Raw genomic sequence first — 72,089 nt, 5'->3', positions numbered from 1 at the left:
TGTACCATTAAGGCGCCACCAATGAGCTCTTTATTTTTGCTTGGCACAGCACTGAAAGATCATTTTTTTGTTGAAAGGCCAAACTAGTCAATAAGAAGAAGCAGGGAAAGCTCAAGATTAAATAAGCCATATGTGGTACACCATCATAATTTGGTTTGTGACACATGGCTTGATGTAAAGATGATTGTCAAGTCTTTGATTCACTATGTACAGTAAGATATCTTTACAAAGCGAGAATATACATCCCACAATATTAATACCTGTTGTGTCACTTCAGTTAACATAACCATGGGACAGTGACAACAAAATGCTATTTTTGTATTATTCCCAGACAACTGAGATAAGCTAAAGTACGTGACCATTTTAATATTCAGATATTGATGTGTGATACAGGCCTTAACTTTTTGAATAATCCCACTTTGGCAGTAGTTTTATCACTAATCCCTCATTCCTCCTGCAATCTATGGTCAGATTCCAGCCTCCTCACTATGTCTGTGTCAATGTGTGCCATCTCTGGGCGCTTTGGTTTTTGTCACATACAGTATGCTCTCATTAATTGGTGACTGTAAATTGGCCTGTAGCATGTTCATCAGTGTACAGTAATGAACTGGCAGAGTCCTTTTCCTCACAATCCTATACTGGGTTAAGTTGTAAAATGTGCAAAATAATAATTTAATTTTACTGTTCCACACCCAGGGTTGCTTTAAAATAAGCGAATTTCATGTCAGTAACATGTACAGTACTATGTCTTAATAAAATTAGATTATCTAACTCCTGCCCATTTGGAGAGCAGAGAAAGAAAAGGTTTAGTTTGATGTTATCACTCAAAAGTATTGGAGTGGCCAATATGTTAGCAATAATTCATCATTAGCAATGAATGAAATGATTAACACCAAATTAAATTTGCATAAAAACTCACTGTTTTACTTGGCACACAAATTCATGAATCAAATTGCATTTTCTTTCTAGCGAAATTTATGCTAAGGACACAAGAAGAAATGTGTTTAGTCGTGTCTAGATGTCTGTCATTTAGTATTTTAAGATTTCTAATGAAAAAAAAAAATCACTGGATTCATTTCCTGTCGTTTGTAGACATTTTGTTGAGCCGCCAGGCATTTTCTGGTAGTTCGCTTCCCAATTTTTTTTTTCCAATGATTTTGGTGATGACAATTGTAAAGAGACAAAGCACAAAAAAAGTGTTTTGGGGCACCCTGAAGGCTAACGCCATATATTATAGGATGCAAAAGTCGTCGAAAAAAAAATGCATGTAAAGCACAAGTTGCTGAGCCATCTTAATTTCCTAATTAGGCTGTCCATGATCCTGTCTTGAGGCATTCTGGGAGGAAGAGGTAGGTCCAGGTAGCCTGACCCTGGAACTGACATCACTGGTGGAATTGTGTCAATCTTCCTTTCTGCAGAGGGGAAAGGAGAAGAGAGGACGTTATTGCATAGCGCCACCTTATGTCTCAAAGGGGAATTACAATCACATAAGCCCTTAAGCTGTTCCCCGTGCTCACGTGTGTGACACAACCCTAAACACGATAAGAGACAAAAAAAAAAACCTTTAAGCTGTACAGCATTTGGAGAACACATACCCTCAACCCACTGTGCAGGAATCTAGACACAGGAACATTTTAAGGTGCTTTAATGAAGTTTTACATTTTGCAGTTGAAAAATCACCTGCAAAACTAATTTTAGTGTCAGTTTTGTTAAACTATACACATATTGAAACTTGTACATTTCACTCATCACTGTTCACCATACTAAAAGCTTTAATAAATGACTGCCTGATTCTAAAGAACTTACTAAGTGAGTTGGATTAATTTTTGCATGGAGTTACAATTAACAGGCATTATATTTTCCAACATTGTAAGATGGTGTGCTAGCGGTGTAAAGTAAGTTATCACAATGATTTATAGAATTACTGTGCTCCCGAGACTGTCTTAAAAATTGATAAAACAAAATATTTCATTCCAAAAAGGTGACACAGCAAAACAGGATCCTGACCTACTTACATTTTGTTTAGTCTGAGCTGAGAAAAGATATGTGCAATGTACAATTGCAAGGTGATTTTATTTGCACAGTATGGTGAAGAGCGTATTTTATCAACCACTGACCTGCACTCAATGACTGAAGATCTCCTTAAAATTCTTTTACCAGCTGTGTCTCAAAATATCAAGGGCTGCTCTGTTTTTAAAGTTCTAGTATTGTTTGGAGACACTGTCTATATCTACAGTAGATATTTTGGGAAGATCAGAAAGGTTTTCCAGGATTCTTAAACAAAATCTTCGACTTGCTTGTAGTAAATAAAGTGTTGATTAAAAGTTGTATTTCAAGCACATTTTAGTAAAGGAAGCAAACATGTTAACTAACTCTACATATCTATAAATTTCCCCAATGCCAATTGTCTTTCATATGCGAAATATCATCCACTGAAGGAATGGAGGATTGCCTTGTAAGGATGCAATGGAGAATAACATCTGAGCCGTTAAGTGTCCTGCATTTTCACCTTATTCTTAGTGAGTGTTACAGTGTGAAACACATAAAGGGTAGAATTCTAAGACAGAAGTTTATTTCTTTCTGATTCCTGCCATTATCTCATAATACATATATTCACTACTCAGCAGTACAACCGATACTTATATAGCTGTCAGATTTATTTCTACTTCATGCCTGATATTGACCATATAAGCTTCGGTCACTCTCAACAATAAACTGGAATAAGCAGGTCAATGAATGATTGGATAGTGTGGGGTACAGCCCAGACAAGACAGGTAGACATGATGTTTTTACACCACACACGTTTATTTACACTATATTTACAAAAGTGAGCACAACCCAGTGCCACAGCACCAATCACCCCTTTAAGTCCAGGCCTTCACACTATGCCTTTCACTGTCTCTGGTCCACCTCCACTCCTCTCGTCCAAGCTCTGTCCTCTTCCACCCGACTCCAGCCATCAAATGGAGGGAGGCAACCCCTTTTAACCACACCCGGACAAGCTCCAGGTGATTCCTGATAAGCCTCCGCCAACACTCCCGTGTGGCGGAAGCACCAGCTGTGTATCCGGAAGCAATCTGGGTGTTCCCGATCCTCTTCCCCCCACCACTTCCGGTTGTGGCGGAAGTGCTGAGGTCCAGGGCTCTCTAGGCATTGGGGCGCCCCTTAGCAGCAACCACGGGCCCCTACAGGGTTGTGCTTCCAAGCTCTGTACCCTCTGGTCCCCAAAACAACCAGGGTGGTCGCCCCCACATGGTCTGGGGAAGGCGCAAGTCCTCTTCCGGTCCTCCTGGGCGTCCGGGCTTGGTCGTCACCCCAGCCATCTCTGACAATAGCAATGTTTAAGTTTAAGAAAACAAAACCTTATTTGGCTGCAAATTCTGAAGCCTGAAACCCATTGTCATTACAAAACTCCTGATTTATTTTCCTGAGATGATTTCCCAAGATTTTGCTGCAACCATTTTCATTTGATAATTCTGACTTCCATCCCCATTTTTGGCTCATAATATTTAAGCTCACTTGGATTCAAACCAGGGGACAGGCTTGACCAATCAAGCTTTTCCCTTTTTTGTTTCTCCACAATGCCCATCATTGTCAAGTTTTTTTGGATTAGTATCTTACTCTATGATGAAACACTCACCATTGAGTTTGGATAGATTTTCTTGTTCTCCTTTCAAGCCATTTTGCTCGTGCAGTATTTTATACCAGTATATCAGCAATTAAGATGAATAAGCCCATTCCTGTGGTGTCCATGCATGCCTAAACAATGACATAGATGGAGTTCTATGTTGTACAATGTCTGCAATTCATTCTTTTCTCTACAGGTTCACTTTGAATTTAGTTAAGTAGAAATTAATATTTATCTCATTGGTTTATGACACTTTGTTCCAGGACTATACAGATTCATCATCTTACTTTTTAGCTTTGTATATTTGGCATTAATGAGAGGTATAAATCCTGTGGTGCGGTCTTCTTCATACTGTTTTCTTCTGCAAACTTTCTGGTTCATTTTGGTATGTCTAGCTTCCGAATGTGAACAGGACAGTTTTGTCTAGAACTACCTAACCAGCCCACCAGAGCTCATTTTTCTCCTGTCTGCAAAATATTGCTGAGTTGATGGCAACAAGTTGGGACAATAATTAGCACTGGTGTTGTACATTATGATGGACAGCCAGCAGCTCAACCCGGCCGGGACATCCCGAGAAGGAAAAGATGGGGGAAGGCAGTAACTTTTGGACACTGCCTCCCCCAGGATGCTAGATGGCAGCTTCCCAGCAGTATAGCAGTGCCCCAGATTTCTGCAGGGCATCCTGGGACTTGGAGTTCGGTTTCACAGCCCTGTTGGGTGCCGTGGGTGCCGCCAGGGGGAGCTGTAAAAGGACCGGGGGGGTCATACTTTCCCAATAACCCGGAAGTACTAATGGATCACGTGGACAGTAGTCCTGAAGTACTTCCGGGCTGACTAAAGAACTTGAGTTTTCCATCTGACCCGGATTGGGCACTATATAAAGGACTGCTGAAGACCCAGCAGGCGAGCCAGAGTCGGTAGGAGTAGAACAGAGCTTGCTGGGAGGTGTGGAGGAGAATATTGTATTGATTTTTTGTTGGTTTGTGTATCATGGCTGTAGTGTTTAAAAGGCACTTTGAAGAAGAAAAAATAATTAAAAGTTCTTCTTCTTGCTTTTACCCTGAGTCTCCGAATCTGTCTGTTGGGTTTAAGGGGCAATGTCGACCCCTAATGTTTTTACAGCATGTTCAGTAAAGCAGATTTAAATCCCAACCAATACCTGTATTAATTATAACAATCTGACTTTGTGTTTATGGTTTGCAGCTCCATATTCCAAAGATCAGCTTGCTGTGTTAGTTGTTGACTCTAGATTGGCCCAGTGAATTTGATTGTGCCCTACAATTGACCGGCTCCCTGTTCTCTGTTGGTTCATTCTCCAGAGGCCAGATATTTTAAGTATACAGGGTCATTATCGTCACATTTACAGAGCAGAATGAAATTCTTACTTGCATATCCTAATCAACACACAACTAGTCGCCATTGCATGGATCCATAATTATTAAGTATAACCTCCTTACTTCAAAACGTCTATATTCCTTACCTGAAAAATCTCAGAACACTTTTGTCATATAAATATATACAAGATTTTAAGAAAGTATTAAAAGTGTTTTGGTGATCCTAGGGGTTTACAGTAGTTTGGGGCCCCCAGAAGGCAACATGTTATTCTAGACTTATTCTGCCTTAATTAACCTGAGGAAGGGGAGCTATTATATTTAACAAAATTATTAAAAAGGTAGTAATAAAAGCTAAGGGTAACTTTAATAACCTCTGTGTTTCTGCGGCGAGAGTGTCGACCAAGTCAAGAGGTTTATTTACCTCGGTAGCGATGTTCATGTCTGCGGTGACTCTTCCTATGAAGTCAGTGGACTTATTGAGAGAGCATGGGGGATCATGAGGTCACTGGAAAGGTTTGTGTGGTGCACCGTTATCTTTAAAAATGTGGACCTTTCTTCTTTTATAGAGTCCTGTTGATTCATGTTTTATTATATGGTTGTGATACATGGATGCTATCCAGTGACCTGTGATGAAGACTGGACACCATCATTACTGTACCACTTTGGAGAATTCTTGGGTATCGCTGGTTTGACTTTGTGTCGAATGAGCGGTTGCTAACTGAGTACCGAATGAGGCACATTACCTGCATTGTGAGGTTGTGTCAGTTACAGTACTATGGCCATGTGGTGTGAATCTCTGAGAGTGATTCAGATTACAGAATCTTCATTGTTGAGGACTCAAGTGGCTTGACCAGGCCCAGGGGATACTGACATAACAGCTGGCTGCGGCAGATAGATGGTCAATTCCAGAGGGTGGGACTGGAGCGCATGTCTGCCTAGGGGATTGCCAACTGGGATCCCGAGCCGTTTCATCTTGTGGTGGGTGTGGTAATGAGCTGTACCAGTGCATGCTCCCCTACATTACCTGAACTGACCTGGTAAATAACCTGGTTATTCGGTAGCCCCTTGCTAGGAAATTTTGATTTGGAGACAGACTCTCAAAAGAGTGAAAATCATTTGCCATTGTGTTTAATTCAGTTCTCCATTTTGATTCCCTTGAAGGGTGAGGTTTTGAGGATACCATTGGTTGCCAGAGGCATAGTGGTTAATGCTTTAGCCTCAAAGATTGCAGAGCGTAAGTGACAATCTTAACCAGATGGCTGTCAGTGTGGAGTTTGTAAATTTACCCTATGTATACGTTGTTTTTTTTCAGGTAAATTATAAAGGGTGCATGTTACGACACCAACTGTACTATCACTAAATTGTTAGTTTGTGAGTATGTGGGTGTGTTGATACCCTTTAAGGATTTGCTCCTGCATTGCAGCTGATGCCCTAAACTAGATTAAGCAAGTACTCTAAGAAAACCCTAATAACAAACAAAGACCTTTTTATAATAAACATATTTACTGTTTAGTTTTACAACAAAACCCATTTCTTTTTAGTAGGATATAAAAATTGGTTTTAGATGAGCATCTTAATTAAATCCAAAACGGCTGCCTTCCCTGTCTCCTAATTGTAGGCGCCTGTCTTGTAGGGAGCTTGAACTTTGAATTAATTGCCTTCTGTGTCAATTATTCCACACTTCTAGACGATCAATTAGAAGAGTGGTGCAAAGCATGTTGTGAAGACAGAAAACAAAAACTTGACGCTCAAAGAGCAATTAAAAAATAAGCCAAGCTCAATATGAAAGATTAGGGAATAAAAATAAAAATAATGAATAGATGGCAAGGCTGACCTAAAAGGGCAAAGAAGAGACAAAGGTGTGCTGATGCAAACTATTAAAGCAAAGCACCTAGACTCTGTAATCAACAAATCTGAATTACTTAGAAATGACTTGTCCATCATGGGGAAAACTGAACAAATTCATGCTGATTGGCTTTGTAATAACAGTGGAGAGCCTCTGGACTTTGGTCTTGTGAATCAGTTATAGACAGTGTGCAAATTGAATGATACTGTATATTTATAAGAGGCCTAGACAAATAAAAAAAAATATAAAGAACATGTATTTTAAAGATGTTTTAAGGCTAGAGGCAGTTTGTTTCAATAAACAAAATATGTCAACAGTGGAAGATCTATTTGTTAGGGTTGTTTTAGGACAGGCCCTTCATGATGGACATTCTTCTTTGTTTTCCCTTGTTATCTTTAGTTTTGTCAGAATAAACTCTTTTTTTGCTGAAGAAGTATTAATAGCATTGCCTGTTTGGCTTCTCATGCTTATTGGCAACACCTTCAAACCTGCCTTTGTAAATCCTTTTGTTTTAAATGGAATTTCCAGCTCAGCTCCCCAAGCTTGACGGCATTTCACTGAATTCCAGAACTAGCAATATTACCATATTATGTTTTGACACTTCTCGTTCTCAGTAATATCTTATCGCTATCAAAGTAAATTTTTATCACCTATGAAACATAAAAGACTCTGAAGGATGGATGGAAAAAACCCAATAAAATTTATAAAACAACTAATTACTGAGCTTAATGTAGAAAACAGCTCTGGGTGGACCACTGCAGGGCTAATTGACACAGTCACACAGGGGCCAGTTTGGAATTGCCAATGAAGATAACCTGCTCTATCCTTTATGGACAGTGAACAAAAAAAAAGTCCCTGGAGTAAAATCCTCACAGACACAGGGAGAGCATACAAACTACACACAAACCACCATGCGACATAGCTCACAAACCAAGGAAATGGGATTGACAAGATGGCAGCACTATTGTAACACTACAGTGCCGCTTCATGGATATTGATAAAAAAAACAAACTTAAAAACAATTTCTTCTCTTGCCAGGATTAAATATCAGACATAGTAGATGAACACCATGAAGCATGTTAATTATGAGTAGTACAATTCAGATGTCTTCAGTGGTATTCAAATGCTTATTTAAATTAAAACTTTTAATGTTACTAGGGGGCTCGCTAACCCCCCAGCCACTTTGCGTTGCTGCCCCTCGCATATGTGGATTTCACTTTCACCAAACAACAAATCTTTTAATTCTTGCAGATATGCCTCTTCATTGGAAAGAAACACTACTTTTCCCCGATGGCAACACGAATTAGATGATCTACAAGTCTCCGACTTAAAGTTTAAATCGAACAATATATTCAATCTCTTTTAGCTTTTCCGTTATTTCACCGATTAATAATTTCCGTTTGCACTAATGCAATAATTTTTTTGAGACTTTCGAATTTTAGTACTTTCATTATCTCTAACCTGCTCTGTATGTGTATCGCTGCAACGTTTTTGAATTTTTTACGACATTTTACTTTATAATCTACTCTTTGTCTTTTATTTATGGCCCCAGGCGTTGTTAAATGTCTTGGCACAAAGTCTCCTCTTGTGGGACTTGAAAGTATCTTCCTGAAAAAGTCATGTCTTGTCCCAGGCTAAAAAGTCTCGTCTTGTCCCAGGATTTTTTTTTATATAATAGAGAGACATATACAAATACTGTAAAAGCCTACAATGAGAAGGCATTGCAGATTAGAATATATCACACTCATGTAGGCAGAGACAAGGACATCCTATAAACTACTGACATTCCTTTTCTCTTTACGGAATTACTGCACCATTCTTTGTAAATATTGCAGCCTGAAGCTTACTCTGAGGCAGCAGACCTTGTGTAATTATGATCAAGAAATATTGAATATTTGTTAGAAACCAACATTGACCAAAAACAGACTTTTGAAGCTTCATAAGCTCATAATCTCACATAACTCAGTCAAATGCTTTTTCATCTTCCAGTTAAAACAATGCCTTGGGGAGAAGCAAGTGAGTTATATACACAATTGAAGGGAGATTTGAGGCAGAAGGTCCATTCTTTGTGAAAACTTTTTGGTCATAACCTAAAATAAAAGAAAGTAAACCTTCAAGCCTTTAAAAACTGATATAGAAGAAACCTCATTATCCAATAATAGAAATGAATTTTGGTAATACATCTTAAAAGTGGGACCTTTTACAATGAAATAACATAAAAGATCAGATAATAATATACAAGATAATATCAGAATCCATAATTGTTCTTGAAAATATTCAATGTATTTTTATAGCATACTTTCATTCACAAACCTCGAGTACGGTAAACATCATATAGTAAAATTAAATCCAAAATGTAACACAATAAAACACCAAAATACTAATGACATATACAGTGTCAAGCCATCCCAGGACCAGAATAAATGCCCAGAAGGCCCAAGGCTCACACACCAATCACAAAGTTTAAGCTCTAGCCAGGGAAGACATCTGAATAAAACCCTCCAACTACTTCCAGATTCAGGAATGCTGTCTGGAACCCTGGGAACTTTCTCATGTTCCCTTTGCTGGTCTCAGGTGTTCACAATAGCCTACAGCTCCACCACTGTTAGGATCACATTTCTGTTTTCTTTGTTTTTTCTTTTTATCATTTTTATAATTTTCTCCCTTAATGTCAGTTTGGTTTACATTCTAACTCTTTGACTTGTTTTATTAAACCCAGTCCTAGTCAATTAGGGATCTCAGATATTTCCTTAATAAAATTAGCAGTTGCCCGAGAGCCCTATTTAAGAGAGCCATTGCCACAGCTAGTTTGCTTTAGAAGCTTTTGCTCTTCTGTTCTCCTTTTATCCTTCCCCTTTTGTGTGGTTTGTAGCTTTTTGATTATTTTTTGTTAAGATTAACCTAAGATTTGGTCATTTTGCATTTTATAACTTGGTTCTCTGGTTAATTATTGGTTATAACTAAGTATTTTATAGCTTTCTCTGTTTTTTATCTGTTTCTTCCAGCCTTTTCAATTCTGAAATTTTGGATTTAAACTTTTTGTAAATTTGACTTTTAATTGTTTTCTTATTAAAAGTTATAATTCAAATTCTGTTTTGGGAAAAGGTGTTTCCACAGTTTTGGCCATTCCTGTCTTGGACTGTACTCATAACATCCTTCAAAGGCCAGGACATTCCCAGGTTGCATGACTACTGTAACAGGCAGCAGGTGTTTTTCTGAGTTTCCCTTGGACTTTTATCAAAAGCTACTAATGCAGAATATGATTCTGACTATAATAAAATCTATTTCCGATGTTTGATTTTTGTTTTAGATTGTTAGAGACATGTACCAGACCAAGGATTATTGTGAGTACAATAAAACAGTGGATGATTAAGGTAGCAATAGCAAAGGTCAGGACAAGCAAGGGGCAGAATACAGTGGAAGCCAAACAATACTGAGAAACCAGTAAAAAGAGGGCAAAACGATCAAAATTCCAATTTCAATTAAATTGTAATTTATTGCCATTATTACTCTTTGGCATCCCTAGACTAATTACTTCCTGAACATTTTCTAATCTAATATGTTTTAACACTTCCTACCTGCACACTTCAAGACCAGAACATCAACAAGATGTAAGGTCCTGTTCCTATCCCTTAATGACCATTTCAGCATATATCAGTAGTATTTATTGTTAACTACCTGCTTAAAACTCATAAATATTGATTGTATAAGGAAAATCCTGAAGAAAAAAAATGGTAGGCTATGCGGAATTCTGAGAAAGTAAGTTGTTGAGCTACCAACCAAGCCTTCCCAGGTACTCCACAACACATTATGATACATACAAAGGTTAGTAATTTCAGCAGTGCAAAACACCACTTTGGAAATCTAAAAATGATATAAAAAGGAGAATAGATTCAGTAATAGCCAATCAGAATAATTTCCACAGGTAATAAAAAAGCACTATGAGCAGCCTCATAAGCAGCACTAACAAAAGCACACTATGTCAGGGGACTGTGTTTTCAGGCTAAATTCAAAAATTAATCTTGACGAGCATCTTAAACATTGGTTGATAGGTATGTACATCATTGCAGAGTCTGAGAGTCCTCAATATTTTTTATAAGCTTACATGCAAAAAACATTTTTCCTCAATGTTTAAAACTGCCCGTCTGCAAAGTTTTAATTGTTGTCATACATTTTACAGATAAACCCTAGATTAAAGGCTGACAATGATAAATGTAAGAAATGCTATATTAACTATATTTATAAAGTGAGGAATCGAAAAGATGACTAAGTCTGGAGAATCTGGACACTGGTCTTGGAAATCACGCTGTGCAGCTGCTCAGTTTGGTAGGTTAAAGATGATTCAGAGTTGTCTTAAGAAATAATCACTGCTGAAAAGGTCAGGAGATGATGAATTTGTAGTCCAGAATCAGGCTGTACATTTCCAAAAGTCTGCTTGTTCATTATTTATTATGTATTGTTATGTTTAAAAAATTCAACTTCTGAATACTTTCAGTACTTTACAAGCAGTAAAACAAACAAGTACAGTGTGTATACTAAGTCACCAGGAGGTTATTGATATTACCTGGAAAAGTGTAAAATCCAATATATTATTGATATAATAATGAAGATGATCATAATACAAATCAGATCTGTGCATGAACCCGGGCAAGTTGATAACATAGATAGATAGATAGATAGATAGATAGATAGATACTTTATTCATCCCAAGGGAAAATTCACATATATGACTGACAAAATGTATGACTAAACAAAAATCAAAGACATGAGTAAATGCCAGTAACTCAATAGATTCATATCCATTGAGGAAGGCTGACAGATATCAAATTGTTATGAACATTAATTTGTATTTTGTCCAATGTGTAATTATTTCATTGTTTTTACATGGATTGATTTAAAGGGGACACTGGGGGTACTGTTTGCAGTTACACATAAAGTCACATACTCATTCCCTTTCCACTTTCACGAAGTAGTACTAGGGTGTTGTACCGTGTTAGCCATGAATGTAGTGAGAAGTCAATAAAAGGTGTTATTTTACTTGACTTCTCACCACTTTCAGGAAGTAACTGATCCATAAGACAACCGGTGACCTCAGGAAAGCTGTACATGAACACTTATTCTGTAATCTGGTGACCCAGTAATCAGAAGACCAGTGCTGTTTTGAAGATGTTATTCACTCAATAATAATTTCTTTTAATGAATCCCTTTCTTTTAATTTAATCCCTCGCTATATAGCGCTTCAACTTTCGCGGCTTCACTCTATCGCGGATTTTAAATGTAAGCATATCTAAATATATATCACGGATTTTTCGCTGGTTCGTGGCTTTCTGCGGACAATGGGTCTTTTAATTCATGGTACATGCTTCCTCAGTTTGTTTGCCCAGTTGATTTCATACAAGGGACGCTATTGGCGGATGGCTTAGAAGCTACCCAATCAGAGCATGTATTACATATTAACTAAAACTCCTCAATGATATATGATGTGCTTCCCGCGCGGTGCTTGATTGTTTGCTTTTTCTGTCTCTCTCACTCTCTCTGCCTGATGGAGGGGCTGTTTGCAGAGAGGCTGTTTGCCTAGAGGATACGGACGCTCCTCTACAAAATGCCCCTTTATCGTGGTGCTTCGGCATACTTAAAAGCACATATTGATTTTTGATTGTTTGCTTTTATCTCGCGCTTTCTCTCTCTGACGGCGCTCCTTTGAAGAGAAGATATGTTTGCATTCTTTTAATTGTGAGAAAGAACTGTCATCTCTGTCTTGTAATGGAGCACAGTTTAAACGTTTGACTAAAGGGTGTTATTTCATGTCTAGAGGGCTCTAATAATGTTAACAGTGTGGGAGAGTTTATAAGGGCTTAAAATATATAAAAATAACCATACAAACATATGGTTTCTACTTCGCGGATTTGCATCTATCGCAGGGGGTTCTGGAACGCAACCCCCGCGATCGAGGAGGGATTACTGTACTGGCTATTAAACATTGTTTTCACCTGGGAAACAACTCTTCATTAGCTTACTTGTGTTTTCTTTTACAACTCGTTTGACAAACCATTGTGTTATGAATTTAGAACAAGGCAAAAGAAACAAGGTCAACATCTAACAGCATAGCTACTTCTCTTTATGGAAGGTTATTTACTTCAACCAGAACAATTACATAATGTATAAAAATCGAATTTGGTGTGTATCGTTTCATTTCTAATTTTTAGAGCTTTTTCCAATATACATTTCTATTAGAGGTAGTTTTGGACTATGAAGGTTCCAGATATCTTATTTATTTTTGCACTTTATTAAGAATGTTTTGCATTTATGACACCATTTTGCAAATCCCATTCCTAGCGCATGGCTCCTGGTTGCTAGGGGTGTGGTCACTGAGGCCACAACATCTGACATTATTAAAGCAAGGTCTGTAAGGTCAGTACCGGTGGCCATGTTTTCATACAGATTTTCCCCTAAAAAAAAGTAGTGCTATTCTTCCTTTATCAAACTCTTAGGCTTACAGCTTTGTATATTGTGGGACTTGCAATGCTTTGAATAAGTATTTGACTGTTTCCTGATGTATTCTGTTATTGTAAATTTTTGATCAAGCTTAAATATTTAATAAAGGACACCTGGATGAACAACTAATACCTTTTTAATTTGTTTCATATATTTAACATCAAGCAGAGGTGTAGCTAGGATTTTCAGCGCCAAGGGACAACTGAAGATTTCACACCCCCTCCTGTTTGAGAAAATGCAATGGGGAAGGGAAAGAAATTTTTTTAAAAAGTATTTAAAATAAAAGTATTTTAAGAAAAAAATGTCATATTTTTTATTTTAAATAGTTTTAAATTTTTAAATATTTAAATTTTTTAAAGCACTTTTATGCGTATATTTTCAAGGTTTCACTAAATTTATAAAGATAGAATGAAGTAAAATAACTAAGACAACAATGGTAGTTCGAAAATATAATTATTCTAAAATACTATTCAAATATAACATTGCAAAAACTTAAACATTACATTGGATATAATAACCTGAAAATGAAGTTAGTATAAAGTAAAAAAAATAGTTTGATGTACTGTATAATGCTTTAAATGTAACTTCAAAGAGAAATTTTCCTAGCCTTTGCTACTGCAAATTTATTGATTAGTTCATCAAAATGTAAGCTGTCGGTAAACTCCCGCTCCACACTCAGCAAAGCCAAGGCTGACAAGGTAGGACAAGATAAGTTTTAATTTACTGAAAGATCTTTCACAACTGGCGATGGAGGTTCCAACAGTCAGTAAAATCTGAAGACCAACTCTCAGATTTGGAAATACATCTACCTGTATATAGCAAATGATAAAGCAAAATAATTATATATTTATAAAAACTGCATCACTTACAATTTATTTGTAAGAAAATATGATAGAAAAATGTCTAGACTTTTGCAGCCATCTCCTAGAATACTTCACCACAGCCCAATCAATTTTCTATCAAACACAAATCACTTGGCACACAGAAATGGTGTTTGCAACAACTTAGACAATGATACACTAATGCCTCATGTCAGTCGCGCAACTTGTTTAATAACGTCAAAAGTGTTTCTGGGTGGGAGTCAAACATGTTAAGAGTAGTGGAGGGAATAAATTATTGTCTGTTGGGTATATAGAACTAATACATGCTTCGAAATCAGAAAGAAACAAAAAAACAAAGGAAAAAGATATCCTCATACTGATGGAGTGATGGACTGAGTATGCAAATGTTTTTTATGTACTTTTTAGTGCATTTAAGAATGTAAAACATTTCATTCTAAAATTCTGTAACATCAATTTGGCGCCCCTGGATGTCCCCTTGCCCCCAAATAAATCAGCTCAGTCTAATGATAATTAAGACAAACTGATTGATTGATGTTTTATCATGTAGGGTCTTATGGTGACCTTATTTTCTCAGTTTATACTCTTTATAACTCTTTTTAACTCTTAATAAAAAGTCAAAAATCCCATACACTTACCACTCTGTGATCAGGTACTTAAGCACTTCCTCCCCGCGTCCTTTATACATCTGTAATCTCAGGCAATTAGACACAGTAAAGACACAGACAAGAATTAAATTACATGTTTAATTAGGTATTATTGATAATATGCCCAAAAATATGACGGAAGCAATTAATACTATGTGACTATTAGCAAACCATACCCTTAAAGCCTAAGTAGCAGTGCAGCTTGCCTCCACAGGCGGCTCTTGGTGAGAGAGAGAGGTAAAGACAAGGTGACCAGCTGTATAATATTCTTACCACAAAACACAAACTGAAGGGGCATTGTAGTACAGAATGGCCTCCGATTCAAAACCAATTATAAACACCCATACTTCAGACCTATAGAATTAGTCGATCTGTCCCTTCCTGAGGAGTTACCAATGAAAGCACTCAAGTACACTGCAACATCATTTACTAGTAAAAAATGATTAATTCACAGAATTGCTTATATTTTTGCTGCGCGTTTGACTTTAAGGAGTTATCAAAAGCCTAATGTTTTGTCATGCTTGTGCAACCACTCTTATGTAGTCTACTTGACATTTTCATTGTTGGTATAGTCCCTGGAGGTATGTACTATGGCTGTCCAGTATGGAGAACATCTGGTAGTCACACAAGGCCAGATCTGGAGAATAGGAAGGGTGTACCATCTTTTCAAATACATAGAGTAGCAATGCAGCTATAAGTTAGGCCATGTAGTTTGAGGGAAAACATTGTTGTGATAAAGAAGGGGGATAGTCAACAGCTTTCATTTTAATTTTCCTAACCCACTGCTAGTAAATGCCAAAGCAAACCATCATAATAGTTATCAATTATGCAAGCCTTTTGAGGCATGTATTTAATATGGATTATGCCCTCAACATCAGAAAAACTGTTTACTTTATCTTACCTGCACTGGCTTAGACACATTTTTTTGATGTTGGAGAATGCCCATGCCTCCATTGTTTTGACTGTTGTTTGAACTCTGGGACAAAGTGATATGTCCAAGTTTCATTCTCAATTTTTGAACTGCTTATTAAATTTATTAGCGTGAATTTCCCCCTAGACTATTGGATTCAATGATCCTTCATTCTGGACAGCCAACATGAACACGGTCTAGTTCATGTTAACTCGTTCATGAAGAATGTATTCAACTGATTAATTGTTAATCCCTATGGTGTCAGGTATGTCACGCACCATCACTGTTCGATTATCCATTACGATTGTAACGTTTTCAACATTTTCTTCTGTTCTCAATGTCAAAGGCTATCTTTGGTGTTTAATGGGTCCACTGCTGGGCAAAAATCAATTTCAGAAGGTGTTTTGCTCTCTAGCTTTGGAAATTCAGAAATAGTATACTTGTTTTTCCAGTATTCATCATCCACAATGAGTTGATTCTGAAAAAAGAAATATATTTTTGCATTGTTAATGGATTGTGGATTTGTGTGTGCTATGAACATGAACTCAGTAAAAAGTAGTCTCTCTATTATAAAAAGAAATCTTGGAAAGCAAAAGCAAGGCGACGATACATGATCTTCTCGGAAGTTCTCGGTAGACATTTAAAAGACCCGTGAGACAAAAGAGACTTTCCATGGAGCGTCTCGCCGGGACCGTAAACATGAGACTTGGTGCCAAGAGATTGTCCCATGGCTGTCTTGCAAAGACATGGAACATGAGATTCTTGAAAGACACATCCTACTTACAAAAGATATCATGTAAGAGCACACCCATCAAAAAACAGTCAGCCGCAGTAAAAGCATGTAATGCACACAAATCCTGTGCTCTTAACACATATAAAGCGTATCAGGACAATACGGAGAATAGAGACCCAAAGGCATTGGAGAGAAAAAAAAGGCAGGTAAGAGATTATGAAAGTAATGTAATTCGAAAGGCTCATACAAACGATGGCGCGATACACATGCAGAGAAAGGTACACAATATGAAAGCAGTAAAATTCGAAAGTATTGTAGCGTCCCAGGCAGGTTGAGGCCTTTTTTGTTTTAACTGACTGGTCCGATTGAGGGAGGGTGGAGTACAGCACAGAAGACTGATAGCAGGGCATTGATTGATGTGGTGGGGGGGGCGAGAAACAGGGGATGAGGGATTGGAGAGGGTGCTAGAAAGTTGTGTTTGGGGTTACGAAGTCAGCGATTGTTCAAGTAAAACTTTTTGTGACACTTTATCATGTCAGTCGCTAGAGTATCAAAGAAAAGATAGAAAAGATCACATTACTGCAAAACAAAAGGTGATTAACCATCAGAACGAGGTGTAATTGAAAAAAGAGCAGGACAAATCAAGGTCAGAAATAAAAGGCAAAGAGTAGACAACAAAGTCTTTTCGCATTCGCATCATTCAATGCACAAAACGTGGATTTACACAATAATGGACCAAAATGTTTACAGTTTGTCGTAAGAATAGCTTTTGCTATGACAATCAATAAATCACAGGGACAAACATTAGAAAAAGTCGGATTATTTATTAGAGAAACAGAAACAATATTCACTCACGGGCAGTTATGTGTTGCGTTGTCACAATGTGTCTCCAAAAAATATTGCTTTTAATGAAGCTTTTAAGTAAAAGTGCAAATAATGAAATTGAAACAATTCCAAAGAAAAAAAAATTAAAATTTTATATCCGATTAACCAAACACAGGGGTTGGCGAGTGAAGCGAGCAGGGGGCGAAGCCCCCTAGTATACATAGATAAACTTAAATTAAAATTTAATGTGCATGTGGCTACTACAGAAGTAGCATTGGTTAATTTTATGTAAGAACAATGAAAGAGAGGTTTTCTTGTTTACCTGTTCATGAAGAATGATTTGTTCTAGATTTGTTCATTTCCTTCCAATAGACCAGCATGGTTGGGAAGCTCCAACAATGTTCCTCTTTCAAGACAAAAGAGCAAAAGGGGAAAGTCTAAAGCCTTTCTGTCAAGAGGTTCTAGGCTTGAATGGCCAGCATTCCTTATTTCTTATTGAGTAGCAATGCAAGCTGTTTTGTTGTCATGGAAACTGTGAATAGTATGTGAGATGGAAAAGTTTATATTACATACAATGAAACAAATGTTGCAGTCTATTCAAATGCATGATAGGGAGATCCTGAAGGTATTTCAGACTCCATGCCACCAAAGACTTAACTTATATAACAAAAAGGTTTAAATTAGCAGAGTGCTGTAAAAATGGAGCTGTGTTGAATCACTTTTGTATCTTAAGAAAACTAAACTTTCAAGAAGCATGTTTGTTTTATAAATATTCCAACAAGTACACTAAACAATTAGAAGTCAAGTGTTCTGCCTACTATACTATTCACTGAGCATTTGACCACTGGCAATGCACTGATGCTGCGATCTTAAGTTCCTACTAGTTAAACATAGATGGGAAATCAATTCAGCAATGGATATAGGCCCACAAAAATTGTAGCTAATTCAACTAGTCTTTAGGGAAAATCTTACATGTCTACCTGATTCTTGTTAATTTATGACAAATTGATTTTTGTTTACTTTGAAATATCTCTATTCTTTAATAAGGATGGGCTCAAATCCTACTGTGAGTTTGTCTCTCTGTTTAGTGATGCTGCCAAGACACGCTGAAGATTTTTACAATCATAAAAATACATGAAGTGAGACGTGAAAATGGAAGGATGGAATTTTTTGTATATATGCAGAACCACAGAAGTAAAGCATATGATATTTCTGGATATATGCTGACATGCTCCTGTCGGCAGACGGTTATGAAGGAAAATCCTTAAATACTGTACCTTAGAACCACACAGTGGGAGAATTATGAATTATATTCTAAGTGTTTGTCTTTTTTTTTTAATGAAAATATTTTTCCATAATCCAGCCACGCTTAAGACATACTGTTGCTGAGGTAAACCTTAGTCAAAACATTATTTTTAATCAAGTTTTATTTTTGAACATGTTGGTAAAAATTAATTAATAAATATGACTGGGTAAGCTATAGCTGATAACAACAGGACTACTAAATATCTATGAATCAACAAAACTTGCTTTTAATTAGGCTTTTCATAATTTTTGCCTTTCCATTAGAAAAGTCACATAGAAATGTCAGAGTAATTGTATCATTTACAGTAGTTTTTAGGAAAAAAAATCTGCAGAATTGCAAAGCTGTTTTTTTTTAAGAGTTGGTTATATGTGCAGTTCTCACCAGGCATTATATTTTTTAATAGCATAGTATGCACAAATAACAATTTTTAAAATCCATAATTTTATTTAGCCAACTTTTTATTGCTGCATACTAAAGATGGCAAGCTCCTAAATAAATTGTTAACGAGATATACAGTATATGTATCTATTAGGTGTTACACTGTATAGTACTTGAATTAAACAATGATGTTATTTCATTGTGACCCCTGGCATTATTCAACACAAGTCAAAGTGTATAAATACATTTAATTTTCTAAAATCATTGAAAATGAAAAATATTTATGAGTCACCATTTAATATATAATAGGTTTAGCTGCATTTGCTGAGTTGTAAAAGTATTTCTTGTTAAATATGATCTATAGTAAAAAAAAAAGCATGATAAATTAAGTAGAAATTTCCATTAGATTGTTATAAAAACAAAAATATATACAGTATAACAAATGTATAAACAAAGCATTTTCAGGTACAAGAAACAAACCAAAATACAAAGAGAATGTAAATTTCTTTTGCTGTACACAACTTCACTGAATAATGGAAGCCAAACCTATCTGACGATTGTGTGATAAAATACAGTACTGCATCTGCATTTCAGAATTTTAGGCACAGAGGTTCAAAATATAATAATAAATTGTGGTAGAATAAATTAAAACTACTATATTATATTAAAATAGCTAATATGCTGGAATTTAAGAACTTCATTTCCCCAACTTGTCCAACCAGGCTGAAGGTTGCGTGCAAACAGCTCCAAGCACCTTGCATCTGGACTGATGTACTCTTTCAGGACCTCTGCACAGAGAATAATTAAAAAATAAATATAAGCACAAAGAAGTGACATCAGTTCGTAACTATTTAAAAAGAACTATTTAAGTAGAAGTTTTTTCAAAGATTTTTTCTGAAGATTCTTATATTTATATTTAGAAATAAAAACAGAAAAACATTGCCCTTGAGAAATATGAACAATGATTACACATCCATGCACAGTATTCTTATTTATAAATGAAGGAACATGGTCCTTACCTCCTATACATTATATTTTTGTCTTTTCTAGATATCATTTATATTTATTGAGTTTTCACATAACTTTAAAAATATTCAATTTATTTATATGTACAGATGAATGCCGACTAACAAAAAGTCAAAAAGGTGGAAAAAATAAAATGAACCTTTACCATTTCTGTCATGTATTTGTATATATCCAATTACAATTTTGCTTATTAATGACATACTCTAAACTCAACTGCAACTATAAATGTAGACAGTTGACAGGGGCCAGGCAGTATGAAACTAACATAAATCAGAGAATTTTTAGTTATGCAAGTAAATGGCTTGATAAAAAATAATCATTATACTCTTGCAAAACCAGGATGGAACACCTTGCATTTAACTCTATATATAACAATTCACACTGATTACAATATTCAACAATTTAAGAGACATTTGATTAAGAAAGAAATTCAGAAATTAAGTATTTTATTTTTCACATTATTGTGAATAAAAATTGGCTAAAGTGTAATTACATTTTTATGTTTTTGTCTACAGGATTAACCCCCACCCAAATTATTTACAAAACATGGATAAGCAATACATAATGATTAACACTGAAAGTGAAAATACTTATATTCAATACTGTGCTGCAGAGTAACAAATTGGTTAGTTCTGCTGCTTCATAGCTACTGTTTATATGGACTTTACACAATATCCCAATTTTTCCATGTTTCCTACAGTTTGCTCCCACATCTGACCTGACCCTGAAATTAACTAAGCAAGACTGAAAATTGAAGAATATTTAACCCAGAATCAATACATAAAAAGTAAACTGCTTGCAATATTTATCTTTCCATTTTGATTTGATTGCTTCGAACAATACAGTAATAGGGAGATACTGGGTTAAGGTAGAATGCCCTGGTGAATCTAACTGGGTGTAATTTTAAGTTTTTTTCTATCTCATACTAGTGTCTCCATAAGTGTACCTTATGCCATATTGTTTCAATTGCCATACACTGTGATTGTATTTGGTTTGGGAAGCAAGCTGCCAATGTTGATTATTTTCTAGAATAGCATTTCCATATTTGTGGGGTTATATACTTTGCCAGTTCCTATACTATCTATTGCTTGATATTATTAATTGTTCATATAACACCTCCAAGTACATACCTGAATCACAACTGATAGATGTGTTTCCAGAATGAAGAGCATTAGACATGTGTTGATTTTGGAAATAAGTTCTACATTGGTAATTATTTTTTATTTATTGATATATTGAACTATTTTGGCATAATGTTCCAATTTTTTAAAAATGTACAACACTACAGAGTATTGTAATTAGGAATATGAGTAAAAAAAATGTTCAAACGTTTAACCAATTACAGGAAACTAGACAGGAAAATAAAAAAAACAAAAGCTCTATATAAGCCCCACCCCTCCTACTGTTATCCCAAATCACAGTCTGCTTTATAAAGATAACAACGTCTCAACATAGCCTCCTTGTAAAACTGTAGATCAAATCACATGTAACAACAAAGTGAGCTCTTACAGACATTGGTAAGATGCATTTTGAAACCCCTCCTTACTGATCCTCCCCATTTTGTGCACTCCAAAGACACATACGATCAGATTAAAAGTTATTAATCCAGCAAGTGCTCCCTCACTGGCAGTTGCACCTTTTTTTAACACAGGCGATGAAGTAGCAGTGAGATTACATAGTCAAGCAGCAAGCAAAGGAAGTAGAGAGAAATAATGAGACTGAGACACTGGTGTGTGTAGTATGGATGTTCAAACTAAGAAAAAAAAAGAACTTTCTCAGATTCAGAATACAGTATGGCAAGTACAATAAGCAATGTTTGTCATCAATTATAACAGCTGTTGATGTAAGTGAGCACATGCTGCTTTAACCATTTTAAGCCCTGATGGTGTTACTTGCAGCTGGACTGCATATTTAACATCCAGCCACATCCATACGCTGGTGATGTGCAGGGCGGTTCAACATTTTAATTTTCGTATAAGTAAACGATGTGAGGTTTTTAAAATGTTATGCTTAACACTAAAGGGTGTTTTTTTTTTCTCTGAGTTCCTACTGGAACATTAAATCTATTTTCAGTTGCTGTAATTTGACATTAATTAGTTCAGATTTCCATGTAAACGTGTAAATGCTTCAGATTCTGTATATATAAAACGATTACCAAGTTTTCTGGATTTTAACATCCCCTAAATCATATTGCAGGTTATATATGTATATAGTACCCCATTTCATTTGTGCATGATTTAATAACTCTTAGAAAGCTGAAGGTGTGTAAGGCAAGGTGGTGTGGTCGATAGGGCTATTGCTTCAAAGTGTTAGGAGATTGTGTTTGAATTTTGGGCTGGTCACTGCAGTATGGAGTATGCATCAGTGCCTATAATTTCCTTGACAAATTGTTTGGGTAAATATAATTTATATAATTGTGTCCTCTCAACAGGAAAGGGACAGAAACCAGGTCATCTTAGATTTGTGCTTTGTGTTGTCTGTTTATTGTGCTATGTCTGCATATTCATACATATATCCATGTTGTATAATTTTTGCGTTACAAATAAATTATTTTGTTTGTCATTGCGACCCATTCAACCAAACAAAAAATTAACCATTTATTCGTTCAATTTACCTCTTACCATACAAATTGAAAACACAAGTTATGATTTAATTTTCAACATCTAAGCACAGTACTTCCAATGTGTGAGTAGCGCCATACTACTTAACTACTAGTTAAATATTCATCCATATGAACTGTACTTTGTTTAGAACCAGAACTTCTAACAAATGATATTTATGGAATTTAAGAAGTTTTATAATTACTGAATAGCACCATTCTTCAGCGTGATTGCGGATAAAAACAGCAATTGATGCATCAAAAATCAATTCTATGAAAGTGCTACACAAAATAAATGAATGATTGCAGAAAATCGACCATTTAATGTTTAATGATATGCTGAAAGATAATGGAATCCTATATTCTAATTCTGTACTAGGCAAACTGGAATACTCACTAACTGACCAAAAAAAGTTTTTTTAAAACATTTGAAAAAGATACAGAACCCAAAGTAAAGCTGATGTATAAACTGCCAGCTCTGCCATAACCATCTTTGATTTCTGCAATGAAAAGAGTTTTTCAATCGGCAACATTGATTAATTTCATCATTTCAAACTTTAGGCATCAATTTAGAGTAGCCTGTATGATGAGAAAATCAACAGTCTACCTTCTAGAAATAAATAAACAAATGTGAACTGTGTCATGTGTGGCATAACTGCCACATTTGATTCATGCAGCTCTATAGGTGTCAATAATATCTGGCAAAAAATTTAAGTGATGGAATGTTAAAAAAAAATTTCAACTTTCAAAAAACTATGACCTTGCACTATTCACTGTTTTGTAGACAAAACATTAACACTTCACTGTATAAATACTTTTATGTATAAATATAAATATATAAAATTAACAGTGCACTTGTATTATGATTTTTTTACATTTTCAATACCTGAATAAAGTATATGCAGCAGAGTAGCAGTTTGGATAGCTGCCTCAAAAATCTAGCAGCCTGGGTTAAGATCTCGCACCCAGTTGCTGTCAATGACAGAAATAAAAATAAAATGCAATAACAAAGGGGCTGCAACATTGTCTACATGAACTTCCAATAAAAGACAAATATGGTCTAAATTTAAAAATAGGACAGTGGTATATAAGACATGTTTAATGATTTAAAATCTATAAAAATGTGTGGAAAAATAATTATACCTGTAAATATTTAATTCATTGCCCTACCATACATCTCTTTCTCCGGGAAAAGGTCAAGACAGAAATGTTGCTTGAGAGAATTCCTTTTATATATCAATACAGTGCCGGATACCGTGCAGTAAGGAGCACAACTGTCAGCCCTCTGTGAAGAGCATTATGTTAACTCATTAACATTTAAAGGTATGTAGTCTGCCATGACCTTATTAACATTTCATGACAGCATGTTGCTTTCACCATATTAACATTTCAGGAGCAATAAATTATTATTCACTGACCAAATCAAGAATAACTATCAGAAAATTGTGAAAAAGTTATTAATGTTTTTTAACGTGATCTGAAGTGGAGACATAGTGCTTGCAAAAATTACCATGTCACTTTAATATGGTCAGAACTGTACAAAAGGCCTATAGATACATAAGATGTACATGCTTGTAGCATTTTTAAACAGGAAATTGTATAAAACACTTTTGATATGTGTAATTTACATATTTTGATAATATAAGATGCAATTAAAAAAAACGTTTTATATAGTTGGCTTGCAGGCTTGTTGAGGAAATTTCAAGTTCAGGTTGGTATTTTTTCAAATAAAACAGAATAAGAGCTATTTTAAACAAATAAATAGTAATAGGCAGAGTACAAACAACAGAAAGTCAACACATACTGATAACGAATATGAAACAACATTTTAGACTGAATGGGCTTTAACCTGCAGTTTTATTTTTTCACCTCTCTGTGCCCTTTACTTCTGCTCATGTGCCTGTCATTATTTCATTTGCTATACACTTTGGATTTTTCAAAAGGTCTAAAGCTAGGTTTACAAGTAAACAGACTGTATTGCAGAAAAGAAATCCACCATCCTCCAATGTAATAAAATAATTATTACAAACATCAACAACCAAATATTTCTTCTATATTCATATTTAAACAAATATATCCATGTTAAAATTCTGCATTATAACCTCATAGCACCTCTAAAAATTGGATTAAAAGGATTCAGTAAGTGGAACATAATGCCAGAGTTCTTTATATTATATCATCTCACTATAGCAAAGGCATGGACAGCTCTTTGGACCTCATATTAAGAGTTCACAGTGACAGCTTCCAAATGCAAATTCCACATTTGGAATCAAATACAGACCTTTTACTAGCTTAATAGTTAATGAAATAATGTGGGAACTGTTCCCATCTGACTAAGGAACAGCTTGTCAGACAAATGTCCAAATACATTTGAGCCCCAGAAAATAGGGGGACCATGTATAAAATGTCTGTCATTCCTAAATGGCTCATAATGTACTTTGGTAAACCCCTGAAATTAAAGCTGAAACTCTACACTTCAATCACATGATGATTGCTTAATTTCAAATCCATTTTGGCGGCGTACAAAGCCAAGATTATGAAAATTGTGTCACTGTCCAAATATTTATGGAACTGACTGTATCGGAGTCAGGTGGAGAACTTTGTTTCTTGGTGTAAAGAGAATTGTCTCCATCTTAATATCAGCAAAATCAACGAACTGTTTATTGACTTTGCACCAAAGATGTCCAGTCAAGGAGTGGAGGTAGAGGTGGTCCACTCCTATAAGTACCTGAGGGTATACATTAATGACAGGTTAATTTGGTCTCAGAACACTGAGGGACTATATAAGAAAGGGCAGAGCAGGCCCTTTTTCTATAGGATACTGTGTTCCTTTAATGTGGGATTGATTTCCTCCACATCTTCTATAACTCTGTGATGACCAGTGTGACTTTCTAAGCTGTGGTGTGCTGGGCTGGTAACATCACTTAAAGTGAGGTCCACTGAATCAACAGACTAATTAAAAGGGCAAGCTCAGTTATAGGATAGACTCTGGACTCCCTGGAGGCAAATAGCAAAGGTGAGAATTAAAACAAAACTGAGTGCCATAATGAACCATACCACACATCCTATATCTATCTGTCTATCTAATTAAACTATTTGGACTTTGGAGAAATTCTAGCTATTCACTTTACATTTTTTTTTTGCTGTTCACTATCTTAAAGCTGGAAAAGCATATTAGCCCCAGTAGTGATCATTTATATGTAATATGAAAAGAACATAGAAAAATACATGACCTGGACTTAATGGCTTAATTACTATATATTTTCAAGAGTCTAGAGTTGGGTAAGTGAGAAAAGCACCATTTCACATTCTCACAATATTTGCCAAGCAACACATTTTCATTGTAGCATTGACAGTAGTCCTTAATCGTCTTCCTGTATGTTTCTGCTTTTCTACAACAAAGCAGTTAATGAAACCTCTGTGTCTAATTAGGTGTGTTTAATAGTCACTGAATTGTGTCAGCAAGATCAGTTAGTAATTTAAATGCCACAAATATTCATGTACAGTATTTAAATACCAGAAAGAGAGCAGCATTGAGAGTAATATGCTTAGAGACCAAGAAGAGTACTCATTTCCCTTTATGAAAACAAAAAATATACAAATGCATATACAGTACACTGGGTGTCCCTTATAATACATCAATTTCAAATAATTATACCCAGTAATTAAGCAATGAAGAACATTAGTTTTAATTTGAGACCTATTCTCTTTTCAATAGATAACATAGCAATGCTCTGTTTCTTTCCATATTCTCTCTATTATATATTTAGTCATGATACTAACAGTTCTCTTATGGTTAGGTAGACTATACATTTCAATGTACAGTATAACAGTCCATGCTTTACATGAGAAATACAAATGTGCTATTTTGGTTTACTAGCTTGAATGACTACACAAGGGTCTAATATCTATTAACCTCCTTAGCATTATGTTTACCCCCGGAAAAATGAACCAATAATTTTACATTTTTTGACAAGAAAAAATGTTACTATGTGTAATAAAAACATGTAAGTATTAAAACATCAACATAAATACAGCAGGAGAGGTATGTGTAGTGTTCACTGCGGTACTGATGCAGATTTAGTACATGTACTTCATGTGACATGTTTTGAAACAGTCTCCAACGTACAGCCCGACATCAGAGTCAGGAGAGCAGAAGTGTGTTTCTTTGCACTCTTTTCTTCTAATATTTTTTCTGTTGCTTGTAAATGAGAGGATAGAATATCAGTGCCTGATCTGTATGATAGATGTGCCCATTGTGTTATTGTTGGCTATTTCAGCACAAGGCTTAGACACTTCCACATTTCCCATGAAGCAAACACTGACAGTTGCTACATTATAAACAGTGCTTAGGGGGCTAAAGCCTTTCTTGTTCTTCTAATTGATTGCAATAAGTTTGCCTTTTTCATAAGGTTCTCAATATTATATGCAAAGCTGAAAGCATTGTGTTGCTTATTTATTGCTTTTAAATTGTTGATGACAGACAGATAGATGAAAAGACTTCATAGGTCAATTATTATTAATTAAACCCCACAATAAAATATACCTAAGGATAATTTTCTGAAAAAGTAATACTGGTTATGACTACAGAACCTCTTTAATGAAGTGTCATATACAGTACTCATAGTTCGAATAAATATATTTACTGTAATAACTATAGAGCACTCAAAATAAAAAAAAAAGTTCTATGTATAGTTAAAGTATTGTAACTTTTGCAAAGATATCTGCAAGAATACTGGAACAATGCCCAAATTACTCAGGATTAAACAAGCTTCAATGAAAAAAAATCAATACTAACTCTATTATGGATGATGGAAACCTTTAATCTGATCTGCAGAAAAGCAAAGTGTATATTTGAAATTTATTTACTGGAGAGCCTAACATAAATTATATTGTCAATCTAGAATAAAGATAATATTTACATGACATTTATATAGTAGAGGCATATTGTTAATACTTAAGATTCCTAATAACATTTCAATCAGCAAATCAGGATGTAAATACTCTTTCCAAATCTATTTAAAGTAACTGCAACACTACATTATTGTGTCATTCCTAACATCCTTGGAGCAGCCACACATAAGCTATCTTATAATTCATTGTAAATGCCTTGTACATAAAAGATCATCTGAGATTCACTTTTCAATATGATTTTTGAGATGAACACTTAAGCAAACATTTCTTTTTAAAATTCTGTTTATTTTAATCAATTTTAATTCTTTATTGTCATGTGTACAAGTACAAGTACCATGTACAATGAAATGCTTGCTTGCATGTGCCCCTACAGACAGTGAACATAGACCAAAAAAAAAAAAAAACCCCACACACAATAAATAATTAAATATAATAAGTAAATAAATAAAACCAGAATCCTAGGAATAAATAGAGACAGTGGCAGAAGTAAATGTGCAGGTAGCAGTGGAGGTGACACAAGGTTTCTGATTGCAGTTGAGTAGAAACTGTTCCTGAACCTGGAGGTGCACGTCCGAATGGGCTTTAGTTGCTTCCCAGATGGGAGAAGAGTGAAAAGTGACCGTGCAGGGTGGCTGGGGTCCCACCTGATACGGTTTTCTTTCCTGAGACAGCATGTAGTGTGGATGTCATGGATCGCAGCAAGCTGTGTGCCCATGATCTGCTGTGCTGTGTTCACCACACGCTGCAGAGCTCTGCAATCCTGAACTGAGCAGTTGCTGTACCAGGATGTATTCCACAGTATACCAGTAGAATCTGCACAGGGTTGCGGGGGACATCCAGGCTTTACTCAGTCTCCTGAGGAAGTAGAGGTGTTGTTGGGCTTTCTTGACTAAGCAATCAGTCCGCTTATAGTGCCAACTATAATAACGAGGATAATGTAAATAGTAAGGTGGAAAACTTTAATTCTAAAGTAAGAGCTGCTGTTGACATAGTTGCACCTGAAAATACAGTTAAAAAATCTTCTAGCATTGTTATTCCATGGAAGACCCAAAGAGTGTCTGATTTAAAAAGAACATGTCGTAGAGTTGAGCGTAAATGGAGGAAAACTAAACTAACTATCTATTATGAGATATTGAAGGTTAACATAACAGAATACAATAACACAGCCCATCCTGAGAGACGCTGCTATTTCTCTAAGATTATAAATAACAATGCTAGTAATCCCAGAGTCTTATTTTCTAAAATTGATCGTCTGTTAAACCCAGGTAACACAACGGAATGCCCCAGAATACTTCCAGTGAAACCTGTGAGAACATTGCTGTATTTTTCAATCAAAAAATTAATGATATTAGAAATAACATAGTACATCTCCCCAACACTGCGGAACCTCCTAAGCCCCAGTACTCCGTTATAAACAAATGAAATTCTTTCACCAGGATAGATTTACCTGATTTACATAGAATAATCTCTCAACTGAAACCCTCCACCTGCGTCTTTGACCCATTACCAACAAGGTTTTTCAAGGAAGTATCAAGCGTGCTAATTGATAATATTCTTGACATAGTAAATTCGTCATTAAATACGGGGGTCTTCCCAGACTGTCTTAAGACTGCTGTAGTTAAACCCCTTGACCCCTCTGCTTTTGAAAATTTTAGACCCATCTCTAACCTGCCCTTCTTAAGTAAAATTCTAGAGAAGGCAGTCATTTTGCAATTAAATGACCACCTCAATAAACATGCTATTCTTGATAAATTTCAGTCAGGTTTCAGAACAAATCACAGCACAGAAACTGCACTCGTTAAAGTAGTAAATGACTTGCGGGTAAATGCAGACAGAGGCCATTTATCTGTTCTCATCCTCCTAGATCTGAGTGCCGTATTTGACACCATTGATCACAATATTCTTAGAAATCACCTTAGTCAATGGGTGGGCCTCTCTGGCAGTGTCTTAAATTGGTTTGAATCCTACCTGGCAGTGAGAAAATTTTTTGTTAGTTGTGGTAATTACAACTCAAAGACACATGATATTCTATATGGTGTTCCACAAGGCTCTATACTGGGTCCGCTGCTTTTCTCAATCTATATGCTTCCGTTAGGTCAGATTATCTCAGGTTACAACGTGAGCTACCACAGCTATGCTGATGACACACAGCTGTACTTATCAATAGCACCTGATGACACCGACTCTCGATTCACTAACACAATGTCTTACTGGTATTTCTGAAAGGATGAATAGTAATTTTCTCAAACTAAATAAAGAGAAAACTGAAATTTTAGTGATTGGCAATAATGGATTCAATGAGGTTATCAGAAATTAGGATTAAAAGTTAAGACGGAAGTAAAAAATTTAGGAGTAACTGTTGACTGTAACCTGAATTTTAAAATCGCATATTCATCAGACCACTAGGTCAGCATTTTTTCACTTAAGAAACATAGCAAAAGTTAGACCTCTTATATCATTGAAAGATGCTGAGAAATTAATTCACGCTTTTGTTTTCAGTCGACTAGATTACTGTAACGCACTCCTCTCTGGACTACCCAAAAAAGACATAAATCGTTTGCGACGAGTGCAGAATGCAGCTGCTAGAATTATAACTAGGAAAAAAAAATCCAAACACATTTCTCCAGTTTTGATGTCACTACACTGGTTACATGTGTCTTTCAGAATTAACTTTAAAATTCTGCTTATGGTTTATAAAGCCTTAAATAATCTCGCTCCATCTTATATATCGGAATGTCTGACACCCTATATCCCAAATCGTAACCTTAGATCCTCAAATGAGTGTCTCCTTACAATTCCAAAAGCTAAACTTAAAGAAGTGGTGAGGCGGCCTTCTGCTGTTATGCACCTAAAATCTGGAATAGCCTGCCAATAGGAATTCGCCAGGCAAATACAGTAGAGCACTTTAAAAAAAACTGCTGAAAACACATTACTTTAACATGGCCTTCTCATAACTTCACTTTAACTTAATCCGGATACTCTGCACGTTCAATTCAACATAACAACTATTCATAGTGGCTCTAAAATCCGTACTAACCTCTACTCGCTCTTCTGTTTCTTTTTCAGGTTTCTTTGTGGTGGCGGCGCCCTACTCAAAACATCATGATGCTCCAACATTGATGGACTGAAAGCCAGAAGTCTACATGACCATCATCATCAAATCCTTCCGTGAGAACCCTAACTACAAACAGGAATGTTTCATTTATGTTAGGTAGATTGCCCAGAGGGGACTGGGTGGTCTCATGGTCTGGAATCCCTGCAGATTTTATTTTTTTCCAGCCGTCTGGAGTTTCTTTTTTTTGTTTTTTCTGTCCACCCTGGCCATCGGACCTTACTTATTCTATGTTAATTAATGTTGACTTATTTTATTTGCTTACTGTGTCTTTTATTTTTCTATTCTTCATTTTGTAAAGCACTTCGAGCTACATTTTTTTGTATGAAAATGTGCTATATAAATAAATGTCATCGTCGACTACTGCCACAGTGTGACTTGACCATTTAAGGTCATCAGTGAGGGTGACTCCGAGGAACCTAAAGCTGCTGACCTGCTCCACCTCCACAGGGAGGAGCAGCACAGAGCAGTGGTCTGACTACTCGAGGTTCGGCCTTGGGAGCAAGCGATACGTGTTTTTGTATGCGGTGTAGCAGTGGTCCAGCACCCCTGGTAGGACAGGAGTCATGTTGGTAGTATTTGGGGTAAACAGAGATGAAGCTTTCTTTGTTGAAGTCCCCAGCAATGATAACCAGACCTTCGGGGCCGTACAGTTCCTTAAATGCGGTGCTGGTGTTTGCTTGTGGGGGTATGTAAACACCGCCATGTGTACAGCTGTAAACTCCCTAGGCAGGTAAAGCGGCCGGCACTTGATGATCAGACACTCCAGGTCCAGTGGACAGCTTTGTGAAATGACTTCCACATCCGTACACCATGCGTTGTTGATAAGGAAGCATACCCCACCACCTCTCTTTTTCCCGGAGGAGACCGACCGATCAGCGCGGTGGATAGAGAAGCCGTCTGCCTCAACAGCTGAATCCAGTGGGCAGGCGGCGAGCCACATTTCTGTGAGGCAGAAAACACAACAGTCACATAGATCTCGCTGAAAACGAAGTCTACCACGGAGATTGTCTAGTTTGTTGTCCAGAGATTGGGCATTGGCCAGGAAAATACTAGGCAGTGGAAGTTGTAGTCCTCAGCGTTTCATACTCGCTTGGATCCCGGCACGCCGGCCACGTTTTCTCCTCTGCATCCTCCGGGCGTGGTCGAGTAGGTCACATCCGCCACCTTGGTCTCGAGTTATTGTTGCGAGCAGCCCCTGGTCGATAACTTCAAAAGTAGCGACTTGTGCCTTTGTTGCTCCGATGTTTACCAGTGTTGTATGGTCATACTTAATAAAACAGCGAATAGGCAGTACAAACAGCGGCAATAACAAAAATACAGACACAAAACAAAAAGCCTCTCTCCGGCACCATGAGTGGTAACTACCACTCAATCAGAAATATATGGATATTTTACCTTTCCCAATTTTCTAAAATTAAATGATGGATGATTACAAATGTGCTAAAATATATGAAATTGTAAACAGCAAATAAGAATATTGATAAAAACCACACTTGAGAACAGCTGTGAAAAACCATACATCCTTAGTTTATTTGAAAGCTTCTTATTTGTGTGAGCTTGAGCAGTAAATTTGGCATGGGAACTTAGAAAACACATACAAAGGGAGGATACTAATGAAGCCCACTGAAGAAAATGAGTTGTCATTTTTATTTGAGTATGACCATGCACATTAAGGAAATTCCTTTCCAATCTGCAAGAAATTATCATTTATGCTGACAGGAAAATGTTATTAGGGAAGACTGCAATTAACAACTATCCATCCATTATCCAACCCACTATATCCTAACACAAGGTCACCGGGGCCTGCTGGAGCCAATCAGCCAGCACAGGGTGCAAGGCAGGAACAAACCCTGGGCAGGGCGCCAGCCCACTGCAGGGCACACACACACACCAAGCACACTCTAGGGACAATTTAAGATCGGCAATGCACCTAACCTGCATGTCTTTGGACTGTGGGAGGAAACCGGAGTACCCGAAGGAAACCCATGCTGAACTTGCAAACTCCATGTAGGGAGGACCCGGGAAGCGAACTCAGGTCTCCTTGCTGCACCACTGTGCCGCCCTGCAATTAACAACTACTTGACTAAAAAAGAAGACAAGGTACAGACACCTAAACTTGCATTTGGACAATTAAATGTTATAGTTTTTAACAGATTTAGTCTGCAGTGAATCAAATGATGGTATGCACATAAATTCTGGCAATACTTTTCTCTGCCATCCAAAGTTAACCAGTTATGACCCATAAGAATTTTTCATTTAAGTATATCACCTAAAACTTTCACTAAAATCTATAGCCTTAATTTTTGCATTTGTGTTATCCCTTCAGAAGCATTCACAACAGAAATAGTGTCCATTGCCTCTTAATAATGAGATTAAAATATACTAGCCAACCTGCGGCGTACCATACGCCGCATAATCAGGCTGGTTTTTTAATGATTTGTAAGCACAGGGAGAAAAGTAACATTTGAAAAATCGGTAATGTAATAAATCAGCAAGAAAAGCAACATTGTAACAATGCACCGAATGAACTAACACACAATCGTCCGTGACTGAAAACTGGCGGACCGTCCTCGTGCCTCCTCCTGCCAGACGGAGGGATGGGGGTGCACGGCAAGGAGGTTGGAACGGGAGGAGAGAAGGACGTCCATTTAGCTCCGTGCTCGTCACTTGAGTCGTTGTCTTTATACAGTCCAGATGTACGTGTGACTGACGTAGACTTTTCATTGCTCTGTGCGGATCTGGCTGCTTTTCTATATATAATCCACTAAGACACCCGGCCACGGTAGTAGCGAGGTGGGAGGGGGGTGTGTACAAAGGGTTGGGACGTAAGCAGTGGGAGCGTATGAGTCGCACTTAGTGGGAATTCCACGGTTTGCAGCCCGAATGGGGTTCAACGGCTTACCCACGCCGGGTAGACACACGCTCAATGTCATGCATAATTATTTATTAAATGTTGGAACACTTCTGGAAAGACGCGGTTGTCTAAAATGGGTTGGTGTGAGAATACAACAGTAAGCGAATGAAAAGATGAAACTCTGGAGAGAGCAAAATACAACACAATAGTGAACCCGCAGCATAACAAACGCTGCATAATTATTTATTGATGGTTGAACACTTCTGGAAAGACACAGTTGTCTAAAAAGGGAGGGTTTGAGGATATAACAGAAAGTGAATGAAAAGATGGAACTCTAGAGTTTTCATTGCTCTGTGCGGTTTTGGCTGCCTTTGTATATATAATCCACCAAGACACCCGACCACAGTAGTAGCGGGGGGTTGGGGGGTGTGAACAAAGTGCATGAGCATCTAAGAAGACGCATCTTTGTCGCGGATGCGAATTGCTGCATGTAGCGTGTAAAAAAGTTTGCTATGGTGCACGCGGTCATGCATCGTAACGAAAACTCGGTTTTTATAGACTGCTTACTTCATTGTGTTTTAACCTCAGTTGTAAAGGATTTTTTTAAGGATCCCATGGGATACCCCTCACAAACCAATTCACACACTGCATATGGCGATTCACCTCCGCAAGAGAAATGCCTCTATGAACAGTCAACGTAGCTCGGAGGTGCATGACATGCACACGACATTAACCTGACCTGCACTGTATGTGGCCTCTACGACAGACGAATATAAATGACACCATTTTTTCTGTGTCGTCGCGTCCGAGTTGGTGGGCGTGGCCCTGCGAGTCTTAGTCGTATCCAATGGACTTGGAGTTGGTGGGCGTGGCTTCTTCCTGCGTGCGCCATAGGTGTCTCACTTGTCGGCGGCTTAGTGAATCCACGCCCCTTCCGGCGTGCTTTCCATGGTTTTCTTGCCTTAGTGAATTATATATATAGATGATTTCATTTTTTGAATTAATATTCTAGCCTTTACATGCATACTCTTCTGACGATACAGCACAAACTGTTTCATTTGAAGAAATAACAAATTTCGCTATAGATATTTGGTAAATAGTTATTAATAGGGATATGAAATTGAAGAAATTTAACTAAGAAACAGAAAAAATATATATGATTTTCCTTCAATTCAACTACTAAAGAAAGTCATAGTAATTAAAGATACTATACTGCCCATGTTCAATCATCAATAAGTCCAGTGGACTGATGAAGTCAAAATAGAACGTTTTGGCCATAATGTGCAAAGGTATGTTTGGAGAAAAAACGGCGCTGAAAAAGAACACCTTTCCAACTATTAAGTATGGAGGTCGATCAATCATATTTTGGGCTTCTGTTGCAGCCAGTAGCACAGCGAACGTGGTTGGTAGAGGGAAGAATGGATTCAAATAAACACCAGCAAATTCTGGAAGCTAACATCACACCATCTGTAAAAAAGTTGAAGTTAAAAAGAGTATGGGTCCTACAAAAAGATATGGTCTGAAACAGACCTAAAAATCTACAATGCAATATGTCAAGAGGCACAGGCTGATGATTTTGCTATGGCCCTCACAGTCTCCTTATCTCAACATCATTTAAAATATGTTAATAGACTTCAAAACAGCAGTTCAGTGTAGTGCATGCAAAATAGCCCAAGAGTCTTACAGAATCAGAAGCCTTTTGCAAGGACAAATGGGCGAAAATACCCCAAGTAAAAACTGAAAGACTTTTAGCTGGCTACAAAAAGTGTTTATAAGCTGCTATACATTCCAAAGAGGGTTTTACTAAGTACTGATTATGTCGGGTAACCAAATTTCATTTCAAATTTCAAGGTCATTTTCATTTGTTTTGGTATTTTGTATCTGTGAATGATGGCAATAAAATGTACTTTGCTTAAAATATTAAAGAAATGTGTCATCTTTTACTTTATTCCTTTTGGTGATCAGTTTATCTTCTGCTCACTTAACTATTCAAAGTAACATACATTTTAAGCAAGGTGGCCAAACTTTTACATGTTGCTATATATCATGTCATAGATAAGGTAAAATGTATAGTATTAAAAACTTCATTTTACATGTTCTAACACAGTGTGGTTGCTGCCATATGAACATTTCACATTATTTTGGCATCTTTACATTGTATGTCATTTCATGGAATTTTTCTCAAAGCTACTTTCATCTTTCTAGTTATGTTTATTACTGTTGAAAATTTAAATATGTAATGTCATTCATATTAAGTGAAAATCCCCAGTACTTTCATATTTTAAGAACAAATACTAATGAGTAATTTGTTACAGTACAATATTTTAGTTTTACAATTTTGAGGGCCCCATAACAAGCATTAGTACAGATTTGGAGAAATGATAATTTGGGTTTGAATGTTGTCTCACTGATTTTACCTCAACTTCATGTTATACTAAAAAAAAAATTTAAATCACCTGTCCAATAGCCACTACTGAACTAAAAGTGGTTCACAAAATAGAGAACCATGCGTTAAGGTATCTCATAGTTAAAAGTCAGGTAAAATGTTCATAATATGAGAATCATGGGAGAGAACAAAATATTCTGAGAACAAAGAACGCTGAGATTTTGAGTATAAGGAAATGTTAAATAGACACTGTTCCAAAGTGGCCTTTTTGGAATACATACAGTAGCACAGAACCTTTTGTTACTTGTTAAATGAGCTTCACCACTTATTTGGAATTGGTGAGAACTAAGTAAAGGTTAAATGTGTCTAAAATTCTAAATCATAAAATCATTAAGATAAGTACTTTTTTAGAACTACAGATTAGCAACTGTTTTTCATGAGTGTCAAACACTTTCTTTTCTATCACCTTTAAGAAAAGTATACAGGGGTTGACCAAAATGTTCCCCAATCTTCAATGTATTATTTTTAACAGAAGAATAGATTATTTTAATAGAATTTTTTTCCAATTAAAACAATTCAATATATTTTTTATTTACATAAAGTAGATTTGCAAATGAAACCTTTTGTTAACGTTGCAGGTATCCTTCCAGAGCGTACTGGAGTTTTTGATGTTTTTGTTAATATATAAGTAATAGTAGTGTATATGTCAATTGTGTAACACAAAAATACATTAGCTGTCTATATTTCAAGATTTATATTTTTAGTACGGGGCAAGAAACCTTTCAATAATGTTAACTTTTAACTATTATATATCTCCTGTTATCATCAAACCTAAATTCCACATATCAAAATATAAGACCTTTAAACAGTGACTGACTGTATTGTCTAATCAAAACAAACGTTTTTTGGCATTGCTCACCCACCAATCAATCCATTTATTAGTTTTAGGTCTTGGTACCAATTAGAAACCAACAATGCATGAAGCACAGTTCATCAAAGGCTATACACCACACAGACTAAAATTGCACCAATTAATCTAAAACATGCACCTTTGAAATGAGAAAAAACTGGAGTACAGTAATCCCTCGCTATATCGCGCTTCGACTTTCGCGGTTTCACTCTATCGCGGATTTTAAATGTAAGCACATCTAAATATATATCACAGATTTTTCGCTGGTTTGCGGATTTCTGCAGACAGTGGGTCTTTTAATTTATGCTAAACGCTTCCTCAGTTTGTTTGCCCTGTTGATTTCATACAAGGGACGCTATTGGCGGATGGCTTAGAAGCTACCCAATCAGAGCATGTATTACATATTAACTAAAACTCCTCAATGCTATAAGATATGCATACCGCGCGGAGCTTGATTGTTTGCTTGTCTCTGCCTCTCTCTCACCCTCTCTGACATTCTCTCGCCTGATGGAGGGGCTGTTTGCACAGAGGCTGTTTGCTTAAAAGATACTGACGCTCCTCTAAAAAAATGCCGCTTTATTGCGGTGCTCGGCATATTTAAAAGCACAAAAGCACACGTATTGATTTTTGATTGTTGCTTTAATCTCGCTCTCTCTCTCTGACGTTCTCTGCGCCTGACGGAGGAGATGTGAGCAGAGGGGCTGTTTGCACAGAGGCTGTTTGCTTAGAAGATACTAACGCTCCTCTAAAAAATGGCGCGGCAAACTTAAAAGCACAAGTATTGATTTTTGATTGTTTGCTTTTCTTTGCGAGCGCTCTCTCTCTCCCTCTGAAATTCTCTGCTCCTGAAGAGAAGAAGATCTATTTGCATTCTTTTAATTGTGAGAAAGAACTGTCATCTCTGTCTTGTCATGGAGGACAGTTTAAACTTTTGACTAAAGGGTGTTATTTCATGTCTAGAGGGCTCTAATAATGTTAACAGTGTGGGAGAGTTTATAAGGGCTTAAAATATATAAAAATAACTACACAAACATATGGTTTCTACTTCGCGGATTTTCGTCTATCGCGGGGGGTTCTGGAACGCAACCCCCGCGATCGAGGAGGGATTACTGTATTCAGAAGAAATCCGGTACTGCTTATAGCTTCCCAAATGTAATACATTCATTGGTTTCAGTTAACAAATAGACTTTGTGGGTTCTGCATTGGTTAGTAAAACAACAGAATTCAGTAGCTTGTTATGGTGGCAGTTTGTCATTTATAATTTGTATTATGAAAATCAGTATTCAGTTGTGCAAAACACTGCAGTCAAATAGCTGTATTAAACTAAAAATAAACATTAACCTAGGATGACAAGGCTTGTTATTTTGAGAAGTACAGTTCCAAAACCTCTTCTTAAAATGCTGGCCTCACTCAACTTGGATTCCTTACAGGTTAATAACTTGGTCAATCTGAATAGGTCTTTAAGTACACAACAATAAAACTAAGTCCATTCTATCCTATTGAAGTACAAGTCTCAGAGCTCAAAGAATGAACACGTTGTTGTTTATTGTGGTATGTTTAATATCAAAAATGTTGCTGAATAAAATCAGTTACTCCCTGTTGCTGTAAAAGCTTTAAAAGGTTTTCCTTCACGATGTCTAAATAACTTAGGCTCAGTTGTTATAGGATATTTCACTACACTCTCACTATAACACTGAACCATGGAACACTGATGGAAAATATTCTAAATCTGTATGATTTTAAGACAAGAGTTATACAGACTGATGCACATATAGACAGAAAAGGTGCCTTTAAAAATAAAGTATGAGCAAGAGGAAGATATGCATGTACACTGACTGGAAATACAGGAAAAAGTACTCAAAAACAGGTGAAGTTTTACAGACAGTGATTTTATCTGATATTATATAAACAGACCAAATATACATTGCGCACTACAACTGAAAGATCAATATATTATCACATATCTGGTTCTACTTAAGATATATATACTAACTTCAGACTGAGGTATATACTGTATATCGCACTAAATAAATTACTATAATAAATAGGTGTCTTGCATAGTACAACCAATGAGCCTCCTAATTCACTGTGGTTTAGCATGGAGTCATTCAAAAATTTGGACACCATAATTGAATCCTGCTTTTGTGTAATGATTTCCAACAAAAGTAAAATAAAATGAAAAATACCTGTAAAATCATTAAAAATAGAATAAACATAAATGTTAACAGCTGAATAACCAGAACACTATAACAAAGGCTGACAATCATGCAATGTGAAAATAATTCAATTTTCACAATTCAAAAAAAGTTTTTTTACTGACAAACAGCTCAGGAAATTTTAAATAATGCATTATAAATTAACTTTACAAACTACTGAATTTGCATCTGTTGTTTTGAAAATCTCAACAGGACAGAAAAAAGTTATTTTTTCTTCAATTAAAATGTTTATTTCTTCTAAATATGTAAAATGTGTACCAGTGTGATGTTGGAAACTAATACAACTCTGCAATATAATACTTAGAATTTATACAAGTGTTAAACATAAATAGTGGCATGGACTTTCATGAAGCTGAAAATTATCCTTAAATTACTGGTTATTAAAGTAACTCGACCTTTAAAAATAACATTTCTTACTTTTCTTTTATGATGTTTTTTTCCAATTAAATGTGTCTATAATTAATGTATTTAATCAATGTAGTAAAACCAAAAAATATAAAATTATCCCTGCAGTGATTGTAGGCAAATCACAACTTTCTTAAATCATATACAAAGTCCTGGAAATTATAAAAGAAAGCAATGTTTAGTGTGTTCTTTACATTGCCATGCTGCACTCTACTGGCTATGAGCAATACAGCCATACTAGAATTACACACACACACATTTCATTAAAAGATTAAATAATTCATTAATTCTTTGGACAAAGGCAGGTATCCAAAGATAATTTTACTACAATGGTTTTGACAGACATCTTACGTATCTATTCCTTTCTTGTATATATTTTAAGTTTAGGATTTTTAATGCTATCATTCCACAAAAGGTAAAGTATTCTGTGAAAAGGTATTCCCTCCTTTTATCATTTTCTGCATCTTTTAAGTTTATTAGATTTTTACCATCTTGTTTACAAACCACAACTTGAAATCTGCAGTGAATTAGAAACTTTTCCAAAAAATATTTATCTATTAATTAATAATAGACACCGGGGTAAACTACTTGTATATGACAGCACATTATGGCACTTCTTTTGGATGTTTTATTTAATTACTTCAGAAATTCATCCAATGTCCAATTTCTTTGTATAGTAAAAAAAAAAGCTTTAATAATTTGGGTACCACCTTTACCTGTAACACCTAAAATTACTTTCTGAGATAGAATGTCATCCATTTTCAATATGTTGAACTGTGTCATTCATTCATTATTCAACCCGCTATATCCTAACTACAGGGTCACAAGTGTCTGCTGGAGCCAATCCCAGCCAACACAGGGCGCAAGGCAGGAAACAAACCCCGGGCAGGGCACCAGCCCACCACAGTCTTAGTAATATACTGCTCAAAAATGAAGGGAACACTTAATTGTCACAGACTAACACCAAGTCACTTAAGCTTCAGGGATACCAATCTCCATTTTGGAAGCATAATCAATTGTGACAGACAACTGCTCTCTCCTTAACCTTCCTGACATTCTTCTGTAGTTTTGCATTTTGCTAGTGTCGTTGTCGCTGCTGGTAACATGAGCTGGTACCTGCAGCAGATTCAGGTTGTACAGGAAGTCCACCTCCTCCAGGATGACACATCCATACATACCGTTGCAAGAAGGTTTGCTGGGTCTCCCAGCAAAGTCTCAAGAGCACAGAGGAGATACCAGGAGATGGGCTGTTACATGAGAAGAGCTGGAAGATATGCAGGCCAGTCAATGGCATCAATGCCTTCATCATCCAGGAAAGGCCTACACGCTCTGGCCTCATGAGGCCAGGCATTGTCCTGCACCAGGAAGAACCCAGGGACAACTGCACCAGCATAAGGTTCAACAATGGCTCTGAGGACTTCATCCCAGCACCCAACAGAAGTCAGGGTACCGTTGCTTAGCACATGGAGGTTTGTGTGACCCTCCAAAGATACCTCCCCAGACTATCACTGACTATGCACCGAACTGGTCATGCTGGATAATGTTGCAGACTGCTGAACATTCACCATGACATTTCCAGACTCTTTCACGTCTCAGTGTGAATCTGCTCTCATCTGTGAAGAGAACAGGGCACCAATGGTGGAGCTGCCAATTTTGGTATTCTCTGGTGAATGCCACTTGAGCTGCACAGTGATGAGCTGTGAGCACAGGTTCCACTAGAGGATGTTGGGCCCTCGTGCCACCCTCATGGAGTCTGTTTCTGAAAGTTTGGTCAGAAACATCCACACCAGTAGCCAGCTGGAGGTAATTTTGTAGGGCATAGGTAGTGCTCATCCTTTTCTTCCTCACACAGAGGGGCAGATATCGGTCCTGCTGCTGGGTTGATGTCCTTCTATGGCCCTGTCTCCTCATGTAATGGCCTGTCTACTAGTATTGCCTCCATGTTCTTGAGATTGTGCTGATTAGACACGGTAAACCTTCTTTTGAATATGGATACACACATATGGATGTGTCATTGTGGAGGAGCTGGAGTGTGCAACCTGAATCGATACCATTTCATGCTACCAGTACTGACAAGGACACTAGCAAACTTGAGAGCGATCAGTCAGGAAGAATAATGAAAGAGAAACTGTCTGTAGCCATCACCTCGTTCCCTTCATTTTTTTAGCAGCAAATTTAAAATATGACGGTCATGAATTTATTGTTATATCTTGACATAAAAATTCTATTCAGCTTAAATCTAGAATTTGACTTATCTCTCCAAAACAATACACCTAAATCTTTTTATATCATTATTGACTTCCTTACATGTTTTGTGATTCTTTAAGCATTAGATGATGTACAGATAGATAAATAGAAAAAATGTCATCAATATCACCCAAGTTTTGAGCACTATAAGAGCATTTAACAAACAATACACTGCCACCACAAGGTCCAACAGTCACTATGTTATGCTTAGTAGAGAATGTAGTTTTTATTTTCTTTTATTTTCTCCCAGCAATGCAAAGACACAAAAATGTTCTACTTCTGACTCATCTGTGCATAAAACCTTTCTGTAAAAAAACTGAAAAATATTCTTGAACTTTTTAAAAACTGAGGCAAGTGTTAATAAACTTCTTAGTGGGAAATTGGTTCAGAGCTACTCAGCTTTGGTTACTGACACCTTCAGAAAGCTGAAAACATAACAAGTGTTATTGTTTTAAAGACACACTAACCAAAAATAATATTTATTTTACCTTTGGTACTTGAAAAGTTTCTTATAACCACTCTGATTACTGCAAATGATCAATGATCATATATTTGGAATTTCAGAAGTTTTAACCCATCCAAAAAGCATTTGGATTGCTTCTTCACCCATCAAATCAATTCAAAAATTGTGACTAATATAACAAGTACACAGTGATCCAAAAAACATGTAAAAATTCAGAAGTACCAGTTAATTAATTAGGAATGAAAGTGAAGCAGTGTTTTTTTGGCACTTTTTATCAGATTTCACTTACGGGTTCATTTTGCTTTTCTTACTGCTACTAAAAATAACATGCCAAGGGCCCACACAAAACAAAATAAATTTCAAGTAGTATCTAGTAGGAAAAATAGCAGGAAAAATGATAACTCAAAACATATTGTCATTATAAAAACAAGACCATAAAAGCTTTCAGGACCATATGTTTACACAACAAAGAAAAGGACAGGAAGCTTCAAAGATTTGCAATGGCAAATTTATCTTTACAACTGATATCATATCCTAAATATTGAATTATAATAATGTGCAGCAGGCAAAGTTTATGACTAATTTACCATGATCCTAACAGGCATTTTGAGGGACTGCACAATCAGTTTCACTCATTTGACACAATGACTAAGAAGCCTCCTCTATTGAGCAATGAGTGTATTTTCAATTATAAACACACTTCTCTCATTATAATGACCCTGTATATCCATCACGAATGGCCTAAACTGTGCAGTGTTATTCCAAAATCAGACACGTAGGTTACTAGCATGTTATGCTTTTAATGAACAATTACTGGAATCTTACGGTGATGTATGATGATGTCTCACGCATCAATGGTTCAATAAGTGTTTGTGAAGATTATACTTTGGTTTCTATGAACAGGTGCGTTTTTTAACAGTTTTAAGCTGGCATATTATGAATAAGTATGGGGATGTGCTTCTGTGTGTGCCCTACAAAGGACATGTAGACCAATAAAGGCTTGAATTAGTCCATCTGTCGCTTCTAGTATGGTAGGCTCAGGCTTCCTGCAATCCTAAGCAGTAGCTTAAAAAAAAAGAATGGAACCTTACACTAATTTAGTTTAAAATGACCTTTTATTAAAAAAAATACAGAAAAAAATGTAAATAAAACTGGAAAATAATTGAAATAAAAAGTCCTGAATACCTGCACAATGCCTTTTTAAGAATTTACAGAGAATACCTCTACAGTCAATAATTTGCAAATATGGGAGGCAAATTGGGAGTACTGCAAACCTTGGTATTTCCTAAACTACTTACTAAAAAGACATACAAAATAGTATTATACTCTCCATCACTTGAGAGCTATAAAACCAAGGATAGTTTCATGTCACTTGAATAAAAACAGAACAAAATTTAAATCCTCTCCCAAGATCTAATTAGTAAATACATTTAGAAGGTCTTTATTGTTATGTGTACGGTAAAATTCTTACTTGCATATGCAACCCATCACCACTATCTAATATTTGGAGTCAGTTTAACTTAGCAAATTTTGAAACACAATTAGTGTATACAATAACAAATAAAGTCCCGAAGTGAACGATGGCAGTGTAAAATTTTGCATTTTTTATAGATATAGTTTAACTGTCTTGTAGGAGAAGATTTAACGATTTAACATACCCTGCATTTTGAGGTGACCTATAGATCCAGATAAGAACATTAAAAGGGTCAAAAACAAGTGGACAAAATAACCTGTGAATAATAAAAGTATATGTAACTCCTTTGCATGTTTCTTACCTCAAGAAGACTAAAGTAAAGAGGAAAGTCCCAGTGTCTTTAATGATTATTTTTAAGCTGTAACAGAGAGATTATTTTTCCTTTCTTAATATTAGGCTTCAGATTTCTTTATTCTGCATTGCAGAATATATGGTGGTTTTCCAGTACATCATCATTTTGTTTCTAAATAACAGTTCAGTTTATTATTATATGCTTTCATATGCATAGTTTAACACTTTAATTATCTGTCATTAACAACAGGTGAAACTGACTTCACACATCTCTAAAACTAGGCTCCCTCTCCAGTATACAACAGCGGGGGACATGATCCAAACTTTCTAGACAAAATGCAAAATTTGAATGTGATTAAAACAAAATGTATGCCTATATCTTTTGTACAATTCTTGACACTTGATTGCAAGCTACACAGATGCTTAATCTTACAATCAGTAGCTGTCACTAGATTGCCAGAGCATCCATGTGTACAATGACAATGGTAGCAGCTGGCAAGATGTTTATTAAATAACGCAATACTTTTGCAAAATAAGGCACAATAATTATTGCATAATAACACAATATTAATGTGAAATAAAGCAATTTTATATTTTTTTGAGCTGCATGAATAAGCTCCCAGAAAAAACACTAGCATTTGATCTATTTGATTGTATGTCATACCACTGAAATACAGCTTCAAAGTCAGTACTGGAAAAAAGCCAACATAATTAAAAACCCAGATTACAGTTTCATACTATTGTACAATATACAATAGTATATAAACAATTTTTCTTAAACGAAAGTAAAAACAAAAAAGTTATTAATTTATTATGTTTACCAGCAAAGGCAATATGTCTTATTTTCAGCATGCCACTTATGTCACTTATTACATTTTACACTAGAGTAAACTTTACTTCTCGAGTCACCTGTGTAATGCAACCTATGCACACAAAGACAGTCACATTGAGTTTTACAACACGTGTGACAATTTGAGGTTTAACTGACTGATTTACACAGTACTGCCTATTGACATTATCATTTTTATCCATATTGGACATACTAAATGTGCAACATGGATAATAAAGTGAGAACGACAAAAGCAAAAAATGCAATGACAAACTTTAATGTCTCATTGTGATCAGGCAGTAAGTTAGCAAAAGTGAACAGTGAACCACTGAGGAGTGCGTCTGTTCAGACTGTCTGTATGTAAAAATAGAAAAATGAAACATGACCTGGCTAGAACAGGTGAAACCACTGAAGACAGCTAAAACACTAATTATGTTTTCATTGAAAATGCAGTAACCATCTATCAAAAGATAAGTTACGTAAGTTGGCATATGCTATCCATCACAGGTGTGAAATGCAAATAGATTTGCCATTTTAAAGGATACATGCAGTGTATGTTAGTGCTAAGCAGAGACTAGAAGAATACAGAATTACTGTGAAGAAGCCCTGCAGTAACTTATCTTTCCTACCAACAATCTGCCACACAATCACATATTATGAATAGCATTATAATTTACATAGACAAATAAAAATGTATGAAGCGTTAGACAGCATTAGCAAATACGCTATGATTCACCGTGCATTGGGTAAATCACTGTTTTAACAAACAACATTCTTTTATTAATATTAATAGAACACACATGGTTCAAATTAAGTAAAATGCTGAAGGACATAGCTAAAACAATACTGTAAGAAGATATGTGGAGAAAGAAAAAAAATAAAGAGTTTTAATAAGATGTCAAACAAATATAGGGCATGGTTCCCTAAATATGTACATTATATACTGTACATAAATAATAAAATTAATGTTTCTCCTTTTTTGTTAACAATGTAGGTCCATAGGTCTCCCACTGGGGGCATGTCTGAGTTCTGATATCACATGAATGCTTTAGAGAATAAACTGTAATTTTGTAACTGATCTCAAAATGGCTGAGAAAAGCATAAGCAGGCGAACTTGTAGACTTTATACCTCTGTATAGTTCCACAAAAGTTCAGAAGTTTATTGATTTCAAGCCTCCTTAATACACATTATAAATAAAAAACTAAGAAACAGTTAGAATCAGGACCCTGAACTGAGTTTCAATCACACATTCGATTCTTGTTGTAGGATGGTTTATAGCTAGTAATAAAATATATCACACTTGTTAAAGTCCTTCAGGCAAGCTAATCATTAAGCTTAGATTGTTACAACATAATATGATTAAAGCATAATATTGACAGAGAATAACATAGCTAATTATTCTGTTTTATATTTGCATTGGCAGATAATGCAATCATGCAAACTTTTATTTCATTGTCTAAATTCTTTTTAAGGGTCTCCTTTCCATTTGTGTTCATTGTGTCTTAAAAACTATAGCCACAGTTTATGATTTACTGTAATTGAGTGCTTCATTGCAAATACTGTATTTTTGTTAGTAAACAAAAATTGAAAATCTACCAACATATTTACCAAGCACTCACATTTATGTAAATTCTGCCAGCATTTATCAGACCACCCTGAGTTAACTTTTTAGTTACTTTTTCTGTATCTGAATTCAGAATTTCTCTGAGAAATTAGCAAAAAAAATCATTAGTGCTGAAATAACTTCAAGGAAGGTATACAATGCTAACCATAAGGACTTATGCAGATACTATTAACAGAAATAGCAGGTCGTTGACAACTCATAAGCAGTTTGTGACCAAAGAGTTCTTTTCCATGTAAAAAAAACAGGAAAATGTATGTTTTTTGCTTTTTAAGCGGCAGAGATTTGCAAATGTATTAAAGAATTTGTGTTCATGAAACAAGAAAGAGTCAAGCTATTAAACAAACTTCTATTAACGTTGTCAAAAAAAATGTACTCTTAAAGGCTGTCAGAAATATTCAATCTTTAAACAAAAAAAGCCACCTAAAATATTTTCCAATAGCTTCTTTCTTTAATTTTTAGTTAAAGTCCAGACAAAGTCTTACTGACCCAAAGGCAGAATCTAATATGTCATCATTTGAAGCGTGCACAAACAAATGAGCCAACAGGAAAGAGTTTTTGGATGTAAAACGTTAACATCATATACAAAGAAATACCGCATGTAAATCTTAACCAAAAAGCACCATAAAATATTTAACTTGCCAAGGTTAATACAAATTAAGGTGCAAATCAGCCTTCTCATTATGTAACACAATGCCACGTAATACTCAAATGCATCAAAAACTGCTGAAATGAACAATTAAAACCACATTCTTCAGAAACAGGTTTCCTGTGACATCTTACTACAAATCACAAAGTTTTTCCAGAAATGCAGTCAGGTAAGCTGCAATATAAAACCATGCCATTGATTTCATCAGATCCCATAAAATGGTCCATTATCTTAAAGACTTAAGGCACCATTATGAGAAGATTTTGGTAGACAGAGTGTGTTACAGCTTCATTTCATCACTCTGCCTATTAACACTAACTGTCTCTACTTAGGACATAGTTTGCAGAAAGCTAGGCAGGAATACTCACACTATGCTTTTTGTGTGCTCTGAGGAGCATCAATAGGTCATTGATTTGTGAAACCTAATTGCCAGGCAGACATGAACAACAATTACTGTAGGGTAAGCATTGACAAAGATGAACAAAACATTTAAAGAAGAGAAAGGTGTTTATAAACAATGATCTGACCAATCATGTAAAGCAAACATGTTCAAAAATCATTTCTGTAAGACAAAGTAGTAACAGTCAGAACATGACTAGAGTTAAATTTGAGAAGTGCGGACTATTTGCTGAACATTCAAAACTTTATGTGAATATAACAATACAATATATGTGATGAAAAGCACCAGTATATAAATGCACTGACAGGCATGGGTAAGGCATGGTCCACCTCAGACTGTGTGGGTTTCCACTGGTGGTGCTTTATCCATGTACCAGAAGCCTTCCTTTTCTCATATGCTATACCTATAGTACCTATAGTTTCTCAATCAGCAGAGAGTTTGGAAATGTTCAAATGATATGAATGCACCAAAAGAGCACATTTCAGAACAAAACTGTGAACTACTTTTAATAGTGAAGACAATTTATTTACCTCCAGAGAATTCTGGGAGAATTACCAAATTTGCATGCTGGTATGATTTATCTGCTGAAAGTTGCAAGTATTGCAGTACACAGCAGGAATGTTGTTTGTTTTATTTGTGTTACTCTACATAAATAGTTTTTTATTTTAGAAAAAAAAATGCAACTCCCACAAAAAATCTTATTCTTGCATGAAATGACAAAAACTTGGAAGTCTGAATCACACAGATGTTATAGATTTTAACAATGTAATTATATAATCAAATACAACTCATTTAGATGCCCTGCCATAAATTTTCTATATTGTGCATGGAAGTTACATTTATTATACTAGTTTGAAGAAAATGCAGTGTGTATATCACATTTACAGAACTCTTATGGCTGGTTTATACTTATAACTGGTATAATGTGTTAAGGAAAATCACACCTAACTTCATGTGAACCACTGCACTGTCCCTTCTTCAGTAATTTTACTATAATAGGCTACACTGTACATCTGGACAAACAAGAATGAAATACTGTAAGTGATTTAATAATGTTTCTTAATATTTTAAATTACAAATGTATCTGCTTATTAAAAATAGGATTGCAGAGAGCTGGAAACTTTTACAGCTGCCACAGACACTAGGAAAGAATTAATCCTATTCAGGATGACAATACAAGTAATTACAAAACAATCATTAACTATAAATAATTATTAATTATGCATCAAAAAAAGACTTCCATATGTAAATAATAAGAAATCAAACAGACATACCATTAAAAGGACAATTAAAAAGCCTGCACACAAACCTTGCATATTGTACTTTGTACTGGTTAAGCGAGGTTACATTTTATTTATACTCTCTTACTCATACTTTGCAAGGCACAATTAATAGGCCATTTGTGTCAGTACCAGGTCTCTCTGGATCTCCTCCCTATCACAAAGACTTGCATGTTAGGTTAAATGGCGAATGTCAATTTAACCATTATACATGTACAACATCTTATATTCATTTCATTACCATATGACTATTATACCATCAAAAATAAATTACTTCAGGGCGTATATTGCAAACACAGATATTTTTTTTAGAATTGGAGCAGAGGCTGTTTAAATGAATCGCTTAAAGCTACACTGTGAAGACCAGACAGAATAGAACTGGCAACCTTATGGCTTGAAATCCGGTGCCTTAAACACTACTCCGCATTACTAAATATTGACAGCACTTTGAGGTGTCAAGTTTTCATTCTACTGTATTTATTAATTCAAATTTTTATTATTTGTGAATTAGTATTTTATCTTTTAAAATCTATCACTTGCTGTTTACATCTCCAAAACCAGGGGCAACTTTAGAGATTTATTCTCTCAGCAAGTAATTAATTAAGGTCAATCAAAAAATAGAATTTAGACATCTTGGGACCAGACTATTAAGGGTAAAAGTCATTTTTGCTTAATGACAAACTACAAGCAATAAACTGTGCAGTTAAATCAATAAAATGTCAAAACAATTTAAGAAAACAGCATTTGTAAGAATCATACAAGTTAGTTAGAACACAGACTAACCTGAAAGTGAGGGTTTATGGGAATGAAGGGTGGAAGGTATACTGCAAATTATTTTTTGATCTGGTATAGGGTAAATGGTGGTTTCTGTTTCACTGTTGGAAGAATAAGCAAAAATAATATACATTATAGATTATTTAAAATACCTACTAAGAACAATAATATGTCACCTTCTATTTTTTAATGATTTCTGCTGATAAGTTCAAACATGGTGACTACAATTATAATCTGTCTACACAAACTACACCACTTTAATGTTTAAAATAAAACTGTGATCATAATTTCTTTTCTGCAGACAGCACAATTTAGTAAGGTCAACAACAGTAGATAGCGTTTAAAAACTGTACATGAGAGTATAGACTAATTGCAAAAAATTTCATACACAGAACTTGCACATTTCTATCGACCAATGTTTGACTTCAGAAAACAATAAAAGAATGTGAATATGTGTTTCCTTTGCATACCTTGTAAAATACTCTTTGTTTTTTCTATATCTTCCCAATACCAGATTTTCATACGGCTTCTTATGTGAAGATTCAAGAGGAAATACAAACTCTCCTGCCTTGGTAATCTGAAATAAAAATTAAGTAAATAAACATAAAAAACACTGTATTCTAAACAATGAACACATATATTGTATTCATTTACAAGGCTGTCAGCTTTTAAAACGACACATGCATCATGATATTTCTGTTTATCACTGGCCAAAAAAAACACAATTATTCATATTTATACTGAGGAATCTTAATCAAACAAGGTTCCAAAATCAGAGAACCACTGCATCATCATTTTATTTGTTACAATTAGTTTAAATGCTTCTTTTGGTCTAAAGGTACACTGCAGTAGAGCGGATGAATTTATTCATCAAAAAGTTTATCATTAAATAGTATATTATTTTTATGTGTGTATATTCACAAAGAATGCACAATGAACAACTTTAAACAACTAAAAAATGTACACATGGTGTACCATTCAGGTGCATTCAAAGATGTAGTTTTGAAAACAGGAGCATTTTAAATATTCTTGTGGGTTCAGCAAAAGAGTTCATCACATTACATATCACATACTGTTTATTAAATATATTTGTAACAATAAGTCATTTAAAATAACAGTGATAATATAAACTGCTCACAAAACTTAAAGGAACACTTTGAAGACACACCAGATTTCAATGGGAAAAAATATAATGCTGGATATCTATACTGATATGTACTGGGTAATATGTTAGTTTGCAACATCGTTTGATGGAAATGAAAATTATCAACCTACAGCGGGCTGAATACAAAGACACCCCAAAAATCTAAATAAAAAAAATACTGCAGCAGGCTAGTCCATTTTGCCAAAATTTCATTGAAGCAACTCAAAATCATTTTCAGTAGTTTGTATGGCCCCCACATGCCTGTATGCATGCCTACAAGAGGATGTCGGGCCCTCAGGCCACCTTCATGAAGTCTGTTTCTGATTGTTTGGTCAGAGACATTCACACCAGTGGCCTTGCTGGAGTTAATTTTGTAGGGCTCTGGCAGTGTTCATCCTGTTCCTCCTTGCCCAAAGGAGCAGATACCAGTCCTGCTGATGGGTTAAGGACCTTCTACGGCCCTGTCCAGCTCTCCTGGAATAACTGCCTGTGTCCTGAAATCTCCTCTATGCCCTTAAGACTGTGCTAGCCTTCTGGCAATGGCATCTATTGATGTGCCATCCTGGAGAAGTTGACTACCTGTGCAACCTCTGTAAGGTCCCGGTATCGCCTCATGCTACCAGTAGTGACACTGATTGTAGCTAAATGCAAAACTAGTCAAATAACAGTCAGAAAAGATGAGGAGGGAAAAATGTCAGTGGCCTCCACCAATTAAACCATTCCTGTTTTAAGGGCTGTCTCATCATTGACCCTCTAATTCACCTGTTGTTAATTTCATTAACACCAAAACAGCTGAAATTGATTAACAATCTCCTCTGCTACTTAACTGACTAGATCAATATCCAAGAAGTTTCACTGACTTGATGCTATACTCTGATTAAAAAGTGTTCCTTTAATTTTTTGAGCAGTATATATGTTAGTAAAATACATAAAATACATGTTTTTAAGTAGCACTTTACAAATATTTTATACTTGAAAATGGAGCACAAATATGCTTGTGGCAACTGAAATAACCTTCGAAGAGGTTATTTCCAACTCATATGATGAAACAAGTGTATCAATTGATGTCCTATTGTTAATTGTTGGTTGCAAAGTGTCTATTAGCTTACAGGTTGAATTTCTTAAACATAGACTTTTTCAAACAAGTATCCAATGGTAATTTAAAATCCATGTTGAAGTTAAAATTGCTGGCAGCATCTGACCATGATAGATAGAAGGCTACTGTGACACTGTACCAATAAATTACAGTGTTAAAGAAGTATTGCATCATTATGTTCTGCAACAAATGTAGCCATGAGGTTGTTTTTTCGTGTAAAGGAAAGCCACAGTTATGGAGTTTGTTTACTTTTTTGTCAACTTTTACATAAGTTACTAGCATTTTCACTTTTAAGGTCACAAACATCAAAATATACAAAATATACAACTTGACTTGACCTCTCTCAGCGGACATTTGAACTGTAAACTAATCCATAATTGAATTCACACAGAATATTTCTCAGTTTTAAGGTGGGAAAGTTTGAATTATTTCCCAATGCTTGCCCATGTGCGTTTTTGAAATTTCAAAACTTTGTAAAACAAGCTGAGAAAAAGAATATTAAAATTTCCAGGCAAATTTCCTTGAAGAATATGTGTGCCAAATTTCAACAAAACTGGCCCACTGAAAGCAGATTTATTTCATTCTGACATACACAGCAATGACCTAAGTGCTTTTCGCAGTATAAGCAAACACAACTAAAAAAGACTAAATAAATGCAGATATATTTGTGCACGTTATAAATTACTTCCTTTACAATTTTGGCATCTCTGTTTTGGTGACTAACATCTTTTAGTTAATGACTTGTAGCAGTCCTTGTTTTGACTTCACTTACAGTCTCATGCCTTTATTAATAATGCTTGTTAGCAACCATAACGCTATTCAAACCTGACTGCAGTTTTACAGTATCTTTTTAGGTTTTGTTAAGTCCAAAACCAAACCAAAGTTAACCAGAATGTAAACCTTACTCAAGAACAGAGGATTCAAACTGCACTGCATTTTTCTTTTGGATTAAGTGAGAATTTGGAAAAGTTGCCATAAAGATTACATAAGATTGTTGTACATTTTAAAGTTTGGCCTACTATATAATTCAAAGTCAACCTCTCTCATATTTCAAGAATATTTTACTCAGATGAAAACGCCAGAGTACAGTTGCTTCTTAAGTCCAAAATTTAAATCAGGTTCTTACTTTTACCCACCACCAGTCTGTAACTGCTTCAATGGACCAAAAAGGGTACAGTTCTTCCTTCACAAACCTCAGGTGCTTTTGCCTGTTGGTCACCCAGGTAACTATAAGGCATTCTGGGGCTGCCAGACTTGGTACAGGAATTTGTTTCAGTTGATGAGCAGGTAAGAATTGGTACCTGAAAAGTAGTTGTAGAAAAAGTATAAAACAAATGTGGAAAAGGATGCACATTAAGGTGGCAGGCATCATTGCACCATAATACCATTCAAAAACATGCTGTTGATGTATTGTATATAAAGTGTGCATGTTTCTCTTTTTTGTGGTCTGTATGAGTGACTGTAGGTACGTGTGCAAATAGATAGATAAATCTAAGGATCCAAGGCATTATAAAGTGTGTCATTAGCATTTCTTTAAACATTTATGTTGAATAATTAATTGGTTAAAAGTACTCAATGACAGTGTATCAGGGAATGATGTACAGTACTGTTCATAATGTTCTTCATTATCTCCTCTGTTAATACCTCCAGCAGTTCAAATGTGAATTTTGCAAGTTATCGCAAACGCTTGATTACAGTAATTGCTGCTAAGGGTGGCCCAACCAGTTATTAGGTTCAGGGGGCAATTACTTTTTCACACAGGGCCATGTAGGTTTGGATTTTTTCTCCTAAATAATAAAAACCATCATTTAAAAACTGCATTTTGTGTTTACTTGTGTTATATTTGACTAATAGTTAAATGTGTTTGATGATCAGAAACATTTTGTGTGACAAACATGCAGAAGAATAAGAAATCAGGAAGGGGGCAAATAGTTTTTCATACCACTGTATTTCATGTACCAATAATTACGGGTTAGTTATTTCACTTCTGAGGTGTTCTCAGACATGTCAACTGTACCTGTATAACGTTTTATGTTGAAGTGCAAAAGAATAAACAATTATAGCACTTGGCAAGATGTATCCCCTCTTTATCTAAAACGTCTCCAAAAACATCTCCAAACAGGTATTCAGATTTATAACTAATTTATGGTACATAAAACAATGAACAATTTAAAGCTAAATCTCAAAAAAGATATTTAGACAATCCTGCTAATCCTTTGCATCCTTCAGTATGTACGGCTATAGGTTGGCCTCCGCATGCCCATGTATGGTCATCCACACAATGCTGGACAGCTCTGCCTCTCTGCTGTCCAATGCTAGAATATTTTTGAGTGGTGACCTTATGAGTCAGAGCCAGTGACCTGGGAAAATAAGAAATATAAGCCAATGTAACATGTATTACTTTTTGGAGGATATCTCATAATGTGTGCATTGTACAGCATTGCATTTGGAATTGTTTTTATCAGGACAGTTTACTGTAAGTACTCATATGCCATTTTATCTCTTTGCTGGTGTTATGTGAAGTAAAATACATATTGTAAAATCAGAAGAGTGCTAAAACTATTTATAGTTTTTAGGCTGTAGTTCATGTATGCCAACTCAGTTGGAGGGTTCATTATATTGGTTCTACTGGTCCAAACCTTTAGAATGCATTTGGGCATTCATTATGCAAAATAATTCTTATGATTTTTAACATAATTTTATAAGAATTTATGAAATGTCACACTTATATTTTCATGTCAAATTAAAACTAAACCATAAATATTGTAACAATTTGATCATTAGGATTGTGATGCCGAGATCCATAGCTTTCAAACTGCGTTGTTTTTTGTGTCAGTGTGTGACAAGCATGTAGTGTAACGCATTTTTTAAAAGGCAAATGGCCCTGGTGCCGGGCCGAAACAAGCTTAGCACAGTGTTTCATCTTTATACCCCTTGATGTTGGGAACAGCCTTGAAAGTATTAAGCCTGACCTTAACATGAGTAACATGTACACATTTTTATACACATTTTTGGCAAGAGTAATTTTAGAGAATACTTGTACTATTGTTATGAAGTACAGCTTTGTGAAAAGAATAAAATTACTTTTTTATAATTAAATGTGTGCAATTTTGGACAAATGTTTAATTTTTTAAACCCTTCAAATAATCAAACTAACTAATCAATTAGCAAAATAGTTCTTTTCAGCATTAATTAGTATACTCAAGATGTACAACATGGCAAGCCAGTTTAAACATCCAGTAAAACCGTAAACATATTTTAATACTTGTAGTGTAGGCAGGTCTGGCAACTTTTTAACACCAGGAATGGACCTGGGTGGTGAAAGGGAAGGGTGATCACCTGGATTGCAGCAACTACAGGGGGATAACACTACTCTCGGTGCCGGGTAAGGTCCTTGCTAGGGTCGTCCTCAATAGGATCACTTGCTCACCTACCAGCGACCAGAACAGTCTGGTTTTACGCCTAATTAGTCTACCATCGACCGCATCCTGGCACTGAGAGTTCTCATGGAGCGCAAATATGAATATCAGCAGGATTTCTTTGCAGCCTTTGTCGTTTTCGCAAAGGGTTTGACTCAGTTGATTGAGCTGCCCTGTGGGAAATCCTGAGGGTTCACGGGATCCCCTTGAGGTTGCTGGATATCATGGCTGGCCTGTACACTGGTACTGTAAGTGCTGTGCAGAGTGGAGGCAGAACCTCTGCGTTTTTCCCAATTGATTCTGGTGTTCAATGCTTGTATGGACTGGGTGTTGGGCAAGGTTGTGGGGTCCAGCGGCTGTGGGGCATCTGTTGGTGAAGAAAGATTCACGGATCTTGACTTTGCTGACGATGTTGTGATAATTGCGGAGTCAATGGAGGCTCTGATCGGGGCGCTAGAGAGACTGAGTGAGGAGTCTGAGTGTCTGGGCTTGCAAGAGTCCTGGATAAAAACCAAGATCCAGGCCTTTAGTGACCTCTTGAGCACAGCCAATAGCAGTATGTCTGTTTGCGGAGAGAGTGTTGACCTTGTTGAGAGGTTTACTTACCCTGGCAGTGACATTCATGTCTCTGGTGACTCTTCCTATGAAGTCAATAGACGGATTGGGAGAGCATGGGGGGGTCATGAGGTCGCTGGAAAGGGATGTGTGTAGCGCTCCCGATATTTATGCAAAAGGATGAAGGTCCAAGTCTTGAGTCCTGGTGCTTCCTGTCTTGCTATATGGTTGCGAGAAATGGACGCTATCCAGTGACCTGAGATGAAGACTGGACTCCTTTGGTACTGTGTTTCTCCGGAAAATCCTTGGGTACTGTTAGCTTGTGTCGAATGAGCGGTTGCTCATGGAGTTCCAAATGAGGCACATTACCTGCATTGTGAGGGAGCGTCAGTTACGGCACTATGGCCATGTGGCGCATTCCCCCAAGGGTGATCCGGCTCGTAAAATCCTCATTGTTGGGGAATCGAGTGGCTGGTCCAGGCCAAGGGATCGCCCATGTAACACCTCATGTGACGGTAATTTCCGGAGGGTGGGACTGGACCGTGCGTCTGCCTGGGGGGTTGCAAACCGGGATCCCGAGTTGTTTCGTCAAGTAGTGGGTGCGGCAACGCACTGTACTAGTGAATGCTCCCCAACTTGACTTGACTTGAATGCACCTTATGCTTTAAATGTGAATTATTTAGCCGTAAGTTCAAATTGCTGGCTGTAAATTTAACTGTTCAACCTGATTCTACTTTTGAACACATAGGGCTATGATGTGTCCATTTGAGTCAGTGTAATCCAAATTTTATTGAAACCATGGAGAAAGATAACGGCACAGTTTACATACCTGTTGCTCCTTTTAACAGATTTGTTTTCCCATGGTGGATCGATGATGATAACATCAAATTTATTATTGCCTGGAATAAATTAAAATCACATTAGGATTAAAATTAAAATGCTGTTTAAGTTTAGTGGTTCGAATTTAAGCCTTGTTCCTTCTATTTTTTTCCTCATGGCAAATTGTGTTTCAAAATATACAATAACAGACAAAAACATATTAAAAACTTATACCAGCAAACAAAAAACAACTGGATGGCATTAGCAAATGTCAGGTTTTATCCCATTCTGGTAACTTCGGGTGCAAGGCAGGAACCACCCATGAAGATGATGACCATTTATCATTGAACAGGTATCACACATGCAAATGCATGGAGATAATTTAGAGATACCACTTAGATTAGCAAACTCATCTTTGGGATATTGTAGTAAAACAAAGCTACACAAATAAAAACTTATACAAATATAGGATGAACATGTAAACTCTGCTTGTGGTATTCAAATCCAAGATGCAATCCTAGCCCACTGCACCATCATTTTCTGTATTTAAATATTAAAACTTTTTCCCAAATTCTTTATAAGGCTAAATTACATCAATGTTGGGTTATTTGGCAACTCTAGATTGACTCAGAATCAGTAAATATGTGTGAGTGTGCCCTTGAATCGATTGGTCCCTGCAATGCACCTAAAGCTGCAGGGTAAGGTTTTAGAGAGTTCTATAATGGATAGATGGATTTTTTTTAACACAATACTTACTCAAACATTAATACTAACCTTTCTGAAAGAAAATGTCAATATCTATAAATTCTACTTATTATTTAAAAGTACCAATGCATGCAAAAGAAAATAAATTAGATCAACAAGAATTAGCCTATGTACAACAAAAATCCAAATGCCACAATATTTCAGTAAAAAGTTACTCAGTCAAAGAGCTAATCACCGGAAAATGTTTAAGAGGTGCCTTGCTATATAAGAGATTAAATGCACAAAAAAATAATCTATGGAGAAAATTTAAATACCCAGAAATTATACAGTTATTTGGGCAGTCTTCTCATTAAGAAAAAAGATAGTTCAAAATATACAGTATGAGATGAAAAATATAAGAAAACCCAAGAACCAAGGGTTTTCAGTCCACTCTCACTGTTGGTGATGTCCAAACTCATACCTCAGCCATATAATGCACGTTGACTTAAAATGGCAATGATGTGAGTGAAAGTTAAGGGAAGTCTTTGTTCTCAAATATGAACACTGCTCTCTGTATTAGGTTTGCAAAAGACCACAAGGTTGTTCCTGTTAATTTCTGCAAGGACATTTTCTGAATTCTCTGAACAAAGTATTCTAGAACTGATAGTAATGGCAACAAAAAAACCTAACCAGTCTAATACCAAAATAATCTTTTCTCCAGTGTCAATAATGTTGATAGAAGTGTCAAAGTTCAGATCTCAATTCAACAGATGTCAACAGAAAAATACAGAAGCAAGTTGTTCATGCAAGACAAATGACACATCTACAGCAGTTGAAGCAATTATATTATGAAGAATGGGCAAAAATCTTTCAATTTTTTCCAAGCAGATGTGACAGCTGTTATAGGATGTATAACCAATTACTGAATTTAAAGCTTCAGTTACTTTGCACAAAGAGATCATTAACTTTATGTTAAATAAACATATTTATGAGAAATTAATTAAACAGTATTGATTTAGTAGTCTTAATTACATATTAAACTTCAGACAAAGGGTTTCTTTATTACATCTACATCAAATTTAAAAATTTCATAAACTTCTAACCATTTCTAAATATGTATACATATGCTGCAAATGTCTATTATGCATTACAAGTCATGCTGACAGAATTGAATGCAGACATCTTGAAACATCAGCAGCACTGATTAATAGTAAAAGCCTTAAACAAAGAGTCTGTACTATATGTTCCCTACTTAACTGACCAATTCACAAAAAATATGCTCTTATTTTTAATGTTATTGATGCTCAACATTCACCAATCTGGTCTATGTTTATATGGTTTCATCTCACAGTCAGTTCATTCATTATGTATTTACAGGTGTTCATTGTCCAATTAAATTTAAACATACTAAAAATAATAAAGTATATACATAATGTTGGAACAAAACATTTAAGGAATAATTTTGTTGTAGACCTCTTTCATTCCATCCTGTGAGATGGTTTCAAACCATGTGATTTGTGAGAAACACTAAATTAACTCTAATATACAGCATTCAAGAAAAGGGCAACCTGAACCTCTGTGTATATATTAAAATGGAAGGCAACTCAGAAAGATAGGTAAGAACAAGTCACATATTGTGTAGTGTAAAAATCTTCACTGATGTTAGAATATTTAGACATATTTAAGTAGTCCTCATTAAATCCTACCAAGAAACAAACCCAAGATTATTTAATAAACATTAGTTAAAAGTGTAAATTGGCATTATTGGCATTAAAGAAAAACTCAGGGATACTGAGGTATCGGTCTTCCAGCAGCAGTACAGTTGACACAAAATTGAAGACATCCTTTCTTATTATGAACTTAAAAATATTTTTACAAATTATAACAGAGTACAGTTTGAAAATTGACTGGACACATACAGATTCATAGGACTAATATAGATAGAGGGACTGAATGAACAAATTAACTTTATGTGTTCCCAGGAGAAAATTTGGCTTTTTACAGAAGCTCAATAAGTAGTAAAGGTTACTACAGTATATTAAGACAGATTAACTAAAATGATAGAATAACAACAAGAAAGAAAACCCCTGACTTGTCTTAAGTTAATAAGAGCAGTCACAGTCACAGTAAGGCATTATAAAGATGTATTCAAATACTGTGTTACTGTGTCAGAGAGAGGATGTGCTACATGTACTTGCTGCTTTGATTCCTTTACACAACAAGGTGTGAACCTAATCTTTTAAAACAAAACTAGAATCTGGACAACAAGGTGGCAAAGTGGTTAAATCTGCTACCTCTAAGCCAAAGTGTGGAGTCAGCAAGTTTTCCACATTTGCTTTGGTTTTGTTCCAATATCTCACAAAAAATGTAATGTAATTTAACTACTAACTCTTAATTGCTTTGTATGTTTGAGTGTGTTTGTGAGCATGCAATAAGATGAAATGGTACTCAAAACAGGATTAATTCCTGAATTGCACCTAGTGCTGATAAGACAGACACTTGCTCCTTAACTGCAAGAACAGATTATATGATATGATAAACTGGAATCATATTTGAAGAATCACAGCAGGAGGTCTAGAACACAAGGGATTAAAAACTGCAAGAATACAAAAAAATGTAATAGCAAATAACATCTTAAAATGTAAATATATGCTTCTGACAATGGTATTTCTTGTGTACAGAAGATAATTTATGAACCAGAAGTAAAATTGCAGCTGGCTGTGTAGGGAAGTTAACCCTACTCTTTTTCCTTATTGAGTAGAATATGTCAATGATGAATGTAATGAGCTTCAATTTCATCACAGGTGCCAATTTAATTTACCAGTGTTAAAAATACATTTTGAACCATTTTAAATATTACAAGTATATATTATGGAATCATTTTTAAAGAAAGTTTCTGGATTGCAGCAGGTTTATGCCAAACCTGCAACATAATTAGCATCTTTATAATGAAACATTAACTAGTGTACAGTATCAGAACACTTAGAAGCGAATCAAACACATGGCTTACAAAATTATATTTCATCAAAAATAGAAAAACAGTCCAAACATAAATTCCTATAAAGTAATAAAAATACAACTTTATTATCTCGCTCTGCTTTCAAGAAACACTTGAGTCCCTTGCTGGATTAAGTATGACACTCTATGACAAAAGATTGCTGGAGAATTTACTGCAGCTTTAGTACATTTTAATGGGGGCAGCACCTTGCTTTATACATCTTTTCTTGCTGATATTTGTTAAGATTTCATTTCTCATAACTACAGAAGCTACCTAATCTTAGATTGATGAGAACATACGCTTTATTATCATGGTCTAAGCTGTAAAGCACCACCGCCTCCTCTGCAAATGATCCTAAATTCTTGAAGATGAAAAGTGCAATTTTTAAAGCACAACTATAGCAAATGGAGGTGACATGGTGCCATCCTGAGCTTGAATATTGTGCTTGGTCACTGTCAATAAGGAGTCTGCACATTCTCACATGTCAGCAAAAGTTTTCCTCTGGGTAGTACAATTTCAATCCACTTCTCCAAAGATATGGAGTTCAGGTTAACTAGAAATTGTAAATTGATCCCATCAGAGTGAGAGTATGGGTGTGTGTGTGACTGGGCTCTGCAAATAACTGATGGATCTGGGGATGTTTCCTGCCTTAAACTTCGGATTAATTGGGTTTGAAAATGTTATGTTATGGCAAACAAAGGAAATAAAAATATTCTCAGACTTTAATTCTGTAGTACTAGGGTGCTGTACCGTGTTAGCCATTATGAATGTAGTAAAAAGTCAAGCAAAATGACACCTTTTACAGTATTGGCTAACTAAAAAGATTACAATATGCCAGCTTTCGAGGCAACTCAGGCCCCTTCTTCAGTCAAGATATAATCAAGATGTAATACATACCTGAAGAAGGGGCCTGAGTTGTCTCGAAAGCTTGCATATTGTAATCTTTTTAGTTAGCCAATAAAAGGTGTCATTTTGCTTGACTTTTCACTACATTCAAGCTTTAATTAAAAGTTACATTTTTGATAATTTACTTTTCCCTTTATTTAGGAGATTTTTATATGCGACTATGATTCCTTAAATGTCTGTCCTGTAAAATACTTTTTTAAGTAGCAATTCATTTGCCTACTGTGTCCCTGTTGTATGTATTTTAAGATCACATTTTAATTCTAAAATGTATTTTTTTTCCAATCTCTTAACTAAAGGACGAAGGAAATAAAAATATTGTCAAGCTTTAATTAAAAGTCATGTTTTTAATAATTTACTTTTCCCTTTATTTAGGAGATTTTTATATGCGACTATGATTCCTTAAATTTCTGTCCTGTAAAATACTTTTTAAGTAGCAATTCATTTGCCTACTGTGTCCCTGTTGTATGTATTTTAAGATCACATTTTAATTCTAAAATGTATTTTTTTTCCAATCTCTTAACTAAAGGACGAAGGAAATAAAAATATTGTCAAGCTTTAATTAAAAGTCATGTTTTTAATAATTTACTTTTCCCTTTATTTAGGGGATTTTTATCTGTGACTATGATTCCTTAAATTTCTGTCCTGTAAAATACTTTTTAAGTAGCAATTCATTTACCTACTGCATCCCTGTTGTATGTATTTTAAGATCACATTCTAATTCTAAAATGTATTTTTTTCCAATCTCTTAACCGAAGGATGTTCAGAATGCACATAAAATAAAAAATATTTTATAACAAAAAAAAGAAGGAATGGTTAATAAACCTTAAATATACTCACCTCTGAGAAGTGGCTGGATGCATGAGATATCAGATAGAAGAAAACTACTATGGCGAGGAATTAGGTATTTCTGTCCCATTAAAGTTACCAGTCTGGCACAATTCGTACTATTTCTCGTCACACTTGAAAACAGATCCAGATCATCCGTAGAGGTCATGTCCTCTTCTCTTATGATCTGTACAGCTTTTGGCTCACTGTCACTATCTAATGGGAACTGCCTGGCCATTTCACACAGATCTGCCAGACAGCTGTCATCAGTTATTGGAGCAAGACGTGAGCTTTCTTTTCTTATTCCCGATCGATCAAGAAACCCAAGTGAAAGACCTTCTGCAATCAAAGGTTTAGTGCCCTCTAAAATAATTTTCCTGATCTACAAATAGAAAGAGATAGAGTATAACATTATTACAAAAGAAAAATAAGCAATCTCAGTATAATACGTATATGTTAAGTAATGAATGTTTCTCCTTCATTAAATAAAAAAGTAGACTGACAAACTCATTTTGAATGATATTTATACTTTCAAAAAACAAAACTTTTTTAAAATAATGCATTTTTTATTCAATACTGACTGCTAATAACATAGCATTCTGACAAAAAATGTACTGTACAAGGCAATGAAGAATCCAGTTTTGTAAATATTTCCACTTTTGCTAAAATTAAAAATAAAGTGACATAACTCAGCCTTCACAAATGGTATATTTATATGACCCCTGTTTTAAAAGTGATTTTCATGTACAAAAGTTCACAGCCTCTTTTATTTGCAAAATCGTACAAGAATAGCACTGCTAAAACATCACCTCTGAAGAATTTCTGTAGCATTTCAATTGAGCTGAAACACCTTTATATCTTACATTCACTTTTCTCTCATCACTGCAACTAATATATGCAGAGCAAGGAAAAGACTAAGAACTTTCTTGTTAAGCAGCCATACAGATGAAAGAAAAAAATTAAGTAGAGTACAATTCAGTTTTCAGGTACCCTTAGGGCAGATTAAGAAGAGGCATACTGAAATTTCACTTTTTTTCAATGGATTCTTCCCATACTTAAAAAAGTTTCTAAAAAAAAGGCAAAGTCTTTTTTTTTTCCATCTTCACACTTCATCATGTGGGTACTTGAAGCTTAACTGAGCTCGATGGGATCACTCACCTTTGTATGGTATTCATGAAAATCGATTTCTCCTTGGTTAAGCTCTCTAAGTTTGCGCTTACGTTTCTGAAAGTGTAAAAAAGAGAGATTAAACAGATTTAAAATGAAATGCATGCATTTATAAATATAAAGATAATCCAATCTAAATTTTCAAAATTTCTATTTCTAAAGAAATACAACAATAGAAAGTCTTTACTGATCAACTAGATAATCAGATTTGTCATAGGCAATAAGGCAAAAAAACAGGTTACAGAAAACCAAAGTAGGATTACAACCAGGCAACACAATTTTTCTTTACAATTATAGCAAATTAAAACTGGAACAGTTAAATGTGTTATTCTAATAAATCATTACCTGCAAGCAAGGGTATTGATAAGCTCAATCTTGCAAGACACTTGCTTATTTTTTATATGTATAGAGTAAAACTATTTTATTTTCCTTAATACAATATTACATCTGAGACACAGTTTTACAATTGTTACTTTGCTCCTGCCTTACATCTCCAGGAGACTGGTTTTAAATCCCCTCCTGGGCACATTCTATATTGAGTTTACATGTTCTCTTTGTGTGCATATGGGTTTACCCCTTGTACTCTGGAGTGTTTCCACATTTTAAACACATGCCAGTTAGGGTAAATGGCAATTCTTATTTGACCTTCTGGCAGCAGAATGCAGAGTCATGGAATGGCATCCCATCCAGCATAGGGTTTACTTTGGTAAGCCATGTTGTTAACCTGGAATAAATGGACTCAATAAACTGACAGACAGATGAACTGATAAAACAATAGATTACATATAGCTGAATAAACAATGCTGTTTAACATAATAAGTGTACATCTGACAGTGAACCATAAAGTTACATTGTTCTTCTGTATGTTTTATATTTGTTTGCAAACTCCCTTTATATTCATATTTCTCTTATTACTTAATAAAAGGATTAACATTATATTTACAATGATCCTTTCTAAAACTTAAATACGCAGTATATACAAAAAAGAACACACATACATAAGCAATAAAGAAAACATTAAAAAAGCAAACCATACACAGGCTACTTACTACAGGTGAGGTTTTTTAAGTCAATAATTTAAGTTTGCAAAGTCTTTGAAGAAGAGCATTACACTAATAAGAGCCTTCTCAGTTTCTGCTCCATCACCCACAGTACACTTCTTAGTCTTAGGGTCATCAAATAAGGGTCCAACTTTAAACATTAGCAGATAAGGAAAATGAAAAGACTAAGTCTGTAACGATGTGAGTATACTGTTGTAGCAAAGTTTGATTTCAAACTTTGTTTGAAAGAGTCATTCCCGTTGGGTGGGGAAAAAGAGTTCAGAAATCTCACAATATGAAGAAGGATGATTTCGGTTCTAATTGATAACTGTGCTGCCCACCACATTCTTCCATATTTAGATAATGTTCGTGTTGAATTCCTCCAACCCAATTGCACAGCAGTGCTTCAGCCATTGGATTTGGGCATCATTTGCACCCAAAAAGTGTATTATCGTAAAGAAATGCTGAGAAAAATTCTCTTCAGCATAATTTTAATCTCCTCCTGTCTACAAGTTAACACAAAAGAAGCTGTTGAAATGATTGCAAATGCCTGGACACAAGTTAAAGAAAGCACTATAGTGACAAATACGGAATCTCATTACTACGAAATTTTCATTACAGCAAAATATTTTTTAGGTCCCTGGCAGTTCGTTGTAATGGAATTTTACCTGTACTTTAATTGCTAAAAGAAATGGTGTTAACACAACCTCTGCAAGACACCAATAAAACTATGAAATGTTTATACATATGTAGATGCATAATAGCTATCTATTTACCTAATTTAACAAACTGAAAAAATAATGGTTACCATGTACAAATCTTAGTAACATTTCTTTGGGCAGACACCATAGCTTCTAAGTGTTGCTCGTAGCCAGTTGAGTCTTAGTATTGTTGCTTTAAGATTCCATTTTTTTCCCAGTCTTCTTTGCATACATTTTCTGCCTCAGAAATGCTAAATCTTTTTGCATGCACTCTATGCTCAACATCTCACCACAAGTCTTTCAATACTACTTACGTCTGGGGACTGAGAAGGCCTTTTAAAACTCTTAACCTTTTGTTTCTGTTCGAAACCCCAGTATAGTACTAGCTATATGAAGATTGCTTGCTTTCCCATAATGTGGTCTTTCTATATACTAACAAAATTGTTTTAGGTTAATTTTGAATTCCTACACTGGAATACTCCATTTTTGAAAAAGGATAAATGGATGGAAGGAACTATAACAACTAAAATGGAAGTGACAGAATAAAATTAAATTACATTAAACATCAGTGTTGGTTCCTGCATAGTGCTCAGTGCTGAAAGGACAGGCCTTAGCTTCTCATAACCATGAACTGGATAACTGGGTCAGAAAATGGATGGATAAATAGATGAATGGATAGATAAACTGATTGATTTTAATAACTGCTAATGTATTTGAAGTTAGGTTGTATTATTTGTATTAAGCCAATATAAGATACTCAAATAACAGAATGCAAAATATACAGAGAAGAAGCGTATGAGCAGATGTTGGTATATGAGTGTGCCATACAACAAACTGGTGCCCCAACCAAGTTTGGTTTCTACGCTGCACTTAATGCTACTGACAAATTCTCTCAAGTACAACATTTTAAATAAGTAACACATTTACATAAATATTTCACTGTTTTCAATAACAGATTCATGTTTTCTTTGAGAAAAATATGTGTAAAAAATTTGTAATGCATGATTAGGATACAAGCAACTGCTCTTGTTATTCTAACTTAAAAATAATATTCATGCTAACGTAAGGCTATGTGAAAATTAACAGACACTGCTGAAAAAATGACTGTATTTACTTTAACTAAACTGCTTGTGGAAATAAGTGCAATGTTACAAAACAGCAAAAACAATTATGAGTCTTCTTTTTAATAATGTAAACAAGGGTACCAGAGCCTATCCCAGCAGCATCATGAAGAAGGCCAAAAGTAATCTTAGACCGCAGCATTATTCATAAGGCAAGAGCCAGACATGGACAGAATGCCAGTGCACTACAGGGGAACACTATATGTTCACACACAACTAAACACTCACACACTACTGGTCAGTGTATAGCCTTAACCCTATGCACTTGTCTTTGGGATGTGTGAGTAAGCCACTAATGTTTCCTCACAGTCCTGAGAACCAGCTTCAATATTAAAAATAACTTTATATTACGAATCAATAGACTGAATGTCGCAACTTCAGATTTAAAGAACTAAATTAAACAACTGCCAACATGTAGGTGTCTTTTGAAATATACTACCTCTCTGCTTGCCACCAGGTTCAATTTCTTTAAAAATGTGCTGACTATTTGCTTGCCACCCACCACACTTACAAAATGTTTTTATAATTACAGTCATTCTATTGAAGAATTGAAAAGTTGTTCATTCAGGTCATCCTGTTATGATTGTAAAGAACTACTTATAAAACCTGCCCCTTAAGTTAATGTCAAACAGAAATTATTTTACAAAAGCCTACATAGCAACACCTGAGAATGTATAAAGGAAAACATATCCTGAACTTCTAAGAAAACTGAGTGACACCCAATTGCCTTTATGAGTCACAAATGTGTACACCAACAACCAACAAATCAAATGCTGCTGACGTGTTGAAACAGGGAATGGACTTCATAATAAACTGCATACTTCTTAAACAGAAAAATAACTGTGCTTATATTCATTTAAAAAATATCACCTTTGTTAAGCAAGCTAAAATGTTCAGAGTTTTCAAATTTTCACAGTCATAACTAAATGTATCACAAGCACATGCCTATAACCTCACCCTAAGACCACTTAAGAAGCTAAAATTCTTCTCTCATAAAAAAGCCTATCATCTCTCAGCATCTTTCATTGAAAATGAGAAACAAATACACACAAATTGCAGCTTTTTATTAATCATATCGTATTTAATGAATATAATTGCACAGTGCAGTTTCCCACAACAACTTCTTTCAAAACATTACATATCATAGTCACCAAAATTGGAGTACATAAATCTTAAATTGTTCATTTTATAAAAATGCACCTGAATACTACCATTTTAAAAAGGAGAAATGATACAGAATGGGGAAAAAATAATTAAATGCAATGTCTTGTTTCATTTTTCACACTCTGAGACTCTTCGTAAAATGTGTTTTTGTTTTTTACTCCTGTTTCTCCTCTACTGACCATTCCCAGAGAGAATGTTATAGGAAGGCGATAGTTGTGAAGCTACAGTACCTTGCAAAGAGATGGTATACATATTAAGAAGTCTTGAAATATCACAGCTTAAGCTGTTACAAGAGATTTGGTTGATAATTTGATAAGTTTCAACTTAGTATTATATACATACGATAATCCATAATGATGTAAAATTGTACATCAGCAGAAACTCCAGGCATGTAACTCTCATACACTATGAGACCTTACTGTAGATAAAAAAAAATCTGTATTTTTTGGGGTGAATTATTTGACAAATATCAGTAAAAATATTCTAGACATAAAGTTACAAATAATTCTGTTACAACTAATGATTTTAGCATTTTTCCTTGAGATTTTTAACATTGTCAGTTAAGAATCACAAATACAGAATATTGCCTTTATTTGTTTTAAAACATTTTACTGAATGAACAGGCACACTTAATATCGTGGAGTTAGTAAAGGGCTGTGTCAACATGTATACGCAAAACAAAAAAAGCAAAGGTTATTCCTGTGCTGAAAAACAAAAAGGTTAGAGACACAAAGTTTTGCTAAAGTAGCCTTCATCAGGGCGTATTGAAATGCAAGACACTACTGTAAATGACACTGAAGGCTAAAGGGGAGCAGCTACTTGCATATCATAAGACAAATGACTAGTTCTGAAGCTCTACCCTGTTGATAATTGCGGCTGCAAGTCTTTGTTCCAACCAACTTCTGCTTTAACTGGACTCCTGCCCTCATTAAGCAAGCTGTTATTTATAACTTTTACATTTTAAGAAGTTGCCAGTCCAGAAATTACAAGCCAGGTTTACTATTTTTTAAATTTGAATGCAATAAGTGTGTGTGGGTGTGTGATATATACTAAAATAAATTGGATTTCTTGTTCTTGCTTTTACAGATGTTGCTTATTTTCAGATTTTCTACCAATTTATATATTTTCTTACCAACTGGCACATAAGGGAACATGACACTTAAATATGTGCTACCCTTTAGAATTCATTGTCATTTGGACCTGTGGCTGCACTGCTCATTTGTGTCAATATCTTAATACAATTATGGCTGTTAACGCCACAGACAAAAAAGTAAAAAAGAAAGCGGTTAAAGATTAAAGGAGGTTAAAGCCCAAAATATAAATGTCTTCTACAGAATAAATGAAGAAAAATAGGCCCGCTAATTAAACAATTTAGATTAATCAAACGTGGCTCATTGGCTTGTGAAATGGTTGGGCTAAAACCCTTAAGTCAGTGGGTTACTCCAGCGCTTAACTTGAGAACCGCCAGTGTCAGTCAATCAATCAATCAATCAATCTTCTCTACTAGGGAATGCTAAATAGTCGCAGCAAATTCACCGAAGGTGCACCAAGTGTCATACTCGTGACGATCATCAGACGTCACTGTCCAAGTCACCACCCCCTCCCTCACTGCTGCAGCATTGCCCCCGAGTGCATGCAAATGCAGATACAAACCTGCAAAAGTTCATGTGTCGGCTCACTTTAACGATCTTGTTATTGTATGGAATTTAATAGCGCTCATGGCTCCCGGAAACCCTCGTAATTGTTTTGTGTGATTTGTTTACCTTTTTAACTTCGTGATTATTCCAGGTTGTCTTCCCTGACTTTTCTCTAGATGTCGTGTCTTCTTGTTCGGTTCTGTTTACACATGCGATTGCGTCCGAAGCACTGGAGCTCTCCGCAATATGAGGAGCATAGATATCAAAATACTCCGGCTTGAAGGCGTATTTTAATCCGAAGGGTGCTACTTTTAATGTCCTGCTGGCATGGGACGGCTCATCTAGGAGCCATCCTTTTGGATCTTTGTAAACTATGGACATGGCGCGTTACTACACTACAATTCAAAACGCCCTCGTAGTGAATGAATCGTACCAATTTTCATCCAGACTCGCCTTGCGAGAAAGACCTTCCGGCTGCCATCTTGATAAAAAAAAGGCGCATGCGCCAAGTATCCTTTTATGAAACGCCAAAAGTGTACCTTAACATTTTACTCTCTTAAAATATTTCTGCCGCTGATTTTCTTCTGGATGTTTTTGAAAATTAACAAATAAAAAAAAATGTGCCAGAACAAAGCACTATCAGGATGCACGACTCTACCCATTTCTAGTTCGTTATCATATGCAAACGTTTATGGGGTTAGGCTGCCATCTGGTGCAAAGTGTTTTTTCAAGATTACTTCGCATTTGCAGAAGACTGCAAGACTTCTGCTCTGTAATTTTGCCCTATTATCATTTATTTATTTATAAATTACAAAGTGTTATTTTGCATGAGCACCCTCCTTTATTTTCAGTTTGCGTATATTTGTTTGTCGAATTCACATTAAGTATACACTTACTTTAATTCTTACGAATTAAGAGCTTTGCTATTATTATCTTGTCATTTTCCTAGCACTTTTTTTAATATGTCAAACCTCAAAAGGCTCAGATCAATTTTAGTACTAAGCTTGACAGAGCCAGGTCATTATCACCACCTCACTTCTTATGCCATTTGCTTCCTTTATGATCAATAGGAAAATCCCAGGATCTCCCAAGAAGGTTTTGCTGTTAAAAAGTTTTGTGGTAGTGCAACTAGTAGTCCAATCACAAGAATCTGCTGGTTTGGCTGCTTTGTTTAGGGAGTTTTTACCTTCTACCCATTTTCTGTGGTTACTCTGCATCCCACAAAACCCTGGATTCAAAAGAGTTGTTCATTAAGCAGTTTTGTAGTACTAAACTATCACAGGTGAGTGAGCACTGTCCCACTGTGCTCTTGGCAGTAGATTATCAGCCAAGTCAGCCTCCTGCCTTGTGGTTCACGATGCCTGGATAGGCTCGAGCTCCATGTGACCCTTATCTGTGGATTAAACTTGTTTAGAAAGGTGTTATTGGAAGTGAAAGTTAGTTGACATGTGGCAAGTTTCTTTTTAAAGTATAAGAATCCACCTCCCTGAACAATTACATTCCAAATTTAACTTTCCAGCTACACATTTCTTGCACTATCTTCAAATTAGGAACTTTGTTAAACAGAACCTGCCCGATTTTCCTCATCTTGCACCCTCCTCCATTCCAGAAAAAATATTGCTCAAGTTCAAGGTCTTAGACACCATCTCTTCAATATATAAAATTATTTTGCAGTCCCTCCCTTTTAAAGATCCAAGAGGACAATGGGAAAAAGATCTCTTAATCAATATATCAGAAAAGGAGTGGAAAATAGCAATGCAGAGAATTCACTCGAGCTCCATATGCGCAAAGCATACAATTATTCAACTCAAAATTATATATCGAGCACATCTGTCTCGCCTAAAACTGTCCAAAATTTTCCAGGGCAAGATCCAACTTGCGAACGCTGCAATCAAGTCCCAGCCTCACTGGGTCACATGTTTTGGGCCTGCACCAAATTACATCATTTTGGATCAAAATTTGTAATTACCTTTCAGAAAGCCTTGGTGTCACAATCCCTCCTAACCCATTAACAGCTGTGTTTGGTGTTCTTCCAGATGGGTTTAAAGTGGAGAAGGACAAACAAACTGTGATTGCATTCACTACACTTTTGACCCGCAGACTTATTTTGCTAAACTGGAAGAATCCTAACTCTCCTCTTTTAAGTCAGTGGGTACCAATTTTTTATACTATTTGAAATTGGAAAAAATGAAATATTCAGTTAGAGGATCTGTACAGATTTTTTTCAAAACCTGGCAGGATCTAATCAATAATATTTTAGAATAAGCTCTTAATGCACCGAGGAAGCAATTATCTCCACATTTCTTTTTCTTCTCCATTCATCTCTATTGCCCTATTAAACTCATCAATTTAGGTATGTTTACAAGCCTTAAGTTTTACTCCATTGGCCATGCTCTCTCTCTCTCAGGGGTGGGGGGTGACTTGTTTTCAATCCTATTTTTTATAAAAATTGATCTACTTGTATGGAATAATTATAATAAAATTATTAAAATAAAATAATCTCTCTGTGACCTTGCAATGATTGCATGATGATGTACGGCGCCGTCGCGAGTGGCATCCATTCCATTGTTTACCTTTTTTTCTATTTTTTCTCTATTTCAATGATCATTTCTACCACTTTCTTTTATATGGAATCGCTCCCTGGACACTTTTTACTATTTTTACTACTTGACATGGATTTTTACACTCCGAGACTCGCCTATTCAAGTAGTCAACTTAAAGCACTGAGAAGAAATGCCCACGCCGGTGTGGTTCCCTATTTACCTGACGAGGTAAGAAGATGATATCGGGGCAGCCGAGCCGGAGCAAAGATAAAAGATAAGATAAAAGCCAAGCAGCTTGCGAGAAAATGGCGTTATAAACCGTCGGTGCGTTCTATGATCCTTGGAAATGTGAACTCATTACCAAATAAGATCGATGAACTGGCTGTGCTGGTGAAAAATGTCAGAATCTACAGAGAATGCAGCTTGCTGTGTAGCTACCCGGGTTTAGCACAGTTAGAGCGGACAGAGACGCAAATACCTGTGGGAAGTGGAAAGGAGGAGGACTCGCTCTCTATGTGAATACAAGGTGGTGCAACTCTGGACATATAAACGTTAAAATCCCCAATTGCTCCAGGGACATCGAACTGTTGGCCGTAAGTCTGCGTCCCTATTACTTGCCAAGAGAGTTTGGACACGTGATTGTTGTTATTGTTTACATCCCCCCTCGAGCGAATGCAGAGATAGCGAATGACATCATCCATTCCACAGTTGCTTAGTTACAAACGCAGCACCCTGAGGCGCTTGTGCTAATCGCTGGAGACTTTAACCATCTAACACTGGATAAAACATTACCTGTCTTCTCCCAGTATGTGGACTGTAACACCTGGGGAAATAGGACTATTGACCTACTGTATGCAAATGTTAAAGACGCATAC

The 72,089-nt window shown here is 35.7% G+C and overlaps 1 protein-coding gene across 4 annotated transcripts; it reads right to left on the bottom strand.

Moving 5' to 3' along the window:
* Window positions 1-18,907: 18,907 nt before the first annotated feature.
* mettl4 (methyltransferase like 4) lies at window positions 18,908-69,347 on the bottom strand. Of its 4 annotated transcripts, none has more exons than XM_039754844.1 (8): window positions 68,798-69,347; window positions 63,000-63,065; window positions 61,854-62,223; window positions 56,439-56,508; window positions 52,762-52,936; window positions 49,866-49,972; window positions 49,405-49,496; window positions 18,908-19,729 (listed from the first exon to the last, which is right to left on the bottom strand). In XM_039754844.1, the coding sequence occupies exons 1-8, from the start codon at window positions 69,050-69,052 to the stop codon at window positions 19,596-19,598; spliced, it is 1,269 nt and encodes a 422-aa protein (XP_039610778.1). In that variant the 5' UTR covers window positions 69,053-69,347; the 3' UTR covers window positions 18,908-19,595. The 4 variants fall into 4 exon arrangements, with proteins under 4 accessions (XP_039610778.1, XP_039610780.1, XP_039610779.1 ...); XM_039754846.1 differs by having other exon boundaries at window positions 19,649-19,729; window positions 52,829-52,936; XM_039754845.1 differs by lacking the exon at window positions 18,908-19,729 and adding an exon at window positions 28,361-28,398.
* Between the last annotated feature and the right edge of the window lie 2,742 nt (window positions 69,348-72,089).

Source organism: Polypterus senegalus, chromosome 5 (assembly GCF_016835505.1).
Source record: "Polypterus senegalus isolate Bchr_013 chromosome 5, ASM1683550v1, whole genome shotgun sequence".
Classification (NCBI taxonomy): Eukaryota; Metazoa; Chordata; class Cladistia; order Polypteriformes; family Polypteridae; genus Polypterus; species Polypterus senegalus.
The sequence above is the reverse complement of the archived record's forward strand: the minus strand, read 5'-3'. Positions and strand labels throughout refer to the sequence as shown.

Coding starts and splice junctions, on each gene's coding strand:
- mettl4 (XM_039754844.1), bottom strand. CDS start 69,052: ATGTCCATAGTTTACAAAGATCCAAAAGGATGGCTCCTAGATGAGCCG. Junction 62,224..62,999: donor TTCATGAATACCATACAAAG/GTGAGTGATCCC, acceptor TTCTATTTGTAG/ATCAGGAAAATTATTTTAGA. Junction 49,973..52,761: donor CAGACTGGTGGTGGGTAAAA/GTAAGAACCTGA, acceptor TTTTTATTTCAG/ATTACCAAGGCAGGAGAGTT.